At 46.7% G+C, this 65,088-nt stretch overlaps 1 protein-coding gene across 1 annotated transcript; it reads right to left on the bottom strand.

Moving 5' to 3' along the window:
• Positions 1-18,907: 18,907 nt before the first annotated feature.
• LOC142578083 (uncharacterized) lies at positions 18,908-60,825 on the bottom strand. Its single transcript, XM_075687500.1, has 6 exons — positions 60,661-60,825; positions 51,533-51,723; positions 42,636-42,718; positions 32,517-32,618; positions 28,237-28,413; positions 18,908-19,019 (listed from the first exon to the last, which is right to left on the bottom strand). Exons 1-6 carry the CDS (start codon positions 60,808-60,810, stop codon positions 18,991-18,993), a joined length of 732 nt encoding a protein of 243 aa, XP_075543615.1. The 5' UTR covers positions 60,811-60,825; the 3' UTR covers positions 18,908-18,990.
• Positions 60,826-65,088: the final 4,263 nt, after the last annotated feature.

Here is a 65,088-nt window from a genome sequence, read left to right as displayed (position 1 = left end):
TCCTTATTGAACATGGCGAGTTTCCTTCTCAGGTTTCTATTAAGTTTTTGCTGTTTCCAGCGTTTCTGCATGCTGCTTTTTGCCTCCCACATGTGTAGGAGTTTGCTGTCCGCCACCTCTATTCCCGCTTTTTCCGGAATAGTCTTATTGGCTCGTTTCACACTTTGATAAAGTTTTTTAGTCCAAATATCGATGTCATGTATGACTTCGTCAGCTTCCTGCTCCCGGATTTTGCGGAAGGAGTCCCATTCGACAATCGTTATTTTCCTGGCTTTCTGTCTTGATGGCCCTGCATGTACAGTTTTTGCTACAATGAAGTGATCACTACCTAGATTTTCTTGCGTATTTATGCATTTCGCATCAGATGTGTTCTTTGTAAAAGTTAGGTCTGGTGTTGTGTCATTGCTCACACTGTTACCCATTCTAGTGGGCGCCTGTGGATTCGTTACGAGAGTAAGACCCTCCTGCTGAGCGTCTAACCATAGATTACGACCCTTGACGCTCTCCAGACGGTATCCCCAAGCCGCGTGTGGTGCACTAAAGTCCCCTACAGTTACCACTGCATGTATTTCTGCTAAATTTAGGTATTTTACGAAAAATCTTGTGTCGAGGGATACTGTGTACATTTAAGATGAAAAGGCTTCCTTCTTCTTTGCGCATGGGAATGATTTCAATCAGGACGTGGTCTACACCGGTCACGCCAATGCTGTGTTCTATGACCGTAAGGTTTCTATGTACGAGAGTTGTAACGGACGCCTTCTCGTCGGAAGCACCGTATGCTTTGTAGCCGAATAATTTAGCCAGTCCCCCCGGTTCTTGCAGGGCGATGACGTCTGGGGCCTCGTTGCTACTTATGAACTGCTGTAGGTGTTCCCGCTTCCGGCGTTTCCGGCTGTAGGCGTCCCGTTTCTTTCATTGTTTCCAGTTTTTTAAACAACCCTTTCTTTGCCACTTCCCCAAGGCACGGCATTTGTCGTTTTCTTGCCATATATATTTGTGACAACTTGGCTTACTGGGTATGTACACAAATAGCCAACCTGCTGCTGACTATCTTAAGGCGTAGTAGACAACTTCGGCACAGGGTATGTGCAACTGGGTCTATGCTCATTCTTGGCTAATCCCCCAGAATGGATGCGCCACCGTGACACACTGGGCATCAAACCTTAAATGCATTTAGATACGTATTTCTCTGTGCATACACATGTCACTAATGGACTTTCTACACATGCTTTATCACATTGCCTATCTGCAGACCAGCTCAATATTGCCCGCCATGAGTTTAAGCACATGTTGGCACTACGATTGCGGCATTTATTTCATTTTCCAGCCCATCAGCATGTCTTGCACGTGGTAGCCAAGAAGACTCCAGGTGACTGGCACTTGAACTAGACCTACCAGTGTTTGATGCCACCGTCCCCAACTGCTAGTCATTGCCCCTCAATGGGGGCTTCGCAGGAGCACTACACGGAGCTGCTCTCTTCTACAAAACCTCTCTCATCCTCTCAGCAACCTTCTTCCCTTGACAAGCATCACACATTGCCTTCATCTTTGACCCAGAGAGCTAACAGCTACAGGTAATGATGCTGTGCTCGTGTCGTTTGCTACTGCTGGAACCTCACCAACTTAGCCATGGCATTTAGACTTCAACACTGTGTTCGATCTGCCGGTTTTATTATGATAACCCTTACAATGCATTAAAAAGAGTGTGCATGTAGGAGGGCAACCAGGCACGTACGCAGGATTTTTTCGGGGGGGGGGGGGGTGCAGCAACCCAAGGTAACTCTTTCAATGCAAATGAGGGGGGAGTTACCTTTACTAGTACAAATGTTAATAATGCCCACCATTCGCCAGGCAGACGCGGAAACCTACAAAATAGAGTTGAAATAAGGTGTACCTCACAGGTACGCCTGTGAGATACACTCTCCTTTACCTGGCAAACAAGGAACTACATCAGATAGAGTTGCGCATGACAGAAGCGCAGGAATAACGCTGCTAAGAACAAGTAAATAAGCAATAGTATAAAATAAAGCTTTCCAGTAGTGTTTTTTTAATTAGCCATGGAAGAATTATAGAGAAATATATATGATTGCGGAACAATCACACTTGTTTTGGATCCCTCGTTTAAGGCTCTACCAATTTTAGCCGGCATTCGAGGAAATAATGAAGCAAAAAAAGAATTTAACGCAACTGGCGATTTCTCCGACCGTAACTCGTTCCACGAGCACACAGACGAGCTGACTTCGAACCGGAACCTTTCCTGGTCCCTCGATCAGTGTAAACAAAGAAGGTCGAACTAAGAAAGCAACAGCGATGCGCGTGATCATTGAATAGATGGTGACAACTGAACTCATCTCGACTTAATCGCGCGGGCACCGAATTCATCAGAAAACTGGCCTTCCCACCCCAGGAGATGCCGATAAGTACTGCCATCGAAAACGAGTTAAAAAATTGACAACTATTTCATTCTGTGAAGATGGAATGGCAGCGAGAGCTGATGACAGTCAAAACTCTTCAACGAAAAGCAAAGTGATTGACCTCTTCCGTGGGTCAGCCGACGGTAGTGCAATGCTGCACGGACCCGCTTTGGAGGTGAAGCAGGCATTAAGCATTCCCCATACGTGGGCCGATACCGAAGCTAGTGCAATACCGGGCCCACCCGGGGCGGAGGTGAAGCAGGCGTTAAGCACTCCCCAAACGTGGACCCATCCCGAATATTTCGAAGAGCGCGTCACAGGTTCTCGAGCCAACAGGGGTATGTGCCATTGAGCTTGGACCCTTTTGCACTATCACCAGAATCGGCCCACACGATGATTTTTTTTCTGTTGACGGATGGCGAAAAAACTATGTTAGGTTAGTCATACACAGCTCTCGCTGTAAAAGGAAGCAAAATGTTGACCGCCGAATAGATTGATTTGTCAGCACTTTAAGAATGTGTGTAAGGAGTGGTGGTGCGGGTAAGGAGGGGGGTATGCCGCTTAATTTCGGGGGGGGGGCGTGCCTCCCCCCCTTTGGGTGCATGCCTGAGAGCAAATATATCTTTAAAAATTCTTTATATATATCTATATATATATATATATATATATATATATATATCTGTATATATATATATATATATATATAACACAATTCCTTGCTATTTTTTTCGTGAGGTTGCGCACACTTCATGCATTTTCTAAACAATAAAATTGTATTTGCACAAATTGTAGACAAGTTTATTCAAGCTGTTCCTTTCTTGCCCTAATTCAATAATAGCCAATTTTAGCAGCTGCACCGGCACAGCTACCCGGATCACTGGAGGCACATCTGTACTTCAGTTCACTAGACGAAACACACGTAGTTGCAGCGGTGCACTGGCGGCCCCTGCTGGGGCGTCGGCGGCGGCAGCACCCGCAGTATCCTATGGCCCCACCGGTTCCGCGTTTGGAACATCGGGAGGGTTTGTCTGGGGGCCCCCAGAATATTTTGACAGTTCAGGCTGCCACGGTGCTTCCCGCACATGATCGTGGTACCTTTTATACTGGCGTCCACCTGGTAATCTTAGCACCACCGCAAAACCTTTGTCCGCATCCACCGTTGCCGGAATCCGGAATCCGGAATCCGGAAATTTCCGGAATCCCTCACTACGGTGTATCTCATAATAAGATCGTGGTTTTCGCACCTAAATCCCCTTAATTAATATATTGAACAAACCTTTGATCGCAGTTTCACGCGACATGTTAGCTATTTCGAAGCTCATTGCATCTTGTCCTAACGGCAGGAGCAGCGCGTATGGTGCTTGTACTCAAAGCGGCGGTAGAAATGTATTCCAGGCTTTTCTGACATTCCGCTTATGAATTAAATAAGGATCAGTGTGCATTGGTATTCGTTCTGGTTTTGGCACACAGTTTGAAGCAGTGGCTTGTCATGTTTGCGACTTAGTAATGTTGATCGGTGCGGTCTCTAACTGATTGTCTATTTTCTACCTAAGCGCTCAGGGTGTGCTCGCTTGCACTAGATTTGTTGTTGCTATGCACAAGAGGCTTAGAACGTTGATGTTTTTTTTTTCCTTTTTAATAGCTTGTAGCACACGCGCTTTATCGGTATTCACGCACTTACTCTGCGGACCGTATCCAAACATTCAACTTGCAACATTCCTATGCTGTCGATGCAGTCGCCGTCATCCACGCCTGGGTGCACTGATTCGGTGTCGTTAGCGAACAGCCACTTAGGTTTCCGACAGCTGATCACGCAGGAGGAAGGCAAAAGTGGTAACGGTTTCGTATTCATGCGCTTTCGCTGAGGCAACGTGCGGCACACCACCAAAGGTGCCATCTCGTTTCTCCGGAGCAAACTGCTCCAAAAGAGAAAGTGTCTATAAATTGGCCCTGAGCGATTCGCAACGGCAACATCCCGCAGCGTCGAAAGACAGCTGTCGACGATGAAGAAAGGAAGCACAAGCACGCCAATGCTGCGGCCGTTCGACGGGCCAATGAGACGGCCAACGTGCGTTAAGCCCGTGCCAGCCACGCCGATGCCGCCGAATCTCGCGAGGCCCGCCTCGCCCAAATAATGCGTGATTCGTAGCGGAAGACATCCACCCAGCACAGATGCATGACTGGCTAGACTTCGGAAGAATTTAACGAGCATCCCCTACGTTGCACGATGATTAAGGAGACCTGAGGAGCATCATCGTAATTGCGCGTGAAGTACGATGCGATTATTATAAGAAATAAGTGAATAGTAAACATGAAAACAAAATAGAAAATGAGACATGTAATCAAAATTTATTATTCGAATAATCTGGAGAAGCATGCCCGTCTACGATAGCGACAACACTGGGGTGCGATCGCGCAAACAGCTCGCTTTTCCGTTCTCTCGGTCTGGCTGCGACGTCACAAAGTAGGCCGTCCGCAAGATTTGTGAGAACGGGAGGGAGAGCACAGCCAATAAACGAGCGAGCCCAGCCCCGGAAGTTTGCGTCACCAGTTTGGGCTTCGATCGGGGACGATACATTAAGTGCAGAATGTTTGTGATGCTTGAATAATTAAACACGTAATATAAGAAAAAAATTCTTACTATTGCAACATATAATCTACCTCGGAAATTTCATGCGAGAGAAGAAAACTAATTTAAGCGGCATATATTTTGGTATAGTCCGCTAGGTGGTATCGCACACGCCAAAACTAATTGACGGGAGCGCGCAGTTCAATTGCAAAATCGCTGTTCGTCAGTTTCGAAATGTCGTCCCACAAGAACGTCAGGCTTGGCCCTCACGTGTCGCCACACCAACGTGAACTGTTGGTGGCGTTCATGGAGGGCCATCCGTACCTTGTGCGGACATCGTGCGCACTCACACAGGAGTGCACGGTGGAGCGTAGGCGGCAGCTTTGGAGTGAGCTCGCCGCCCTGCTGAACACAGAGGGCCCGGCCGCCAAGACAGCCGAACAGTGGCAGGTGTTTTGGCGGAAGGAAGTATTTCTCTCCCGCCGAGATGCCGCCGCTGCTTCCGCAAGTCAAAGGTGAGTGCGAGGAGCGGTTCTGTTGCTCGCGATATTTACAATGCTGTCCGTAATTGCAGCGGCACGGTTGGAGGCCGTCTGCCCGGCCTTCGTGGCCGTGTCATCGCCTTAGTGGGCACCTCCACGGTGACCGGAGTGTGCGAGCCCTTCTACCAACCGCTCGACGAGGTAAGCCACTGACAAACGCACCAAAAAAACGGGAGGACGCGGCAGTAATTTACAGTAGTTGCGCCGTGTATACTGCATCGCGTAAGCAGTGTTATACCCCAGTCACACAGGCCGCTTCATTCGCGATCGCGCCCAGTTTAGATAGAATTTCTCGACAGCCACTGGCTCCTTTCTTCATTCCGCGAAGGGAGGCAATAGAAATAGAGAAATTTTGCCCCGATCGGGATCGATTCAGATCAAAAGTGCCTGCGTGACACTGGTATACCAGATATAGTTTTTCTTCCTTTATGTGCATGTGTTTGCTGCTGGCATGCACAAGATGGTTTACTACTGGGATTTCAAGAGATTTTTTTCTGCTGTCATAACTCTACGTTAGTTGCATATTGGGAAGAGCAGATTACGCAAACTTGACAAAACTGCTTCTTCGCATCTTATACATAATGCAGCCCGCCATGGAGGTGACCGTGCAAACGCAATCTGTGGGCACCACCGCTGGAACAAGCGGCCTTTCACGTGAAGGTAAGCTTTTGCTCTTCCCTGTTGCCTTCCTGTTTGTGGAATCTGTTTCGTATATAAGGAACGCAAACTATTTCTACTCTAACCGTTGAGTGAATGTACCCTCTATAACCAATATAGGAGCGCTGCAGCAGCCAGGAGTGGTCCCTGTTGAGCCACTGCCCCGAAGCCCTCCAGCCACTGCACAGCCTGCAGCTGGCCCTGGCGGAGTGAGAACCAGTAAGTGAACAGGAAATATCCTGCAATGTCACAGCTTGAATGCACTAGACGTAACGTAGGTGTGCGTTTAGTTCATTAAAAAGTGGTACTTTTTCCAGGCTACCAACCCCGGGTGCAGCGCCAGTCTCGAGGCCCTTGTCGGGTATCCCACCGGGAGGCCTTGGTTGAACGGCTCGCGGACGACTACGCCAGAACCGTCGTACAGAACGACGAGACAAACGAAGTGCGTGTGCCCTTGCCTGCTTTATATGGTGGAGCGTAATAGAATGACAGTAGACAGGTGTAACATTTTTTTAGCAATTTGATGAGCTGCACAGGTCACTAACTCGCATACATGGCTAACACGTGTTTCAATAGCTGAACTGAAAAAAAAGACTAAGGGAGACGGACGAACTAAGGGAGACGGACGAGAACATCATCATACATTACATACATGGTCATAAACACGGTCACTTGCAATCATTAACACAATGTAACAGCTTCAAACACAGTAATCACTGCCATGGTAGACTGTATAAGCGCGACTGGACGAGGACGAAGAAAGAAACAGATACACAGACACAGCGCTTCACTTTCAACTATATATGGTTGATATATAGTTGAAAGTGAAGCGCTGTGTCTGTGTATCTATTTCTTTCTTCGTCCTCGTCCAGTCGCGCTTATACACTCTACCATGGATTCTAACCAACTAGCCCGCCAGCGTGTTTTAACCAAATAATCACTGCCATTAGCATTTCTGCAACAGGCAATAACTGGGTGGACTAGACAACAGGGACACTTGCAATCAATCACACAATAACAGCTTCATAGATTCCTATTTCCACTAAAGCTCTTTCTTTTGAGCAGTTTCATAAACATGGCAAGTTGCCTGTAAATAAATCACTCGTTTTAAAACACTGCCTCATATGACTTACTCGTTTCAAACCTTGGCCGCCCACTTTCAAGTATTAGCTAATGAATTTTTCCGCATATGCTGTAATTGCACCACACACATCGGATTGCGCATGCTGATTGTGATAGTTCTCCCCCATCACACAAAAATATTCATGTCTGAAACATTTTTCCCAAGGCAGCGGGGTAAATTGAGTGGCATATGTAAAACACCTAAAATCCTCTGGGCCCTTCATCTTCATAATTATTTGCAAAGGCGGTAGCTAACTCACAGTTCAAATTTAGCCTGCACATCGCCGTAAAGTTTCCTTTATTTTGCCGCACTTAGAAACACTATAGCTTGCATAGTTCATTGAGGACGATGGAGAACACAAACCTCAATAAACTATTGAAACATAAAAAAGGAGAACACTGTTGATTAATAAGTTGCAATGGTTGTAATTAAGGCAGTAAGAGGAAAACTTTGCCACACAATACACTCAGGACTGTGGCTATGTCCACAAAGTTTGAAGTTGCTAACTTGTTCTGGAAGGCTGGGAAACATCACATATAATGGCAGTGCGACAGCTTGCAATGCTTGAATAACAATTTATATACAGGGTCCAATACATGCTTTTGCAACAAAATGCAACATAGGGCCTAGCATTCTTTGCTACAGTGATACATGTCATGGTCGCTTGCTCATTTGCAATCCCAAACTTATTGCTATGCCATCTGTTAACTTTCCGGCGGCTCGACAGCATAAAAGTACATATGGTATTGATATTTCTTTGCACAACTACATGAAAAGCAACAACAAAAAACAGATACAATGGTGCAGACAGACAACAACATAGAAAGTGTTTGTCCTTGTCCCCATAACTGATGAACATATGGTAATCTGAATGAGCATACATGCAGTTGAGCGCCTTTATACCTAAAGTGCTTGGGACCACCAAAATCATCCGTTTTACAGCTCACTTTGTAAACATTGTGCACAGCACGCCTCACACTAGGAACCGACCGAACATAATTACTCTTTCGTTATGCAGGTCACTTTGCTGTAGAGGTGCTTGACCGATTGTGCGGGAATGGATGCTGATGTAATGATTTCTTTCTAGCTCCTTCATGGTATCCGCCAGGGCGTAGACCGGCTGGCTGCAGCTACTGAGCGGGTCGTGGCTGCTGTGGAGCGGCAGGCTGACCAAGTAGCGGAGGCACTGCGGCCAGTAGGGCAGCTTTCGCAGCTCTTGGGCCAGCTAATGCAGGAGGCAGTGGCTGCAAGGAGGCAATAGACAATTTGAAGTTTTATTTTTATTACTTGTATTTTTTTATTATTCATTATTATTCGTTCATTATAACTTTGACCTTGTTTTGTACATTTAAATATTTTTTTAGTGATCTCTAAACTTTGAGATGTTACTCGAAAGTAGCAGAAATTAAATAGTTACCTTATTTCCGTTATGTGCACAAGAAATTGCATACTATTTTTGTAACTTTATCGTTAGTATGTTTTAGTATTTTTTAGCAAGTATCAATAATATGTTTAGGGTGTTTCAGTCATATGAGTTAGGTGGCAGTCATGCTAGCGTTGCTCTTTCTGTACTCTGTGTTGTTGCACTGAGGTCCAATTTTTTTTTTCTTGCAAGGTTCCATATCCAGTGTCTACCTGAAATCACTAGATGGCTGCTTTAGAATTGTGTTACACATTACATATAGTGAAGCTAACTCTTGATTTGGCGCCTGATGGGGATTCTCCAGCTAACAGCTGATGCCTTGTACGCGGAGAAAAACAGTATTAGTCATATTGTTTTCAACTAGGTCATGTTATTCCTGCCATTTATATCGAAGTACAGAATGCTAGTCAGGCTTGCATGATGCTTTTTATTTGTATGCTTAGCACTTTTATAATGAGAGGGTAATAAGTGGTACATGAAGCACTTCTGGCTAGCCACATAGGCTCCTGCTGTGATATTTTTTTGCTACTACTTCCATGTAACTTTATATATGCTAAGCTACAGCTATGGAGTGCATTACTGTACCTGATACTGAAGAGAGTAGTTCAAGGTGTTGTGATATGTGACATACACACGTCCTGCAGGCTTCCTGCTACAGCAGCACGTTAGTCCAGCTCATTGTGACGTATTTCGTCACTGTTACAACTTCAGATATGTTGCATTATATGGGGTGTATCTGAATGCAGAACATGTAGCGGCTGACATTTATCCGTATTTTTTTGTGACACGAGGATGTTTACAAAGTTGAAACCATGGAGTACATTAAAGTAATACCATTTCCTTGAGCTACACCATGTCTTGGCTTTACTCCATGCTGGCTGAATATACTACATGAACAATGTGCCCGTTGCAGTGTGAAATGAAATGTTCCTGTGACGTTTCAATCTAGCTACCCAGCTGGCTACAGGGGTGGACAGAAATGTCGAAATGGCACGACATGTCTTCGTGCAAAACCTACCTCTGTCTGTTTTGTTTTCAAAATTGCCTGTTATAACAGTGTCATTTTGTATTTTGTGTTTCTAGTTATTTCAGAATAAAATTACAAAAGAAAAAAGAACCCGGAAAAGAGATGCAGCAGCACACCCGCTCAGGTGCTTGTGCTGTTTTTTGTATTCTCCTTGAATTTGCGTTCCCATCAGGAACTAAGTTGCCCAGCAACAATTTTTTAACGTCTCTCTTCCACTGTTTCTAAACCTTTTGTTACTGTGACACACCCTGTGAAAATCGGCAATGGAGATTTCAGTATTAATCAAAACAAATATTTTTGAAAATGCCTTGCATCCTTTTTATCAAGGGCGACCATTTCAATTTTTCAATGGCATTATGAGGTTTGCCTTTTCACGCCTATGTTGGAGAACTCACCTGGCTTTACGGTTGAGCCGCGCGATGAGCCTGCTGTTGCTGCCTCAGCCGACGATGCAGCACACGCAGGTGAGTGGTACGCCAGCTAGGGGCCGCAGAGAACAGGTTGACAACCTGGCTCCTCATCTGCTTTGCTCTCATCAGCAGCTCTCTGGGCGTTTCTTGCCGGCAGGTGTGGTGCCCTTGAGACACAGGCAAGCCCTGTTGCAGCGGTGGCTGGTTGTCATCGGCCTCCTCATCACTGTCCTGCAGCTCCGGCTCCCCTGCCTTCAAAGCAATGTTGTGGAGAGCGGCGCAGGCTGCCACGATTGTGGCTGCATCCTTGGGCTCATAAAGGAGTGTCCGGTACCTTTGAAGGCACCGGAACCTTGCCTTCAAGACGCCAATACCCCTCTCCACAACGTTCCTCATGGAGGCATGGGCCTGGTTGTAGCGCCCCTCCGGAGTGTCAATGCCTGGATGGCCTGGCACAGGTGTCAGCAGCCATGGCTCAAGAGGGTAGCCTAAGTCTCCTGCATGTTGGAAACATAACTGTGTAATATACTTCACTGATTGCAACATGTCTGCAGCACTCACCAAGCACCCATTCTCCACGTAGCAGGTTACGTGTGAGGCGGCCTAACAGTGGTGAGTGCCTCCACACGTAGGAGTCGTGGCACAATCCGGGGAAACACCTGGAGGGCAGAACAAACGGGCGGAAAATGGTTCAGAATAAGCAATTTGAGCTGGAATATTTTCATATTTCACGTCATGCTGACAGATAAATAGTCTGAATGAAATGTTTTTGCACCAACATGATTTCATAATTCTTTCCCAGACACAGCTGCATTCTTTCTCAAATTAGTAAAAAGCAATCTCCGAAATAGTCTTCTTTAATTATTGCAAGAAATGTGCAAAAAGCTACATTCACGAGACAATTGTGAATTAACGCTCATCATAGCCGCCTTGGTTGTTCAATGCGTACTCTTATACCCGTACTGCAAGGGCACTATCGATCGATTTGATTCGGTTCGAAATTATCAACCGCGATTACCTGCCTCCCGCAGCTTAAGCAAATGAGTCAATCTGGACCGAGAAATTAAATTCCGAACGGGCTCGATCACGATCGATATTGCTTTACGTGGTACCCGTATTGTACACACTACGACGGCATTACATAAAACCGATAACCTAAGAAAAGATGACAGCGTGCAAAAAAAATGTCAGATCGTGAGTACTTACGATCATGGTATTCAAGGCGTAGAAGCCTTTTCTTGACATGAAGCCCGCGGTCTCGCCCGGGCTGAGTCCTTCGGGCTGTTTGATCGCTATGAGCGTCCCGTCGACACAGGCCACAACACCGGGAATGCGGCCCCGATCCGCAAAGGCCGCCTTTGCACTAGCCTTGCCGGCCGTTGTCAACGGGAAGCTCACCCAGCCCTGTTGCCGGCCCACCACGGTTATTGCTTCCGCAACTGCGTGAATGTTTTCACTCACGGAAGCTTGCCCCATGGATACGAATTCTTCGCTGCCGATGGATCTTTGGAAGCTACCCGTCGCGAAGAAACGGAGAGCACAAAGCACCCTGTCTTGCGTCGTGATGCCACCGGTCCGAAGGCCCCCGATGGCGTCATCCAGTTGCTCGCAGAGCCAGCGCACAGTGCGCTTCGAGAGCCTGAAGTGGTCGCGGAACTCTTCCTCGGTAAGCTCGTCAAATGCGCCCCGAAAGATGCGTTGCCGAGGCTGCCCAAGCGACTCCAAAAGCGCGACGATAGGAGCAGCCATCGCGACTCGTGAGCGCCAAACAAACCGCCGAACAATGAACGCGATTCTCTGAGCACAACGTGAAACGGCGAGCATTCTCGACAAATGCACTCGGATCAATCAAAATTAAAACAGCACTATTTATATTTATCACAGCGCAGGCGCAACATTTAATTTCACTGTGATCACAGTTGTTTTCAATAATTAACCTCGCTAACGTTCGGCGATGGCGGATCGCGTTTTAATCTCGAAAAACTCGACCCCCGCCAGGGCCAGCCATGTTCGGCGAGCGACGACATTATGAGCAGACGAACCCGCCGTGGTTGCTCAGTGGCTATGGTGTTGGGCTGCTGAGCACAAGGTCGCGGGATCGAATCCCGGCCACGGCGGCCGCATTTCGATGGGGGCGAAATGCGAAAACACCCGTGTGCTTAGATTTGGGTGCACGTTATAGAACCCCAGGTGGTCGAAATTTCCGGAGTCCTCCACTACGGCGTGCCTCATAATCAGAAAGTGGTTTTGGCACGTAAAACCCCAAATAAAAAAAAAATGAGCAGACGACAGGCGCATCGTCTCCTACTAGCGCTGCTATGGCAACGGCCATTCATTCTTCGAAACGAATGCCCTTGTCGACTGTTCCACGAAAGCGCCCGTTTCCCCTCGCTTTTGGAGTGAGACAGGAGTGTGACGTAAGCGCATTTTGTGGTCCCGCCCCGGCGCAATGGCCGCCGTGACGAAACGCGCGGGCGCCAACGAAGCACGAGAGGGCAAGCGAGAGAACGGAAAAGCGAGCGGTTTGCGCGATCGCACCCATGGTTGACACTACCATTTTTCCTATTAATGTCAAGTATAACATCGGCTGCCCCCTTTGCTTCCTAATCCACACTGATATCTTTCTGTTTTCTAAAGTTACACCAAAATGTTTTCCTTATATCGCTCCTTGCAAGGTGCTTAACATCTTTTCGAGCTTCTTTGTTTACCTGCAGGTTTATGCGTCCTATTTTAGAACTAGTAGAATGCATTTATTGTACACTTTTGTTTTCAACGACAGCGGTAAGCTCTCGGTCATCATTTGTTAATGCCGGCCGTATGTGCTCCAACCCATTTTTATTCTTCTGTTAATTTTGTCCTCATGGTGAAAGGCCTTTGTGAGTAATTGACCAAGTTAAGGGACTCCTGCACAGATTCTCAAGGCTAACTACTGATCACGAATTATTCTTGTGTTGTGTTTGGAGATATATATCCACATATATATCCGGCAAGAAAATGAAGATGAACACAATACTTTGCCTCAGAGGCAAAGAAAGATTTGAATTAAAAGCATTCGTACCGGTTCGATCACAATGGGGGCAAGGTGGGTGCCTACCGAAAGACATTGCCAGGGCACACCAGATGAGCATTCAAGGCACTTATGCGTCATTAATTACACTGATCGCACGTGGATTCGGCGTCATGTCGCACCTGATTGTACAATGGGTACAGTTTCAAAATGTGTAAGAGCGATCAGTTCTCTGTTAAATCTGCCTTCGCACAGGCATATTTTAGCCCTGTAAGCCTATAAGCGTTCTCAAATATACTCGCGTGAGGGTTGTTGAAAGCATAACATGGTTCCTGCATCACGAGGGTTACATGCTCTTTCCTACGGAGATGCCTATGTTCACAAATGAGTGACACGAAGGTACGAAAGACGACAAAGTGCTCAAAGGAGTCCTTGTGTGCGCGCTCTTTCCTTGCCTCTGCTTAGGGGGCGTTTTGCTGCGAAGCTCTATATGGCTAGCCGATTCCTCTGTCCGTCCGTCCGTATGTCGCCTGTACGCCGAAACCTCCTCCAGCGCCACCCCATGCGCATGCGCGAAAAAAAGGAAGAGAGGAGTGCGATTGGCTGCGCCAGTAGTGACGTCCTTGCTCTCCGTCGCAGCCAAGCGCACGCGCAGCAGTTTCTCTCCGGCTCCGAAATGGGTAGGTCACGCGTAATACGTTCTCCTGAAGTTCAGGCAGCTTTCGATCCGCAACGCCGCGAGCAACACCGGGAACGAGCTCGTGTATGCCGTGCCGATACTGCAGCCCGCGCACAAGAACAGGTTAGGGCAGCCGAGCGCAAGCAGCAACTGCGTGCCGAGGATCAGGCAGCCTACCAAGCCGTCCTTTATATAACCGTCGAGATCAACCCAGCGATAAACACCGGGGTCGCACGTTTCAGCTTCGCTGACTAGCCATCTGTGCGGAGTCCTTGGGCGGTGATTATTTTCTATTATGAACTCCAGAAATACTGAGCTACATGGTCCTTAAATGTTCGCTAGTTTATCGCTCAAGCTGGAAAACACGCTTTAAACAGGGCACATCTATGTCAGCTTGACGACCGTCTACTATGGTATGACAATCGACACCACCAGCGAAAATGGCTCCAGATGTGGCCAGCCGTCGTGGCGTCCTTGCGTACTGATAGTCAGTCCAAACACTCTCGCCCTATAGTGTACTTGAACCAGGCCATAAGCAAAGTGGCGTTGGTGTCTCGTAATTGAGAATGCATGCAACTTCGACACAAAAGCATGGCCCGCCAAAGAGCCTGAAAGGTATGACCTCCCTTCGCTGTTTCCGCTCAACGTGTAAGCGGCATTTATTATAGTGTTTTATGTTCCTCTTGTCAGAGTATCAGATAATTCCTCAGATTGGCTGTCACGTGGTTCTATTGAGTTAAAGTAAGCTTGTGTACAATGCCGATATATTTACTTAAACCGACTTCTTTCGCAGCTTTGCCAGGTCAAGGCCAATGAGATCAGCATCCCGTACGCTTTAGCCGCCGCAAACATCCAGCTTGATGACCCTAACGACACCTGTGGATATGGGTCCTATTCCGGGCTCCACATCTTGAAGAAACTCTCCGAGTTCTTCGCCTACAATTATACTTCCGCCATGCAGGAAGAAAGGTGCAAGAAGGTCACCTAGGATGCAGCATGGACGTGAATTTATTAATTCTTGTCTTTGTTTGAAAGATTTAGCACTTGTTTTTAAAAGCATATAATATGATTGTGCTGTTTTTGATAAAGACCAATTCGTTATGCCAGCGACGCTGTGTACCTTTGTTTTGTACCTGTTAACAGTCGGTAAATTTGCATTTACGTGGATGCTATGCATGGCGGTGTTCATTAAACTTGGTTTTTCTTAATTATGTCCAAAACATAGATGAACGGGTAGCTCAAGAATTTCCACAGGAAGAATGTTTTGTACTTTAAAATTCCCTACATCAAAATCCCTTAAGTTTTTCCTGACGCTTACAAACTGCGCGTAACGTTGTTCTAGCGCTTGGTGTATCCTCTGCGCTGCAAAATCACATTGTGCTGGCATTGCAAAGTAGTGGAGATGACGTCTGCAAAGGCAGCTGCGCTTACTAGCATGTAAACATTTGGACTCTTATCAGTTTCGACAGTTATCACTGTTGTTTCTTCTACATCACTCTGTTTTGCTGACTCTCGGATCTCAGTGAAACTGGAACGCCTGGCATCTCTTGCATGTTCGGATTTCCTTCAGTTTATAGCGATGTCAACTAAAAGATTGCTTGAAGTTAGCAGCGCGGAAAACACTTATAAAGCGAACGTGTCGGCTGGTTGATTGAACACCTTGAACTAGGGAACAGCCCAAAAGGCGGACGTAGAAGACGCCCGTAACAACGATGCCCAATGTTAAACAACAATGCGCAGTACTATGTATGGTTGTTGTGTGCCTCTTCCGCGTCTCCGTCTTTCGGGCTGTCCCCTAGTTCACGAAAAGAAAAAGAAACATTATACGACAGAAATAAAGATGTACACAACACTGTGTCCATCTCCTCTCCTTAAGCATTCGTTTTCGCCCGGATTGCTTTGAGATTCGATTAATTGCTCACCCAGCACACCATCGCCTAGCCGTAAAGAGCTTTTGCTTTATTTCGCAGCCAAACCCGAGCAATGAGACAGGCGGAAGGAGCCATCCTGCGACGATCTCAAGAGCTGAGCAAAAAGTGACTTAATTCCTGTTGGTCGTCTGCGCGCTGAATTGCAAGAAACGAAGACACGAGCAAAATCAAGAAGGTTGCATAACCACGACCCACTGTCGAAGCAGCTCCGCAAAGTTTGTGTATGACGTTGCAGAACGCAAAACTTCTGCCTTCTTCAAAATGGACGCGCTGCACGGGCTTTCTGTGCCTTGAAGAAGGACGCGAGGACTTGCAGCGTAGCTTCGGCAGGACTTGAGGCAATTGGAATTGGCGGGTTGATGTCTGATCTAGAACGTGCTTCCACTCAACACTAAACCATGACTCAAGTGATGACGATTATTATTTATTTGTATCCCCTTTGAAATGAGGCGGTGTCACATAGTCACCTGGCCTGTTTGAAAGCTAATTAGGTATGATAATTTTATTTCTAGCATTTTTGTATGCATCTCGCTAACCTTTTTCCTCATCTCAAAATTTATCTACCCATCACCGTTACCTACTCGTATGTCTGTAAAGTATCAGGTCATATCAATCTCTCCCCTGCTTTTTTTCCGCCAATACTCTAATGTCGCTCACTTATCTCGACTGTTGACCGGTAGGTGGTTCCATTTACACTCAATCCATGTGTTTCTCGATGATGTACGCTACCTACGGATCTCACTGGGTCAATCCCTTCGCATTCATTTAGGGTGTCCCACGAGGCCTACGGAATTTTTTATGCACCCTGCAAATTTCAAGGTTACCCACTCCCAAATTTCAGTTGGCTCACCCCTACTATAAGCTTCGCTATGCACATTCTAAGGAGCCCTACGTGTTCCTATCGGTATCTCCGGTTTACTTTATTTTGGTTTAATATTGTTTCTTATGGCTTATAAAGCTGCCAATCACAATATTTACAGTATTATAACTATTAAATGCCTTTGCAAGTTACAGATTTTGTGCGCAGCTACATGGCATTGCACTTTTTGCGTGACGGGGCTGGCATACTTGGCAAACAATGTTCATGTATTAAACGCATTTTACCTTTGCACTGCCGGTCTACACACGACAGTTCCGCGTAGATGCGTGGGCTCTGAGATAGCAGCGACGTGCTGCGTAAAGTAGAGGTAGCAGCTGCTACGGGATGCCGCTACGAGATCTCTCGCCGATGAGACGCTCAACTTTTCGATGAATGCTTGGCCCCTTGCCACCTCCACTGTGTTGCTTCGAGCTTGCTAGTGGAGACGAAAGGAGAGAGTAAGCCGCTCGTCGGTGCGGTAACCACGTCATACTACGCTTGTACTTGAGGTATTTGGAACAATGTCGCGGTGGGAGATTCGTAAGGTGACGTTCTTTAATGTTGTCGTTCTATGATTAGTTAGAAAAGTGCACCGGGGATCCCTGAGTGTAACTGCAAACAAGCCCGCGAGAGTTCGGAATGCGGCTGTGTTTTTATGAAGAGATACAACGTGTGCGCCCGCTGCATGTGTGGTAAAATTGACCTAGTAAATTTGAACATTTCTTCTTTCGTTGAATATTTAGCTTACAACATTTGCAGAGGAAAATCTGATCCTCCTCATTCTTGATAAAACTGCTGATTTTTTTTTTTTTTTACGTTGAACGCGGGTAGAACAAAGTGAAAGCGTAGTAGGTGTGTAACTCTCCGCGGTCCTTCCTTTGGTTTTGTACTTTTACCCCTCTTCGTTGGGCCCAGAAAGGATTTCAGAATCATGTGAATAACCAAATGATTAAAAATATATCTCCAGGTTATTACAGATCACTAATGCGCAGCAGAAAGTTACGTGCCGGTAACTCACATACACCTAGCTGTACTTAAACGTGCTTTCATGATGGCAAGCGGCTGTGCATTTGGTTATATAGCAGTGCCAGACGGCTGCGAAGAAAGGTGCTGTTGCTTCTACCAAGGCAAACATTACACAGTGTGCCCTAACTATCATGCACCAAGATTTAAAATATGCAAATCCCATGTAGCTGCACAGCACCAACGTATTATCTGCTGTAGCTTGGAGACAGTCGGATTATTTTGTTGCATTCCGCCTAATTACACAATTAGCCTTCATTAAATTATCAACTTCTCAAATATTATAATTATATTAAAAGATTCAATGAGAAAATTGTAGAGCATCATGAAAAACTCCCGATAGAGCCTTCTGTTGCTCAATGCTGGCTACATAAGAGTGTTTTTCCGAGCTTGAAAGAAGCCCGCGAATGCACGCAAAGTGCCTAGAGCGGCCAGTCGCGCGGCAATTTTGGCTGCATTCACGGTCTTCCTTCGCGATTGCATGTTTTTAAATCTTGGTTCATGATAGTTGAGACACCCTGTATAGGTGGAGCTATGGTTGTGCTCCAATACGAGACCTTGTGGCCTTGTTTTATTTACGCAATGATTAGTGATGATTTATTGCAGGTCAATTTCTCTTCACAGTTTTTGCGATCTTTATCGTTGTCCGGCTTTAACACGTTAGGCAGCTCTCAAGTATTTTAGTTGATTTGACAGCGAAGCCGTTAAGAGAAGTCCCTCAAGGGTTCACGTGCGGCAGTGAGAGCCGGCGTTCGAAGGCATGGTCGTAATAAAATGTAAACGCAACTCAACGCGCGTAGGATTCCCTAATCCTCTCTTAAACATAATGAACCATAAAATATTAGATAAATGTTACCTTGTGCACATCGTGTTCGAATATAAGACAACATATATGCGCGGCTATTTCAACTACTTTCAGCAGTTGTTGGCTCCCACGTCGATCTATACCGTCTCCACATTGGAGGTCAGCTAGAGGTTTGTATAGCTGCCGTGGTGAAAGCTGACTCCGTGATGCTGCAATGCCAGCTGCACGAATACCGTCACTAAAGCAGCTAGCCAAGACCGCACTCGAGCCTTCGATTGAGGCTATGACCCAGCAAACGCACCCCATAGTATTCTTTGAACTGTGTGAGAACTCGCTGGTACAGCTTCGCTGTGCCTGATATTTCATTTGTCCGAATCGTGTAAAATGGCGGAAGCCCTGACTGGCACGCACGTGTTCTTTACAATTGCGGAAACAGTATATGTGTAACAGCTTTATTGCGCAGCATTAGAGGCAAGGCTTCGCTGGAGGTGCAAATCTTTGTCTACAAGGCATTGGGAAACTCAACATGCGGCACTACGCCTTACGGCACCTGTGATGGAAAAAAAAGAGAGAAGAAGCACGAGTTTAGCAACCTAATTGCAAGAAAAGTAAGCGCCATAATTTATGACATAGCATCATATGAAACCACTAGAGCAGAAGAATGAAACTGTTCATACTGCAAGTCAATTAGTTATTTGATCATATTATACGCAATGACTGAGCGAGATAAATGGAAGGCAGGTGCTTTAACCAGTCAACACACCGGTTGACTACGCCATTCTGGGGGAAGCGAAAAGGGGAGCAGAAAGAAGGGAGCGATAGAGAAGAATATGTTGGGAAAGCGAGCACGTGCACGGACATCACTATGCCGTCAACGGCACTCGCGCAAGCCAGAAGTTTTCAGAAAGCACAACTTCACTCATAAGTTACAGGAGAATAAGAATGTGTTATTATGAAAACTAAAGAAAAAGTTCAGACACGCGTCTTTACTAACTTTATTTTAGTTATTTATTTGATTGTTCATTTATTTAGTTTTTGTACAAACTGCACTCTACAACAGGAAGTTTATCAGGGTTGATTGCAACAGTCACGAAATTCAACAGAATGGCAACGTTACGAAACATAATTTCTGCCTGTCGTAGAGACACTCTGTGAGGCTTACGGCTTCTGTTGATGTCAGGTCTAGTTCATGCGTTATCAGTCAGGTCGAAATATTCAATCTATCGAGCTATTCACCTAGCAGCGCATTTAGCTAGTCCAGCTGCTCGTGTTTTAAGAGCGTCCGTGCTTACCGAGTGTTCTACAACTTCTCAAAGGCCGATGTCAGAATTGGAGGTCGCCTTACAGTCGTTAAACTCGATATAAATGTCCTTCGGCTCTTTGATGGTAAAGTTAACAACCCTTCTCCGCTCCACGTAAGGCTCCATGAAATTGCAGGGGTATATGCGCACCTCCTTTATGCGACCGGGCAGAGTTAGTATGTGAAACTTGGCGCAGCACTTTCACGGGTCCATGCCAGTGAACTTCAAGCTCATTGTTTCTTGAAGGTCTGGGGATCATTACCTGGTCCCGGGAGTTAAAGGTTCGAAGCCTCGCCTATCTGTCCTAATAGAGCTTGGCATTCTTTTGTGCCACGCCAATGTTCTTTTCTACTAGGCGTTGTGTTGTACTTAGCCGTTCTAGCAGTTTTAGCACGTATATAGTCTACCTATTTTTGTCTCCCTCCTCTTTCCTCCCACATCTCTCTCAACATTCTCAGTGGGGAACGGAGTATCCTCCCAGGCACTGTAGTTTTGCTGGCGAGAACCCTGTAGCCTCGTGAGGAACTGTTCGCAAAGCAGCCAACGTAACCGGAACACGATTCTCGCAGTTCTCCTTGTGCTCGTAGCAGAGTGCCCGCAAAACTCGCTTCAGCACTGAATATCACCTCTCTAGGCTAATTGACTGAGGGTGATAGACGGAATTATGTATTAACTTTACCCCGCACTTTTGTAAGAATGTGGAAGTGAGTGAGCTAGTGAATACTGACCCTTGATTCACCTGAATTTCTGATGTAAAACCAGTTCCCGCGAGTGCTGTTAAAAGCGCATCTGCTACCTCGGTGAAGCAGAGTTCTTTCAGAGGCATTACTTCCGGAAACATTGTGACCGCACAAAATATGGTAAATATCTACGCGTAACTATGTTACAGGTGACTGTAATGCAAAGAAGGGGTTAGGCGTGCACACGCGGACACAAGAGAAGAGGAATGGACAACACGAATGCCAGCTATCAACTGAAGGAAGCTCATCTCATCTCATCAAAACTCATCTGTGCATGCGCTGGAAAGGTAAAACCACGTGTCAATCGGGTACAAGTGCCGGTATACTTGAGAGGTAACTTTTAAGGCATTTGATCTCTTCCTTATGTAAGGTTCTCGAAGCCTGACTCACGCACGCACTTCCACCATCATTGATATGCCATGCCTCGACAATGAGACGCGTATCTTCATTACTATGCCTATGCAATATCACGCATTCATCTAACTCAGGCGTGCAGTCACAATCTTGGCAGTCTTCGCAATGTAAGTAAAGATTAGAAGGTGATCCACCGGTTAACGAGTTTTTATGTTCCATTAACCTCTGATTGATACACCGCCCCATTTGTACTACGTAGAAATGGCCACAGCTAAAGGGAACTTCACATACCACACCTATACGACAGTCAGTAAAATTGTTCTTGATGTGCTTCACTGGACAAATATCGTTTGCTTTTTCGTCTTTGACCTGCTCCTTTTCTCTCTGCACGGAAGCACATATCTTATCTAGCTTATGGGGAGCAGCGAAAACAACACTGACACCATATCTGCCTGCAACTTTTTTTAAGCCTGTGCGGTAGTGAATAAATGTGAGGAATAATCACTACCCTTTTTTGCTATATCTGCCCTCCGTAATCACGTCCGTCCCCCTCGAAATCGACTTATTTAGGCGTTCAGTCACAGTGGCCACTGCTAAGCTAGGGTACCCTGCTTCTAATAGTCGCCGGACCTGTGCATTAAAACTGGCGCTCATTTTGTGCAAGCACGATCTGGTGAGAGAATATTTAAGGCACAACATGACAATCCCGTTTTTTTACTACTCTTTAATGCTTGGATTGAGTGTTTAACAATGGTTTCGAGGATCTAGAGGCGTACTGCCAACACACGTGATTTTGCTCGAAAATCAAGGAAATGTCGCCTCAGTGCTTCCTTCAGTTGATAGTCGGTGTTCGTGTTGTTCACTTCTCTTGTGTCTGTGTCTGCACGCCTTACTTACTTACCAACCAATCCTTACCAACTAGCTCAGCTTTCTCCCGTTCTCAACCTGTAATGTCCGGCTCATCCACGTTGAGGACGTTGTTGAAGGAAGTAATAGGTTCTCATCGTGAATGAAGAGCACTCGATTTATTCACAATATCTACATGAGGAGTGGAGAACGTGGCGTCTCAACAGTATAGCATGGCTGCATTTAAACACCATAGGAGCCGAAAAAGTCCGCTTAAAATCCTTCAGTGCTTCCTGGATCCCTAGGCCAGTAGCATCTACCGTCCCACCTTCATCCAAACGCTGCGTCCAAAGTCGCCGATGGATCCGCTTTGAGGGCGAGGGTGTGCACAATCACTCCCTCACCTTTATTTACTGAACGCAAGCGAAGAAATACTGCCAGGGCACCCGAGTCACTGCCCCACACACAGAATGGGGACCCTTGTAGAGAGGTTGTCACGCTTGACTCCATAGGCGCGTCTTGGTTCCTGGGATGGCCCAACCTTAGATGGTGCGTCTGCCAATTGGCCTTGGCGGCTAGCAGTGGCCTTGAGGAAGCAGCGTAGAATACGCTTTTTCAGGAGTTTCATCTTCCCAGTGTCAGTGTTGGCGGCAGTGTCGCATTCATTGACAGTGTATTCGCCAAACGTGTCTCGCCTTGGTGTTGCCGCTAGTCTGTACAAGGGAATTCATTGTCAGCTTCACGAAGCGATTCGTCGCAGTAGCGCACGGCTGGTGTCACTGTCCCACGCAGGCCGATTGTAACACGTACGTGCGCCCGCCCTTTCTCCATTTTCTCCTTCTATATATATATATATATATATATATATATATATATATGTATACAAGGAGAAAATGATGCTATTTATTTTTTGCTACCCGTGATGGAGCATGGCACAGCATCAGGGGGGAGGAGGAGAGAGATACAAAAAAGGAGAAGTAAGGAAGGGAAGACAGTAGGTTGTGGGAAGCTGTCGCAGCGTGTCATGCCAGGACACCGCAAGGATAGCTGGCCGGGGGATTGGCTACAAGGCGGCAAGGCCGGCCGCAGCAGCAAACTCGAGGAAAGCCTGCAGTGCTGCGACCGGGGATAGGCGGGGGAAGGGAAGGTCTTCTACTGTGTTGGCTGGAAGGCGGGGGTGGCGGTATGCGGCTGTCCTCTCCTGTCGTTGAGAGGCTACTACTAGATAGTGGCATAGGATGTGCTCCAGGGTCTCAGGGGAGCCGCACCTGCTACAGGCAGGTGATGCGATTCTCCCTACGCTGAATTTCTGGGCGGCAGGCCAAACGCTGCCTGTCCTGAGGCGCAGGAGGAATACCTGTTCTCCTCTCGTGAGTCCATTCTCGGGGAGGGGCTGGGGTGGCTTACCGCTAGCCACCCGCGCGTCCGTGTACACTGTATTCAGCAGTTTGAGCAGCCGGTGCCGTGTATAGTCCGATGCAGCTGCCGCAGTGGTAACCGCAACGGGAGCATTGTCGGCTGCTTTGGCTGCAGCATCTGCCTCTTCATTTCCAGCTATCCCTACGTGTGAGGGCAGGCAGTGGAGCGAGAGGGAGTGCCACTCCTCTGAATAGCAAAGAGCTTACCTAGGAGCAAGTTGACAGTTACTCCAGCTCGATCGGATTCGAGTAGTCCTTGATGAGCCGGTCTAGCGTCTGAGAAGATGGCTACGGGCACCTGCGGTGGGTGCTCCATAAGGAATTCAGCTGCCAGGTGGAGGCCAGCCAGCTCTGCTGCTGTTGAGTTCGCAGCAAATTGGAGGCGGCATTGCAGGGTCGTTCCAGCTGCCGGTACTATGCAGACCGCGGCAGCCAAGTCATTAGATGGGAAGACAGAACCATCAGTGAAGATGTGGAGATGCCCACCTAGTACGTGCAGTTTCGACAGCGCTGTCTGCGCCAGCTCGCATGGTGGAGACCTCTTCTATTTTCCCTCCAACTGGAGATGGACTTCCTATGGCTGTTGGTGGAGTGGGGGTGGTATCACTGCTGTGGGGGACTGGCTTACTGACTCTTCGTACAGTGCGCAGACGCTGCCCATCAGTGAGGAGAGACGGCTCCGCAGTCTGCGCACCAGGGAATTGCCGTCAGGAGTGTGGTGTAGGCGGTCTATCTGGAGCAGCCCTTGCTGCAGGATTAGCAGCGAGAGAGGCCATGCCTGGGCCACCGCCAGTGTAGCAGCCACCGGTAAGTGGCGTGGAAGTCCTAACAATGTTTGTATGGCTGTCCTATGTTCCAGAGCAAGTTGCTTCATGCCGGTCGGTGTTAGGTTCGCCATAGGCAGAGCATACAGGAACATGGAGGGGGTGGCAGCATGGTAGAGACGTAATGCCCATCGTAATGTGCATCTTTTTTTCGCTGGAGTAGGCGGCTGACAGCTGTTCTCCCCCTGCGAGCCTTGATGGTGGCAGCCTTAGCAGCGGGTATCTATGTGAGACGGTGGTCCACCTGGAGCCCCAGATATGTGACCTCCTTTGCCCATGGGATGGGTGTGCCACCCAGCACCAGCCTTGCAATGGTGACACGAGCTAACGGATGGATGAGCAAAGCCTTTGTCTTTGTGAGGAAAAACAGAAGTCCGATGCTCAGGAAGTATGCAGCTACTGCATCCAAAGATCGTTGCAATGATGACCGGATGGCTTGCAGATTCCGTCTGGGTCCAGACGTCCATAGGGCCATGCCATCTGCATACACCTAGCACTGCGTCGGAAACCTTGGGTCTGCAGGGATGGCGGCCGGATGTCCCGCCAATGCCGCGTTAAATAGGAATGGGCTCAGGACGGAGCCCTGGGGCACGCCCGTAACCACCCTGCTGGATGTACTCAAAGTCTGGCCGACTCTCACCTGAAGTGCACACCCCGTTAGGAATGAGCTGATGAACTGCCGGAGGCAGCCCACGATAACAAGTTCATACAGTGCGTTCTCGATGACTTCGTGCGGCAGTACATCGAATTCACTCTGGACATCCAGCAAGATGAGGAGGGCCACCTCTCGCTTGCCTCCTCCAAGGTGGAGATCACGTCTGCAATCGAGTCAGCAGTGCATCGGTGGCGACGGAAGCCTGTTTGTTGCTCCGGCAGGAACCCTACCGCTCCTGCAATCCAGTTTAGCCGTCCGAGTGCTACGGTCTCGATCAGCTTGCAGGCTGCTGAAGTCGATGATACTGGCTTCAGGAGGTGATACCGGTAGGAGGTGATAGCCGTGGCTGGTCGCCCAGGTTTTCGGAGGGGTAGCACCACTGCTGTCAGCCAAGTCTCCGGTAGCGAGCCGGTCTCCCAGATGTCGTTCAAGGCCCCATCTGAACCCCTTGTCCAGGTTTCGTAGCAACTGGAATGTGATGCCGTCAGCTCCTGGGGTGCTACGGCGCTTGGATTTTACCAGAGCTGATGTCAGCTCGTGCTCCTGGAGTAGATCATGGTAGAGGGCATCAATCTGGCTGCATGTCTAGGCTGGATGGAAGCCACCAGGCTGCCTTGGGGACGGGAAATGCAATGTAACCGCTGGTTGAGTGACTGGGTGGGCTGTGAATCGGTCCGCTAGGAGCTCTGCCAGGGATGCATCGCTGATGTCTAGGTAGATAGCCGCTCATAATACTGGTTGGCGTACCCCTGGGCGAGAGAGCAGAGACTGCAGGAGCCTACAGGCTCGAGGACCACCATTGGCCTGGTTCACAGAGTTGCAGATTCCCTGTCAACTCTGTCGTCGGCGGCGCTTGGCATGCCGCCGGCAGGCCGCATCGATGTGGTTGTACTCAGAGTGATGTTCTGGCCGCCTTGTTCTCATCGTTCATCTTTCTGCGCGGCGTCTGGTGGCACGGAGGTTGAGGTGTCGAAGGTCAGGAGCAGGATGGTCTTCGTGCATGAGAGAGTAGATTGTTGCAGCTTGCGCCGCCTCTGCTACGCATGGGAAGAAGTCCATCTCCTCTGGTATACAGGTGAGTTGGTTCCTGAAGGCAGTTAGTCAACTGTGCTGTATTGCCTGGTCCGGGGTCCTCCCGCCGGCCTGATAGAGATCGGCAGGTGGTCTGAGCCCCAGGAGTCTGGCTGAGTAGTCCAGCTATAGTTCGTTCCTTCAGTCGACAGGCTCACGTCGATGACCGTACAGGTCGCGCGCCCTCCCCTTTCAATACAGGTGAAATGTCCAGTGTTAAGCACCCGTAGTCCCAAACTCCGGAACACCTCCACTAGGTCATTTCCGCGTTTGCAGCATCTGCGGCTTCCCCAGGACGTGTGGTGTGCATTCACGTCCCCGCAAAGGAGGAAGTCACGGCCAGTCGTGTGGCTAGCGGCAGGTGGGTTGACGGGTCTCATCGTTGGCAGGGGCGCACGTAGATGGAAGCCACTAGTGTATCCACCCCTTGGAGTCTGATGGTCACAGCGCAGCACTCCATAGGCCCTCCCGTCAGGTCAGCCACGTTCACCTCGGCTTCTAGCAGCTCGCGACGTACGTAGATGGCGCAGCGTGGAGAGCCCTGGGGATAGTCATTCTCCAAGTAGGGGGCAGCCGTGCAAGTAGGCAGGGTACAGTAGGTTGCTGGAGTACCCACTGTATCCAGGGAGGCGCAAGTCACTAGCAACCACGTAGACCTCCTGTAGGGCAAGTACATCGTAATCGCTCTGCAGGAGGTGCAACGATAGGTCTCCGCCTTGTGTACTTATCTTCCTTCGTCCTTTTCTTGCGTTGCCGTGTTGTCTGTTAACAGACAGCATCCAAAACTGTATTACTTCCTTTCCCAAATAAAACCAAAATAATTATCGTTCGCGCTAAAGCGGATTAGGTACGACATCTCCAACAGCAAAAAAAAAAAACATATGGACTCTTGAATATAACGTAGCAATTGTGTTTTTTTTTTTTTTCATTGCATTCTTGCTGAGGACACGGAGTCAGAGACACCATATGTATTTAGGCATAAATGTAATGCACAATCTGTTGTGCTTAGTTGCAGATTCTTTATATTGCGTGAGAAAGTAACCGAAAGCCACTATTGCTGAGTTCTATCCTCAAAAGGCTCGTCGAGTTACTAACTTGTGCTATAATGTGCGCTTTATGTTCTATAGACTTTATAATTTGTTCTCTATGTGAACGAAAATTGTAATTACTGATTAATAACTTCCTGACAATTCTATGAAAGCGCTAGTGCGAAGTTTTGTAAAGGATTTCTTTAGAAAAAGCTCGATTTAGCTACCAGTTTATGGTAGTTACTCTGTCACAATATTCACTATCTTCTTATAACCACAGCTAATAAGGGTAGCGTTAGTAGCACCTACCTTCCAGGGAAGGTAATAACCGTAACAGATAGGGCATGGTTACGAACGCTACAAGCTACTCCATCATCATCATTATTAACAGTATAGTGTGGCCTTGTTTAAGCTCTGATTCCAAGAAAAAAGATTAAGTTGCTTTGGTACTAAATCCATAAGAATGCAGGTAAGAAATAAATCAAAAGCAAACGACAACCAGATTGTTTTCGTCGTATTCATATTACCTTCAACTAAAATACGTAGTCATCATGCTTACCATGAACATAAGCCTATGGTTACCTACACTGCATGGAAAAGGACAAAGGGCAACTAAAAACAATTCATCGCGTAATACAATGTCAGGGCTCCTACACGACTTTTCTTGGGGGGAAGGGGGAGGGCGGGGGGAAGGAGAACGACATTATGCTTATATATAACTCCATGCTCTATTGAGTACAGGTTATAACGGTGAGCTCCTATGCTTTATTAATAACTAAAGAACCTGTTTTGCATAACGCAGAGCATGGACAGATATGAGCACCCTTAATGATCGCATAACACTTTGGGCCCCTTTAAGAACTGCAGTTATTGGGTTGTATTGCGACCAGTGTTACACGTATGTTTCACCATGGACATGTCCCAGGTAATTTTATCAAGAACGCAACCTACGCGTACCTGTGGACCGGTCAGGTTAATAAATAGGTAGTAAACTACTAATAATGGCCTGTATAACTGCTGCGCTTGTAAACGGTTTAGCGACTTTTTAAGAGTGAAATAATAAGTGAGATGTGGACTCAAACTGGTGCTCTTCTTTATCTTAACCATGAGGTATTAATGAGTTTGTACACGATACATTTACGGTATTGATTCGCATTATATGTTTAGTGAACTTGTAGAGAACATTTATCAAAATGATAACTGCGGCAGAGGAGAATTTATACGCAGCGTTGTGGGAACTGCACGCACGTAACTGACACAGTACAGCCAAGAGAGTAAACAGTAAATCTATATACGTTCTATGCGAGTTATAGGGAATACCTGACTGGTGAAGAGGTCAGAACAATGGGCTACTATATAACTCTAATGCAAGGGCCGCGTCAGACCTGCGTCACAAGTACAGAACATCTATTTTGGACACTAAGACATTGGAGCTACGAGAACAGTCGCCATGCAACTCCCACTTGCCGGGAGCACAAATGCGGTACAATACTTGTGCTGCGAAATTCCTTAATTGCCGGGGCTACGTACTTGTCAGAACGCACTTGTCGGGTACGAACACTTCATATACGCGTGTCGCGTTGCACTTTTCACGGAAGACTGCATCACAGCAAGAGCTTATGCGCCTGAAATCTTCCATGCGCTCTTCGCCCGCGTTTACCCACAGCTCACAGGGAGGCTTTCGTTCTTCACTGGTGTCTTCTGTACCTGGAATGAATAAGATTACTGATGTGGTTGGCGTCAGCATTTCACTAATGCAACATTGACAAGCCGCCTACAGGGGATGTCGCCGTAGGCAGATTTTGTATCTTCTTAAGAGAGAAGCTGCGAAATTCAAGTATTTAAATCTTACAGTATATGTGTAAACTTAATTCGGGGAAAATGAAGGTTCTCTTCTCATAAACCGGCTTTCTGTTCAATAAAGTATACGCAGACGATTCACATCTGAGTATTTTAAAGCATAAAGTGCAATCGAAACGAATACAACGAACTGGTATAAACCTGATTACCCTCTATATCGAACACACAAGTAGGTTGATGACTGATACTCACGTGAACTAACTTCCTCCTAGTGAACGAGACGTTGGATATATTGAACTTGGAAAGTCCGTTGACATTTCTCTAAAGCCGCTTTCACGCACCGAACGCAGCGTTCATGGTAGCTGCTTCTATTGCTTTTTTTGTCAAACTTTCTTTTTCGAAGTGATTAGAGCAGGTGCACAAATTTCGGGCATCACGGCATAAGAAAAAATCACTGCCTACTACGCGTAAGCTTACTTTCCGGAAACCGTTTTCTTCCTTGCTTGTCTTTTTGTTTTTCGCTGGAGTAACGAGTTCGTATTTCCTAAACACGTCGCAAAGGTTCCTTTACATTCGTTAAAGGAAAGTTGGGGCATCTCGGACTGCTTCGAATATCGCAATACATTTAGTGCATGAGCATCCTCGTCCTAACCAAGTTCGACTAAACTATTCACATGAGTTAATTGCAGAAAGAAAACTTGGAATTCTCTTGTCATCATCTTCACTTTCTTTTTTCTTGCGTATTACACAATGAATTAGAATGCACCTTGATGACCGGGCGAAGGATTGCACGATAGGGCAGTTCGACGCTTCTAGACTTCTCTCGCAAGTATTTCGCGCTGGTTTTCACGGCACTATGAAAGATAACACGAGACCACTTGAGATTGTTTTTCGAACTTTCATTCGTGTGCATCCTCACCAAATTGGCCTTCTTCGTGAATATTCAAACTTGTTGAACTATGTTTCACTTAAGATGACCTATATTTTGTATTATCTGCAAGCTTAGGTACCGAAAGAAAGATGCTGTTTCTCCCACTGTGCGGCGCCAGCCTAGGGTTGGCTTTCTTGTGCACAAAGTTGTCACGGTCGTTCAATAAAGTATTTGTGCCCGGCAATGTAGTCATAGCGCATTCATGAGTATGTTTTCAACCCGCAGTGGTTGCTCAGTGGCTATGGTGTTGGGCTGCTAAGTACGAGGTTGCAGGTGGCCGCATTTCGATGGGGGCGAAATGCGAAAACACCCGTGTACTTAGAGTAAGGTGCACGTTAAACAAGCCCAGGTGGTCGAAATTTCCGGAGTCCTCCACTACGACGGGCCTCATAATCAGAAAGTGGTTTTGGCACGTGAAACCCCATAACTGAAAAAAAAAGTTTTCATTTTGTAAAAGCGAAGGTAACGCCTGCGTCGACAGTGGACGGACACCTGCGGATGAGAAATGACGAATATTAAGGTTTTGACTTTACCTGTTATCTTATGAACTTTGCACGTATTACAAGGCTAGCAGTGTTCACTGCATGAAATTAATGGAGATCGGATTTTCAGCGGACCTTAGTCATCCCTGTGACGCTACACGAAAGGATTCCCACGCCACTACAATGTAACATTAAGGAGTCATTGCCGCAGAAATATATTCTGCTGAAGACCGAAAAATGCCGTGTTCTCACAGCACCTTGTCTTATTTTTGTGTTTGTTTTATTCAGTTACCCACAGGCACCCCAACGAGCATTGCATGAAGGGAAGATACAAGTAATACAGCAAAAAAGGAGTAAAAATAAATCATACAATGCTTCGGGTAGAGAAGAAATAGCAATTTACTGACAAATATAAGTAAGACTACGAAAGAAACAAAAACAACGTACAGAACTTCGCCAGAGATAATTAAATGCACAGTGCGATTATGCGCAGTACGGTCAGACAACATGAACCTTGTTTCCATAGTCGTTACCTAAACGACATTAAACAGAATGTAATAAAAAGTGAAGAATGTCATATTTACTTAGTGAAAGACATAAATGATGTGGTTTATAATATTCTCCGGCCAAAGACGTTAACTGAAATTCAGAGTCGACATTCTTGTCTTTATATATAACGTGACTCTGCATCATCTCATTAACCTTATGGTAATGGTTTCCTAAAGTAAGCAGGACGAGGTTCACAATCGATGTGGCTATGCCACCGAATGTATGTCACTAAGATGGTGCTCACAAAAGGGTTTAATAGCCCGAGGTCTGTGCTAAATTATGAAATATGCCTCGAGCACAGCTAAGAGAAAAAGCAGACATTATGGGTTACTTAAGAGGGCCCTTACAACACTAATTTGTAGATGTTGAAATATCCTCCAAAATGTTGGAAACTTGCATGATACCAAGTAGAGACTGCTTCAACCTCTCTGCTTATAGCAGCCTCATCGTTCACCCAGTGCTGAGGTCGTGTACGCACTTTGATGCCAGAAGTTTCGAAAGTCTACGTCAGACGCTAACAGCTCTTTTATCAGTCGTGTTTACTAGATCTCAAGACCACCGAAAACCTGTCTTTTAGCAAAGCTGTACACTTCCCCCAAACGAATGTACGCTTAAACAAAACAAACATTTCAGGTGCTGCTTATTCCTGCTTGGGTAGCATATTTAGGAATTCTATAACCGGAGCACCTTTTCTTATATTCAGCGTGCTATATCTGCCGACATGTGTCTGCAAGACGGCTAGGTGCAAGCGATGCGGTAAAATAGTATTAGTTTCGGAGCTCCGATACGCCAATGCGCTGGAATTTCACGGTGCAGTCTTACGGCACAATGCACGAAAGTACGTGTGGTGCGGGGATTATGATAAATGTTATTTAACAGTCGCCGTGCACTTTTGCGGAGCTTTTGCGGCTTTGCCACCTGTGACAGCCAGCACAAATCTTTACTTTTAATATAGCTTTGCGTCTTCAGTCATGAAAGTGCATGCACATTTACAATGCGCACTCTATAAGGTATGCATTATTGTACGTTTACACTGGAGTACAAGGTTAGAACACGAGATGCAAAAAGCAGAATAACCTGCACTATATAGCACACTTAAGCTTTGCTTGCGCCTCAATAAAATGCAGTCCGATAAAACGATGTCTGCATTCTTACAGTCGGTGTGCGAAAGGTAATACTGACCCCTGTGGTGCCCTGAATTCTCGGAGGAGACCCTTGCCCTCAAGGAAGACACCGGGACCAAAAACAGCCTAGGTTTGTTGAGGCGAAAGCCTTAAGCGGCTCCTTGCAATAGCTCATACCCCCCAAAAGCGACGTCTAGTCCTTTGAAGCAGCAAAAAATACAATTTATGCCCAGCCTCGGTGACCAACTCTGGGCCATCCAGAAGGCCCCGAGGTGGCGGCGAGGCAACAGCTCGATGTCTCCACGTGGGAGACCTAAGGCCCCGTTGGCGAAAGCTCTGCTGGACAATAAATAATCTTGGGAATAACCAAGGAATCGCTCATACCACCTAAGCAAGCTGAGAAGTAATGGCTGAATATGAATGAAGAAACGAAAGAAAGAAAGAAGGAAAGAAACAATGAAAGAGGAAATGAAGGAGAGAAAGAAAGAACAAAGAAAGCAAAACGAAAGTAACACGGAAAGAGAGAACAAAAGAAAGAATGAAAGAACCTTTAGGTAGTGCATTAGGTGCCCGCATGTGTCGTTCAGTTGTTCAACACACAGCGCCATACGTTTACTACACACTGCGGCTCGTTATGTCTTGCAAGAAGTCTGACCCCTCCGATAGTATAACTTAATACATTGCCACGTGTGCAGCAGACTTTCAGCTTCACGTGTTGCAAGAGCGTAACATGCTGCCGAACTTTTATTCTTCCCACGAAGTCAGCTAGCTCTGACAGGTGGTCATTCCTAGCGGCCTTAGCAGAGCTCGGACCGTGCCGCGCGCCATGGGTAGTAGTTCTGCCAGCGGCCCGCGAGAGGCGCCCCGTACCCCATAGTAGGAGAAAGTGAGAATGCAACTCTGAAGTAGCATTCATGTACTTACTACTTATTTCAGAATCAGGAGAAGGTACTCTAACAACCGCGCACTGTTCTTGCACGTAGAAGAATCGCCAGTATGGTGGTGGAAGTGAGTAGCCGTACCAACCTGCAGAGAGCGAATTCAAATGCACACTCAATTGAACACATCAATGTCGCGAAAACGGGCATGTATTCAATACTGACAAATCAAGCGTGTTCTCTGCCATAAAAAGATCTGTACATAAGGCTGACTTTGTGTGCTAGACTAACTTTATATTGAATGGATGTTTACTTGTTACATTTTCTCATGGCATGTAATCATCCGAGAAGAGTGGTACAGAGCATCAGTTACAGAACTTCTGATGGTAACATCTAAGGAACCCATAAGTCTATGATCTCAGTCATGTGCAGGTATACATTCAGACTGGCATTCACTCAGTAATAATGTATACCGGTGTTCAAGCCCGAGCGAATGTCGGTGAAGTAGAGCTTGTGTTGGTGCTGAGTTCAGGAAAACCTCTGCATGAAAAGGCCACAATATCGACTCTCATTACCCAGCCATGCGTAAAGCAGCTAGATATACATTATTTTATTACTGAATTGGAATAATGTAAGCTTTTATAAACGTTTTGCACGCCTGACAGCGCCTTTTGATAACGAGCTTAGTGCGTGACATGGACTCAAGATGTGGCTATACAAATTTCAGCAACTCGGTGTTAATGACGCACACAATGACAATGACTGCATGACAATGACGGCATAATCACGATTAAGTGACGACAGCATAATTATATTATCATGACGAAGAAATGACGGTGATAGAACGACCGCGATGTTATGACGACAAAGAGATGACATGACGTTCTGAAGTGATGACGATGGTGAAGCCGTGGCGTGAGGACGACGGCATGGCGACAATTGATGACGCCGACTGTGTGGTGATGATAGCGCGAGACGACGGCGTGATAATAATCGGATGAAGAAGTTAGAAGCGTGATGACTGAACAACTGTGACGGCATCGCGACGACGGTACGACAAGCAATGTATGACGACGACTTTACGACAACGACTCAGTGGCGAAGATTGCGTGGCAACAATACGCATACAATGCGATGACGACTTGTGTATGACGTTAATAACATGGGGATGACTGTGTCATGAAGCTCCCACGACGATGATAGCTTGATGACAATACCGTGGGGATAGCCGCGTCACGAAGCTGGGGAGAGGGGTGTTCTGTAAGAGTCCATCTAGTAGACTGTGGATTTCAGTCACAAGTGATTGGCTGCAGCTGTACGGAGAGGAGGAGACGAGCGGCCCTAGCCAATCAGCAACGGCCGAAATAGACAGTGCACTAGGCGGACTCTTACGGAATACCCCTCCTGCAGTGACAGCGATGGAGTGACCGTGCTGGCGTCACAATGGCGATGTGACAACGGATCAATGACAACGATGGCGTGATAACGGCATGATCATAGTCGCCTGACAAAGCTTGGAATTATGACTATGCAACAACCACGACGGCATAATGACCACGAGCTTGGAGCTTACTACCTAGTGGCTTAAGCTATTAAACTTCGGCAACTGGGTCGGCGGAGAACGCTTGACGATGACGGCATGAAGAGAGTCAGATCACGAAGACCCAATGACAATCATGGAACTATTATGACGACATCAGGATCATGAGCACATAGCCGAGTGGCCTAAGCTGGTAGACAACTTGAACTTCTTCAGTTGGTGTCAGAGGATGGATGGATGGATGGATGGAAGGAAGTATGCAAACCAGTACCCAATTACGGGGCAGAAACCTGGTGGCATACGAAAAGGGTTCCACTTAAATTGAGGACGACGCACCAGCTATGGAATAAAGAATGATGGGTGTAACGTTAAGGGATAAGAAAAGAGCAGATTGGGCAAGGGAGCAAACGCTAGTTAATGACATCGTAGTTGAAATCAAGAAAAAGAACTGGGGGGGGGGGGCATGGGCAGGACACGTATAGAGTAGGAAAGATAACCGATGGTCATTAAGGGTTACGGACTAGGTTCCAAGAAAGGGAAGCGTAGCAGGGGGTGGCAGAAAGTTAGGTGGATGGATGAGATTAAGAAGTTTGCAGGGACAACATGGGCACAATTACTACGTGAGTAGTTGGAGAAGTATGGAAAAGGCCTTTGCCAATCAGGATGATGATGATGATGATGATGCAAAGATTGGTAATCACAATAATACTCGTGAACGCAGATTAGTTTTGGATCCTTACACCGCTCCTGCATTGCCATTCAATGTTTAAATAAAAATGCAATGAAATATTTGCTCGTAGGCGTGGCCGTGACTTCGATCCTTAGATTACAGCGCAGTTCTGTTGTTTCTTTTTTTACTCGACGCCAGTCATTTAATTCCGTGGGGAATCGCACAGCGTGATCTACGTCAAAGCTTGTTTCTTCGGGGTATATCGAATGTGAGGGTATCCAGAATGCTAGTGAATGCTTGGTGCGCCACCTGGGTACCTAGTGCACAAAGTGAAGCTAAACTTCCGAACCTTTATCTTATGCTTTTCTGACAAGTTTAGGTGAGATTCTATCCGGCAATAACACTCAAAAAGTCAGAAGTCTAAGGTAAGATGGTGGCTTGAAGTTATGAGCAGTGGTCGAACCAAGTATTGTTCGAGCCTAAGCTTCGACAACCGGAGTTGTCAAAAGGTTGCCTCTAGCGGTATCCTTTGTACGATCACTGCTATCCTGGCGTAAGGTGTCTACACCCCTGTACATCAAATTCTTCGAGAGTGATTATCACGCTAATATCCTGCTGCCGTAAAAAGTTCATTTTGCACTAGCGTGCCACACTTGAGCTCCTCAGAGATGTTGAACTTCAACGTCACACTTTTTCTACCGACATTTTTCCACTTGGCTTTCTGATTCAGGTTCCCTGCGAAATCTTGTAAAACAGCTTCACTCATGTTGATGCTGAGCCACGCTAGCAGCTGACCGGAGTATTACGTATTTGGTGTCATTGCGTTAAAAACACATCACTGTTCCATTCCAGGACATGAGCCATGCTTCTTCGCAAGTATGCCCTTAAGTGAGAATGGTCATGCTTATCACTTAATGATGGGATGCTGCGCAATCTCCACAGCATTTTTAATGATCTCACATCATCACCTTTGCTGTTTCAGGTGACTGTCATGTCAATGATAATTTTTTTCTTTTCTTCGAAACTTTCTTCAACTTGAGGATTTCCGCGGAATAAGTTTTCCAATATGAATGTGCATGCAAAAGTTTTCCATCTTTCTGTACCTCAGTCAGATACGCGATGCTTTGTCACTAGGACCACTTAGTTTCCTTTGTTTTCGCTGTCATTGCTCTCTGTAAGATCAAAGAACTATTGCCAATCAGAAAATTTCCATCAAAGAGCATAGCGACGCTCATGCCATCCTCTGAATGTTGTAATGCCTGTTTTAAACCACTCCTGGTTTAAACAACTCCTGCCTGTATTAAACCACTCCAATTTTGCTTGGCTTGATCGCCTAATGTAGTTCAGTAGCCTACCATAATTGTACAGTCTCCTGCGCTTCTTTTCGCTCCTTTGTAGGCAGCTCACATATCACTTAGCAATAGCTGAGAGCATTCACGCACATCCACTCGCGCAACTCAAACCTGCTTTGGCGTTCGCATTCTGCCCTCTCTTCTTCGCAGGGAGCACGGCTGCCACAGTTCGTCCTGTCAGTCAAGTGTCCCTCCGCTGCTTCTTGACATTTCGCTTTCCTTGCCGCGCATTGACGTGAACAGTCCACCTCGCATGCCCGCAGCTCTCTTTGTTCTGCGCATTTCACCAACCAGCCTAAAAGTTTAAATCCACTGTCGTTCTCCCGGTGACTGCCCTGTGGCTTAACTCTACCGTAGCCTCACCCTTCAAATTTCTAGGGGTCAGTCGACTCGTATGTCTATGGCGTCCATGCAAAGACAACGTGTGCCGTGAACTACGGAAGAAAAACATTGTATTCTTTTGCGATGCATTCTGCACACTCTGCCTGTAAGTAAAAATACTGCCTCTCCCTTAAGGGAGAAATGTAAACATGAAATTGCAACCCGCTAGGCAGATTGGATGGATATGATACTAGCCACAGTCTTGCAATAGGTTCAGTGCACGCTCGCAATGGCACAGCCCACCACCCTACACTGTGCACTGATGCATATGGACGCTGCCGAGCTAGAGGAAGCAAACCGGCTTAAGGCTGCACGACAGGCCGCGAAAGACGCCAGTGAGACAGAGCGCACTTTCCAGCTACAATAACAATAAATTGAATTCTGCGGTGTTACGTGCCATAACCACGATTTCATTATGAGGCACGCCGCAGCGAGGACTCTGGATCAATTTTGACCACGAGGGGACATTTAGCGTGCCCCCAATGCACAGGACGCCGGCGTTTTTGCCTCTCGTCTCCATCGAAATCCAACTGCCGCGGCCGGGATTTGATCCCGCGACCTCGTGCTCAGTAGCGCAACACCCTGAAGGAGGCTCGACGCAGCATGGTGCTATGTCTTGAGGCGACACAAAACGAGTTCCCAACACCAAAAGACGCCAATGAAATTTATGGCGCCCTGTATCTTCCTTTCGAACGCCGCTATTGGAAATAGCAAATAAAACTTCGGCATACTAGAAGCTACAGCTTGAGTGATATTGGGAAACATTAGGAAGAAGTCGGAAACAATACTTTTTTTTTAACTTCTTGGAGTAGTAACTAGCGTATGTAATGCTGACGCTTGTAAGGGGTTGGGGGCCAGAGACTGCATTTTCTTATGTTCTGACTGGTTTCCCGGGTGGTTTCCTTTTGTACTCGCAACGTTCCCGGATAACTGCTCTGGCTTATTGGTTCAAGGTCACGTGAAAGTCACCGACAATGAGTGCTAAAAACATATTGTGCTTAAAATGGAGCTAAAGTGAATCATTGTTTTTCGATGATCACTCTGCACGCTATAACAAAACACATATGGCAAGATAGTGGCTTTTCACAAATACTGTATTCCAATTGAGAGTGCTTAACCTGCCAGAGCGATATGGGACTGATGAGAAACAAAATGTGGGCGTGAGAGGTCCCAGCTTATTGTTGTCCATTTGAGGCTCTTAACGTGCATGAATATCTCGGCACCTCGTTTTGTACACGTTAAGAACCTCAAATGGACAATAATAAGCGGGGACCTCTCACGCTCACATTTTGTTTCTCAGCAGTCCCATAACGCTCTGGGAGGTTAAGCACTCTCAATTGCAATACAGGATTTGTGAAAAGTCACTATTTGCCATATGTGCTTTGTTATAGCGTGCAGAGTGAGCATCAAAAAACAATGATTCACTTTAGCTCCATTTTAAGCAAATAATGTTTTAGCACTCGTTGTGGGTGACTTTCACGTGACCTTGAACCAATAAGCCAGAGCAGTTATCCGGGCACGTTGCGAGTACACAACGAAACCACCCGGGAAACCAGTCAGAACATAAGAAAATGCGGTCTCTGGCCTCTAACCTCTTACAAGCGTCAGCATTACATACTCTAGTTACTACTCCAAGAAGTTAAAAAAAAGATATTGTTTCCGACTTCTTCCTAATGTTTCACAATATCAATCAAGCTGTAGCTCGGTACCTCGTTTTGTAAAGAGGTGGCCGAGGAAGGTAGATGCACTTCACGTCGGCTCCGTCTTCGTTCAATGATTTCGCAGGGAAGTCACCGAAAATCACAGTTTTTGCTACCATCTCACGCAGCAAGTTACCAAGATTCTGCCGATACCAACTTCAAGGTGGGAATCCCATTTTTCGAACTCCTACGCCAAATTTCCGTCTTTGCCACACCGGCAGCCGCGGCGGTGGCTGCCGCGACCCTAGGCCTATAGGTGCCCCCGCAAAAAAGTACACGCGGCGCGCCCACGCTCGCTCGCAGACGGAAGAAATGGAGGTTCTCGTGCAAGGGGAGAACATTTCCCAAGAAGAATTTGAGGCCGGCACGGGCTGGAGTACCGTCGGCTCGAATAAGCAAGCCGTTGAGAGATCCAATACTAGCAGTTTCGGCGCCCACTTCGGCACCAGCGGAAGGAAGAAGCGCGAGCAGAAACTGAAACAGCAGTTAGTCAAAGCCAGCCGCATGCCATATCTACCGATGAGTGATTTCAAAATTATCATCCGCCCAAAGAGAGGCCTCAAGATTGGCGAATTAGGAGCGGCCCGAGTAGCCTCGTGCGTCTACCAAGCTGCTGGCATACCCGGGGAGCACAGGGAAGACGACACCGTGTGCCTCAACGTACAACAGAACATCATCGTAGTGAGTACCCCCAGTGAAGCCAACGCAGACCGATACCAAAGAGTCGAGCACCTCGTGGTCAACGGCCAGGCCTATGAGACCAACGCGTATGAATCGGCACCCGACTTAACTTCCAAAGGAGTCATCAGGGGTATACCTCTCGAAGATTCACCCCGGGACATCACCGCCCAGGTCGTTACCCCCAAGAATCCTACGGCAATCGCTGCGAAACGACTCACCAGTACCACCACGGTCATCGTGCTGTTTTCCGGACTGAAAGTTCCATCCTTTGTCCGCTACGGAGGCGCTCTCATCAAGTGCGCGTTGTACAGAAAACAACTTGACATGTGCTTCCAATGCGGCAGACTGGGCCACCGCGTGGACGTGTGCCCCAGTCCGCAGGGCCGCATCTGTAGAGGCTGCGGCACGGCCAACCCAGGTATCGACCACGAGTGCAGCCCCCTTTGCCAACTTTGCGGGGGTGAGCACTTAACGGCCGATAAGAATTGCAAGGCTCGCTTCAAAACGCCATATATAGTCAAGAGACTACGTTGGGAAAGACAACGACAACAGGAAGAATTCCTAGCATCGGAGGCTACGAGGGAAACAGTTGGACGCCCTTCCCGAGAGACCAGGCCCCGTTCACGCTCGAGGGCCCGCTCGAGAACCAGAAAGTCCAGATCACGGAGCCGCACACTCGGACCGGCCCGAAACAGATCCAGGAGCCGTACGCGTTCTCGTTCCCACCGCAGCGGAAGCGGCCCGGCGGTAGAAGAGGCCACCAACAAGGTGAGCTGGCCAGACGCGGTCAAAGGCTCGTCGCGCCGCGGCGGAACTGAGGAGACTGCCGCTTCTAAATAAATAGCAGAAATGAGACGGGAGAATGCGCAGTTGAGAGAATTAATCTCACACCTCACGAGAGAAATCCAGGAACTTAAGAATAGCCGAAGGGTGGAGATATCTCCCCGTCTGAATACTTGTAGTGCAGGTGCAGCTGCGGTAACTCCTAATAATAGCATGGAGGAGGACGACAACCCTCCGCCACCTAAGAGAAAGGCTCCAGCCGTTAGCAGCCAAACCGGATCACAACTGGCAGACCTAGGGAAGAAATTAACAGAAATGCAAAATGTACTCAAAGAACAAGCGGAAGCCGTCGGCAACCTCACGCTGGCGGTCTCGACCATAATGTCGAGACTTGACAAATTCGAAAGCAGCGTGGCCAACCTAAGTCTAAGAGTAGCCAAGCTGCAGCCAGTTACCACCGCAGGGGCCCCCATAACTGGGGTCGCATCTAATCAATTCCACGACACCCCTGTAAACGCCGCAGGAGCATCAGGGGTCGTTCAGACCTCCACCCCACGACCAGACCAACATAGGCAAGCACGGTAAAAGAGGCGCGCTGACGATATGGCAGTGGAATTGCAGGAGTTGGTAGTGAATTGGTAGTGACCACAGTGGAAAAGAGGAAAAATGGTGCTCATCCCCAAACCAGGGAAACCCCCAGATCTGGCCAACCTTCGACCAATATCCCTTACGTCGTGCGTCGGCAAGTTGATGGAGCACGCCTTCCTCACCCGGATCAACGCACACTTAGACGATGTGGAAGCGTATCCAGACACCATGCTCGGGGTTCGAGCTCATCTCTCTACGCAGGATGCAATGTTGCAAATCAAGCACCAGATACTAGACAACAAGACAAGAGGTACCAGGGCCATTCTAGGATTAGACCTCAAGAAAGCCTTCGACAATGCAGCTCACGCAGCCATACTACGCAGCATTGCCGCACTCAATCTAGGAAACCGAGCGTACAGCTATGTTAACGATTTCCTCACAAACAGGAAAGTCTCCTTAACGCTGGGCAAACTCGCATCCGAAGACAGGAACATAGGCAGCGTCGGCACCCCGCAAGGCTCGGTCATCTCGCCGATGCTCTTTAATCTCATTGTGATCGGCCTCCCCGAGCACCTCAACGCCATCGAGGGAGTGCATCACACAATATACGCGGACGACGTTACGATCTCGGTGTCCGAGGGAAGCGACGGAGAAATCGAACAGCGATTACAGACCGCGGTCGAGGTGGTGGAAGAGTACCTCGTCGGAACCGGTCTCGTCTGCTCGCCAGAAAAATCGGAACTCCTCCTCTACCGCCCGGCGCTTAGGGGAAGACCCCCCAAGGCTTACATCCAGCATGTTGCATACGAAGAAATTTGCATGCGCACCAAAGACGGACAAGAAATACCCAGGGTGAAGCAGATTAAGGTGCTCGGACTCATCATAGAATCGAACGGCAGCAACGGAGAAACGGTCAGGCATTTGGAGACTAAGATCACGAACACGATGAGGCTCATCAGAAGAATCACCAACAGACATCAGGGTATGAGGGAGGCCAACGTCGTCAGACTCATACACTCCTTCGTTATTAGCCACATTGCCTATGTTGCCGCCAACCACAACTGGTACGCGGCCGAATATGCCAAACTGGTCCCCCTCATTAGAAGAGCACACAAGATGGCACTGGGCCTTCCATACAGCACCAGCACGGAACTTCTGCTACAGCTGGGCGTCCACAACGCGCTTGAAGAGTGAATTGAGGCACACCAAATCTCGCAACTCGAAAGACTAGCGAAGACACGAACGGGCAGGAGCATCCTGAACAAACTCGGGATAAGTTATCACAAGCAGCACGGCGACAAGGCATCCCTTCCAAGCGCGATCAGGGAAAAGCTGCAGGTGGCTAATATACCCAAGAACATGAGCCCCGAATTCAATCAGGGTCGAAGAGAGAGTAGAGCCAAGGCTTTACTCCAAGCCTTCGGTAGGAACAAGGAAGCGCTGTACGTAAACGCGGTAGAATACGAGGATCGACGTGCTTTTGCAGTGGCCGTCCTCAATACCGAGAAACAATTGGTCAGTTCTTGTAGCATACGTCTAAAAAACCCCGAGGTAGCGGAAGAGGTGGCGATAGCCCTAGCCATCGTTAACCCCAGTTGTAGATACGTACTCAGTAGCTCGAAGACGGCGGTCAGAAACTATGCACAAGGCAGAATTTCGCCGAAGGCTGAGGCTATACTCAAAGCCGCTGGCCAGATCACTACGGAAATCGAGAAATGCAAGCGAGAGAGATGGTATCTGCCCCGGCTTTAAGATGGCGGAGTAAAGCCAACTTCCGGCGTCACGGAAGCTTAACAAAAAGTGACGTCAGGGCCTCTCCTCAATCTTTATTTCCTCCATGCATTGTCTTCCGTCGATCTTGTGCACCGCAACTGGAGTTTGCTTGTCTTGTGGAACTTCTGTTAGAAGGCAACGCGCTATTCCTGTTGACAGGCAGAAATTGAGTCTCATCCTCGACACCTCTCTTTTTCTCTATCTTTACTATCGTTTCCTTTCCCTATGCTGAGCAGCAGGTGAGGACTTTGATTCAGGTTGACCTTCCAGCGTTTCTATGATAATAAATGTCACTCTCTCTCATGTGCTGTGTCACCGGCATGGAGCCCCCTAGCCTTCTTGGTAAAATGACACCGTCCGAGGAGCTCGAGAACAAAACAAAGCCTTGCTTTCGGTTTCTGTGCTTCGCCTTTCGGGCAGAACTCTCAACTGTTCTTTTTGTTTTCGCGAAACCGCTGCTGCAACTCTCGATTTCTTCATAACCGTGTAGCGGCAGTTTCACTTTAACCTGTCACTATTATTATGTTTAAAGTTGACAATGTAAATTGCTTTTGATTTAATGTGTATGTGGTGATCGCATTAGCTGAATTACCCAATATTTCATGCTTGCAGAAAAATAAAGAGCAGCGCTAACCAACTCTTAAAGGTTAAGTATTTTTTTAATTTGTGCAGCTGGGAAATACAAACGTATACTCACGTTTCACCATGGTCGAGTTTACGAAATTCAAGTGTTGCTCTGTTCCATACATGTAGAAATACATAAGCACCCGTGCGATAGGCCTGAAATATCATAAACACGCATTTGTTTCGAATTATAAACATTAATAGTTCCCGTGACATATTTTTGATTGTTTATCATCTCCCAATAGAAGCAATGTGTGACGGGGGGAAGTATTCTGTAAGAGTCCACCTAGTGGACTGTCCAGTTCAGCCGCTGCTGATTGGATGTAGCTGTACGAGTGAGGAGGAGACTAGCGGCCCCAGCCAATAAGCAGTGGCCGAAATGGACAGTCCAGCAAGCGGACTCCTACAGAATACCTCCCCAGGTTAGCTGGTAATCTTGTGGAAGAAAAGCGCACCAGCGCATGACAATGCGCATCTGTCTGCCTTTTCTGTCAGTTTTCCGCACGCTGGCGCGCCGATTGCACGATCACATTTAGGACTTAATTGCGACTCTACAATTCTTGGTGCACCAAATTACATGCTTGCATTTATGTGGTATATGCCGTAAGGATTTCCTTTGTTCGAACAAATTTCTAAGAACTGCATAAGGCATACAGCGCAATTCGGCTTCTTCCATTGCTTTACCTGAAGAAGCCAACATTGCTGGCAAAAAAAAGAAAGATCACAATGCCGGCATAGATAATCAAGAGACTCAATAATTGATTCTTCTCATCGTCACAATAGGATACTTCTCGAGATTGCAAAATAGAAGCCTAGTAGCTGTGAGGCTATGTCTGCTTAGCAGGAATTATTTTTAATCACCAGAAACTTTCTAATTAGTTATGTGGACATTATGCTTTCTCATCTTATATTCTTTTGCATCTTCCAAAATGCAAACGAAAATAAAAGATCCCTAAATTTCTCAGATGAATTTTAAAAATATCATAGGGCTAAAAAGCACGGGAAATGTATGAGAATAAATGTGATAGTTATATGCGTGTTTCTTCAGTTCTATTCTCTTCGTATAATACCGACCGTGGGATCATGTTAACAGATCAGTGTCCTTGCGGCTCTTATGTAAAATAAAAGCGCATGTGCCGTTGTGGCATTTACCTACATGGGGCATCACTTTTCCTGACACCGCTCACATGGGCTGTGATGACGCCGTCGCAAACTTCGCTGGACCCATCGCTGCTGTATGGGTCCGAAATGTCGCCGGATAGATTTAGCAGTCCACCTTAGCCTCATACTCCATCGGTATGCCGACTTTCAGACATTTCTGTTAAATACTGTTGCCACCGTATCTACTGCAGCCACATCCGCCTTGACATTGGAAATTATAAGTGCATGATGCTGCTGCAATAGCAGCCATGTTGTCCTAGGAGCGTTTTGCGAAAAAAATAAAGTTTCATCTCGGCAGCTGCTTTGTTTCAAGCTGAAGCAAAAGGTCATCTCTACACCTCCCTCTCCAGAATTTTCTGTTTTGCTATTCTTTGTGTAAGTTTGACTGTGGAAGTCTGCCGTGTTCTTTTGCGATAGTATTCATGTTCACTATGCTTCAGATTCATCTCTCACACGTCCATCACGCTACGACACGCATTAAAAGTCACATTGCAGGAACTCGGGCATGTTCTTGCTTTGGACAGGCCATAGAAAGTCTCTCTATCTCAATTCTTGCTCATGTTTCGCAGCTTATGCCACAAAATGTTGTTCCGAGCAGACTGCTGTCCATTGAAAGTTTGCCAGTGCTAAAAAAAACTACCTCTACCATCGGCGCTATCAAACTGTTCTGGAATATGTTAACAAAGAAGACTAAGCGGCGACCGACCATTTTCACAAGTGCTACTATACTTTTATGATCTTTGCATCACCATATATATTAGCAACTCTCGTTCCGCCCAAAGTGAGTGACGGGATCAAAATAAGCCGAGTTTTAAAGTAAAAAAGAAGCATACCAGCTTCAGCAGACATCGATGCAATAAGCCATAATAGCCGAGGTATCAAAGGCAGCCCTACAAAATATGTGGAACATTCACATCCGCTTAAGCAACAAACACGCGCCCTGTATCATTGCCTGTCTTCACCAGGAGGCCAACCTTTCTGGTCATTGCATTACATTTCGGGAAACAAAGAAAATAAATTGAGCTGCTGGGAATCGACTTCATTACAAAACATTTAGAATAATACCTTTAAGAATATCCAGCGCATAGAAAATGGTAAAAAATGTTTACGATGAAAGAGCTCAGCTCTGGAGCCTGCCGTTTCGCCGCGACAACTTCTTGCTATCGGTTGACTACACAGTAAAATAAATGGCCAATATATTGTGAGAATTGGTTTAATCGATTCCATTCTTATCTAATCACTCACTGTTCACAGCAATTGTGATCATGCACGTGGAGCATGTCCAGGCGCTTTCGACATTGCCCCTTCGGCAATCGGTTCAACTTCGCGGCAGTTCACCAGCATAACTCAACGGGCAACATTTCCAAGAACCTATAGTTCATAAAAATTCGTCGTGTTTCAACAAGTTGCCAATAGCAACGTCGATAAGGCACTTTCTTGGAATAGGAATACATTTACTGTGCTTAATATTAACTTCGGCACTGCTTGATAGCAGTGTTTTGATCAGGACCGAAACGCTGCGATAACGCTGCACTGTCACTAGATGCCATAAATGTGTATTAGAAAGTGTTAGCTCCTCGACGTTGCTGTTTGAAACTTGTTGAAACTTTGCTAATCTTTAGGAATATAAGTTTTTGGACTTTTAATAACAGTGGTGTAGTACGGTGAAGTTCAATAGATTGCCGAAGGAGCAATGTCCGAAATTTCTGGGTATACGTCGCTCTGATCACTGACGAGGCGCGAAAAGAATAGCATTAAAATATCATCGTTACATTACCCTGACCCAGAATAGCACGAGTGTTTCCTCTTCTGTCAGGCTTTATGTCATCGGCTGACAGACGACTGAACTCTACAGTCTGAAAGCTCATTTACTCGTGCCACATAAAACGAGTCACTAATACATAATCTGATAGCTGTGGTAGTTAAGAAACAACGGAATACATGTCGCTTGATTGTCCCAGGTACCACAAAGAAAGATTTCATCTTCAGTGTATAATTGGTGTAACTTGTTACGCTTCGCTGACACTACATGACATCTGAAGTCCTGCATCCTGCTTTTCAAAAGAGCAACTGGTCCTAATATTGATGGTAAATACCTCTTTGAAATTGGCCTTCTCGAGAAATTTCAGCTAACGACGGCTTCTCCATGTAGAAAGCCCTCAATGTTTCGCGCCGTCTCACCTGCAAATGTTACCAATAGATGTCGAGGCTGCTGGCAACGCACGATACCGCCGATAAGGTCAGCGCGATTACTGCAGCCTATCGAGCCTCCTTGCCGGTTACCTGATTTCAACATCTTATTCAGCGAGAATGTCAGTAGTAGTTTTGCTGACATACTTCTGTTTCTACTCTCCTCTTGAGCTTTTTAATTGCACTCTTCCAGCATATGTGAGGTAGAATGTCAGTGGTCATATACAAGCCAGCTACAATATCTCCCATCAATTGAATGATTTTTCTATTTCTCTAAAACAGGCAGCCATGTTTATCTTGGAAACAACGGAATGGGCGCTAATACGACGGAAATGCAGCACCCAATTAGGCAGATTGATGAGACAGGGCAATTTGCGTACTGAAGATGAAGCGTTCTGGTACAGGGCAGCGCTGTCAGAGATCACTTGGAGAGGTTGCCTGCTTGCATGCACAGGGAATTTATTTAGGCAACTAGAAATGAGTGCAATGTTGCGTTATCTAGCTCCCGTTTCTTTGCCACAGCCGTTTCTTTAGCTTGGGTAAAAGAAAAAAAGAATATGTGTTGGAACTGGCTACCACAATCCTCGACTATGTTAATAAAACACATCAAAAGAAATTGAACATGCTTTTTATTAACGAACCCCTGTGTCCTGGTAAAGGATAACACCAATCTTAATGGCACTAAGCTTTACTCACAGACCATTAGGCCGGTCGTGTCGCCAGTCACGTAGCAGCCGACTTTGTTCACCGAACGCACGCTAGAGAGCAGCACAATGCCAATGCCCCAAACGCTCCGTCGTGGGCTTTCTTTGCAACCCAGAAAAAAGGACTACGTGAGACGTGTCGTAAAGGAAACAACTCGATCGGTGGTTTCTGAAGGTTCTCTACAAATCTTTCGTATCATGCACGGAGTCCTCGGCCAATAATTAAAAATTCGGCTGATTCACCTAATTATTTAGTGAGTTATGGGCAAAACAAGAAATTGCCTGAGGTTCTGGCGACGCAAGACGCTATGATGCTGGTCAAAATCCAGATGCTAGACAATACAACAAGCGGCGTCAAGGCCATCCTAGGCTTAGACCTACAAAAGGCCGTTGATAACCATACGGCACTCTTTCATTCTACAACAAATCTCAAAACTCGGGCTTGGTCAACGTCTCCATGACTACATCCGTGACTTCCTGAGGGGAAGGCAGGCCTCGCTACGAGTCGCGTTCCTGCATTCGAAGCCACTCGTAGTGGGCGACAGGGGTACCCCACAGGGCTCGGTGATATCCCCTACCCTCTTCAACCTGGCCATGATACGACTGTCCAGGACACTGACTCGAATCAAGAACCTCCAACATACATTGTATGCAGATGACGTGACCATGTGGGTGGCAAACGAGAGCGAAGGACAAATCGAGCACACCTTACAGAATGCAATCCCAACCACTGAGGAGTACTTCAAACCAACAGGTCTGCGGTGCTCACCGAGCAAGTCTGAGCTGCTGCTATATAGACCCAAGAGACGAGGTCCCAAACCAAAGGGATGGGACATGGGCGCCGACCCATGCGTCCGCCTGCACACCGCTGAAGGCAACAAGATTCCGGTGGTCGGTCCCATGAAGATGTTGGGCATGAAAATAGAGGCGAACGGCTCGAACACCATCGCAGTCGCGAAGCACACGACGAAGGCCGAGAACGCCACACGCCTACTGAGACGAGTGGCCAACCGGCACCACGAGCTAAAGGAGGACAACCTGCTTAGACTGGCACAGGCCTTCGTAATCAGTCACTTCGCGTACATCGCGGCCATGCACAATTGGTCCAAAGTGGAGAGAGACAATCTTGACACGCTCCTGCGTAAAGTCGCCAAGAGAGCCATGGGTCTGCCCATGCACACGAGCACTGAGGCACTGGACACATTAGGCATGTACAACACGCCGAGCGGGATTGCTGAGGCACAGGAATGGGCACAGATCACCAGGCTGTCCGGCACAACTGCGGGCAGGTGGATCCTATGAAAAACCGGCGTCGCACCTCGGGAGATGGAGTGTAACAGCCACGGGCTAACACCCGATTAGATGAAACAGATCAGTGAAGTCCCTCTGTCCAGGAATATGAACCCAAAACACAACATCGATATAATACTTGCTCGAGCCAAAGCACTCCTTCGACAGGCAGCCGCCTCCGGGAAAGCATGCTGCTTTACGGACGCAGCCAAGTATCCTGGCAGATGAGCCTATATAGCAGCGGTGGTCAACAAAAATGTCACTGTCAACACGTGCACGGTCCGCACTGATAGTCCTGAGGTGGCCGAGCAGGCGGCCACCTCAGGCCTTACACTCCTAGAAGACGATAAAAGCTTGGTATACTGCGACTCCAAGAGGGCGATTCTGTCCTTCGGAACAGGGAGCATATCCCCGACCGTCGGCAGTATACTTGGCGCTCATCACTTCACCCCACACTACATCAATTGGTTCCCGGCACACATGGGACCATGGGAGGGGCCGCAGCCTAACCTCAACGAGACGGCACACAAGGCCGCACGAGACCTAACTCACCGTCCGAGCCTGGACTCGCAACTCGGCATGATCGGAGAGTGAGCGCGAGCCCCTCTTCACTTACAACGATCTCGCCCAGCATTATAAGTTTCTCAACAGACTCATGCCGCTACCGCACAAAACACTCACTAAAGCACAAGAAGTCACGTGCAGGCGGCTTCAGACGGCCACCTACCCATGCCCGGCCTTCCTGCACAAATACTTTCAGGATACGCACCCTCACAATGCGTGTCGCTACTATAAGAATATAGCTAGCCTTGCTCACATGCTCTGGGGTTGCCCCCTGGCGCCGGGAGCCAGGACCACCAAGGAAGATTGGGAGTGAGCTCTACGCAGCTCGGACCTCGAAGCACAGCTCTGGGCTGCCCATCGGGCCCGCGATGCGGCGGAGGGGCATGGCCTCTCTGTCCCAACGTGGGAGCGGCCCGCTGCGCACTAATCGCGCACACCAACGGACCTCAAGAAAGTTATTCATCCATCCATCCACCTGAGTTACTGTAGGCTATTGCGAATAGCGTGTGTTTGGTTCAATTCGCTTCTGACGCACCTTTCATTTTTAAATTCTTGGTTGAAATTATGTGGGACACCCTGTATATATCTCTTCTGTTATGTTTCATTTAGCGGTTCACACTAGGCACGTACTTTCCTATTCTGGTCTCACGCTCTGACGGCAGCTCACTTTTAGCTTCGGCTTATCATGCACTTCTCGCGCATGTGCATATGATGCGCACGTCGCCACCATTCCGCCCGTCGCTGTGAAGGTCGTTCGTCATTTCACCGATAAACTTGCACAAGACTGCTCGCTCTCAACCTAGTCCCACAGTGTTCGGTCATCATCGTTAATAGCGGATATCGTTGCGCCTCTTTCTTTTTTTCTAACAAAGAGGCCGTTCACACTGAGACGTTGGGCATCTAAGTCAGCGTGGAATGCGATTCCTCGGAGACGAATTCCGCTGAAAAGGACTTTTCCGCATCGATCCGTTGTAGACCGACTTTTATCGTCGCTGCCGTGTAATTCCTCGCCGCGGACGAATGAGATTGCGAGCCACTAAGTAGTCATTCATTACGAGTCCTTCACTAAGTAAGTCATTCAGTAAATCATTGAATGGTGCCGGCCGTATTCCAACTCGGCATCTCGAGACGACTGCCGCGACAGCGGAGGTTTAGCAGAGGCTCCGAGGCGTTGATGTGTTCTCGGTGGCAGGCGTCACGTCAAGCACAATCATAATGACGTACGGCACTGTAGTATGGAATGAATTATTGAATGTCCTTAAGGACAAGCTATCGCAAAAAATGAAAGCGCGCCGCTTGACGCCAGTGAAGAAAACTGAAGAAAAATAAAGTGGCGGAGGAAACTTTTGCTTTGGCGTAAATGTCAGTATACGCTCTGCCGATCACGCCAGTAGTAAAATATCCCGCATTCTTTTTGTCTTCGCGGTGTATCGAGAGCTGACCGCAGCATCGGCGGTGCCCTGAATCATCAGTGTGAACGACGCGGTGTTTCGGTGGCAGGCGATTTCGCGGCGCTCCAGAACGCACATATACCTGGGCGAACAAGCTCTGTTCCGGTGGCTTCGCCCGTACTCGTGGATTTCTAGTCTGACTTCGTTGTGCCACTTGAATCTCGTGCTGTCTAACGTTCCTATGTTTGCAACGTCAAGCCCTAGTTCTTCGACAAGCACTAGCAAAGTGGTAGCCCTAACTGCCTCTCCCCACAATAGTCGAGATGCATAATATGATCCGACCATTCCATCACTTCAAAGGAAGTTCCGCGGCACATCCTACTGCACCGAGACAGTTTTATGGGTTGGCATTTATGACCAAAGTCATTCTGAGTGACACTGGTACAGACTCTTATCGAAAATTTGATATACCCCTTTCATTTTTTAGAGTTGACAACATAAATTATTGCTCCTTGCATCTTTGTATTTTGTGCCAATGACGAAATGTCATGTGTGAGAGTTTTCTAGCTCTGAATCTTTTTAGGAAATGAATCCGACGAATAAAAAGCTACGTTCACTGACGGTCACTGATAAACTGAGTAAAAATTTCGCATATACATTAAACCGCAAGGAGTATTGATTTTCGTTACCTACAAAAAACAATCAGGGGCACAAGGACTATCTCGACAACTGTGACCCGTAACGTACACCGCAACACATATAAAATCGCAAATATCCTGTGATGGTGAGCATTCTACTAACATAAATATAGGATTATTTAACGTTTTCACTGCGCGATTTACCTCCGTTCATTAAAGGGTTCATGCTCATGTGGTCAAAGAAACGACAGATATTGGACAATAGCACTAACATACATGTAGTATATCGCCCTATGCAAGTACTACCTGTCTGAGAGCACGTTAGTTTTCCAAACAGATTAACGTCAATTTAATGACTGGAGGGTGGATGGTGGCGGCAACCATTTTCATAAATCAGCCTCTTCTGAACATGCAGGGTACTGCAACGTTGAAGCGCAATCGGGAGCTATTCCAATCGTACATAAAAAAACAGCGAAGCTCCGCCATATAACACGAAATCGTCGCATCTATGTCCCTTGCTCCGAAAATCCTGCTTCTAGCAGTGCCAGTAAAATGATGCATGGGTCGTTCTTAGGCCGAAGCTCAACTAGTAAAAATTAAGTGTGCGCACGGCCATTTCATTTTTTTCTAACTCGTCATGTCCTTTCGTTTTTAGTTGTGCACCTCGCAAAAAGGGCTAACAAGCACGGCTATACATTTTGCTAGACCACTAGAACTGGCACACCAACTATTTTATCACATGCGCCTAATCTCCTTTTTTTTGTAATTGCATAGAATTGCGCTGCAGAATCCTGAGCTGTCTATTCGTGCACAACAACACGAACATGCTAGGACTAATGAAATGTTGGAAAGCACGCGAGAGAGAGAGAGAGAGATAGAGAGAGAAAGGGAAAAGGCGGTGAAGTTAACCAGATGTGACTTTCCGGTTTGCTACCCTGCACTGGGGGTGGGGGAAATAGGAGTAAGTCAGAAATGTGCAACAACCTCAAGTACAATACACTTATTTATTGCAAAGAATATGCATTCTCTTACCAATATGAAGCATTCGTACCAGGCAACTTGTGCGTAGAGCTCATGTTCCTGTAAGTGAACGTTTTCCGCAGCACATGACCCTCTTTCAACACAGGCTTGAATGCAGCCTTCACACAAATGGCATCCTCTGGGTTGCCTGGAACTCCATAGGTTCTTCGTAACATGGTGAAATCCAAGGAACTGTTAAAGAACTAGAAAAGTGAGCAAAATACGTTTAGTCCTATACCTTTGGTTTAACTTAACATAATTTGGTAGAGCCAACGCACATGTCCGAATCTATGTCAAGTGAAGTTTTAGAAATGCAGCGGGTAATTAATCATACACAACTAACGGCATTGCCTGCGATTGTGTTTACTTTGATCTTGTCCAACGTGTCCCATCATGCAATGCTTACGTTCATCGACCAAAAATGACGCACCATTATTCCTACGCAAGTCTTGGGTTTATGACCTGCACCACTCAAGAGGTCGGCAGAAATGCAACCGAAATAAGGTGCATGCACATGTGAGGTGTTTATGTAGGGATGTCACAAAATGATGCAAGAAAAACCAAAAGGCAAGAAGGCAGCCTCCCTTTCTCCACACGCTCACACAAGAGGGGACATGAAGCAAGACAAACCACAAGGTAAGAAGGCACCCTTCCCCCCCCCCTCTGCTCTCCGCAAGCTGACACAAAAGTGTGGACTGCGAAAAGCACCACTACTCCACAGGCTCCGGAAAAAGACGGCGACGATGACAGGGCCGCCAGTGGTTATTTAAGGCAGTGCTAGGCCACTTGTTAAAAGGACCGCTCGAGACTCATATGAGAGTCACATCCATGTACCAATGAAGGGAATACTGTATTTTCAACTTTTTTCTTCATCCTCACTTGCAGCACAATTGCAAAGGTTGATGAGCTGATTAAACAAGAACGGGGGCTAAGCATCGATGAACTGGCGAGTGGAGCGTGTGGACATCAGTCACGGTTCAGTTCACATCATAATTCATGAACATCTCGGTTATCTGCTTTGTATTCGCAATGGATGTCCAAGATTCTGAACCACCGCCAGAATACGGAGAGGTTCGGCGCTGCCTTGACTCATCTGATCCTGTATCACATTAAAGGTGACGGCTCGTCTGCGATTGTGACCGGGGAAGAATCATGGCGCCACTGCTACAAGCCTGAAACACGACAGAGAAGATACAGTGGAAATATTCGAATTCACTACCCCCAAAGAAAGCAAAGGCTGTCATTTCCGCCGGCGAGGTGTTGATTTTCTGTTTCGATCGTCAAGGGTAATTACTGATCGAATTTGCTAAGCCTGAAGAGACTATCAACCGTTTGCGATATTGTGAAACCCTGCATCGGCTGCACGTCGCAAACAAGAAGAAACGACATTGTAAATTGTCGAATGGGCTCATCTTGCTTCACGACAACACCCGTCCCCACATCGTTGATTTGGTTAACATAAGACTGGCAAAGTTCAAGTGGGAAACGCTGCAGCATCAGCCATACAGCTCAGACCTGTCGCCTTGCGGCTTTCACATTTTGGGGCAATTGAAGAAACAGCTCCAGGGAGCGTCATCATCAGACACATTCCTGTCGGACAATGACGTGACAGAGTCAGTTACAGACTTTTTGAAGCAGCAACCCAATGAGATTTATGAGACGGGAATCACGCGACTCGTTAGCCAGTGGGACAAATGTCTAAATGCTCGTGGAGGTTACTTTTAATTAAAGTACCCCGTTTCTCATTTGCGTCGCCCTCGTATATTTCGCAGAACTGCTGCTTTTTATATGTAGTCTTTGTTGAGACTATACTTTCGGTGCAATTACTCACAATACAAGACAGGTGACAGCTGCTCCTGCGCAATACATTGGAACAAAGGACAGCGTCATTAATTTTTTTCCCTGGCCGTTGTATAAGTACAAAAATGTAAACAAGGTTCTTGGATGACAAAGTTTCATTAAAATATTTGTGCTCAACTTGTTCACTTAACTGCCTTTACATTTTTCATATCAGTGGAATGCACTCCTTCGCTGGTTTCGAACAGATATAGTTCTAAAGTTCGTGTGACATTTTTTTATGATCGCACATTATGCTACTTCTGAGATCCAACATGCCTTAATATTTAAATTTGCATTCGCATCAAATTTATTGGCACCGTTTCCATTCCAGTACATCCCAATCATTGTATTAACTTATAAAGTGGGACACAATGGCTGGCGATGTGTACGGGAGTGTTGATGAAGATGATGATTGAAGTTCATTGGCGCAAGGGCATGTAAGGCCAAAGAGCGCCAGGACATGTGTTTTGGTTGAGTGAAATTGTAAGTTTAGGGCCATGACTTAAAATAAAATCTGTATAGGGGCCTACACGTAAGAGAAAGCCATAAATACTAGTGAATGACTTCTAAAATAATTACGAAGATAAATATAAAGCCTTAGATGCATTGGTTATAGGCACACATGGCAAATTATTGCGGATTGCCCGAGTCCCTTGCTGTACAATTCTTGCTTACGCAAGAAGTGCAAGAGCTCGGACATACTTTTGTGCATCAGACTGTATCTCACCTGTGAGGCACAATCTGATTTTTAGGATGATATGAGATGATGTCAAGAAAGTTAACTTCTGCAAGATAATTAAGAACTCTTTTAGAGTTAAAAAGCACATCCTTTGATAAGAACATTGAGGGATGGGGCGGTATATGATTTGAGTACAGTTCCCTAAAATGAGCCACTCGCTCTCGGTGAAGTCCAGGACATTGAATGAGGACATGTAGGACGGTTAAGTTCTTACCGCAGCATGCGCACGTCGGTGGGTCAGTTGCAGTCAAGCGGTATTTGTGTGTGCCGTAAGTGTGTCCTATTCTGAGTCGTGCCAGGGTGACTTCGGTGTGTCTATCAAGCTTCAGTGGGAAGGATTTGGTTAACTTTGATTTAAGCAGGTGGAGCTTATTTTCAACTTCCTTGTCCCACTCAGCTTGCCAATGATTACGGAGCGCCTTTTGTACCACAGGTTTCATGTCCACACCAGGTATCCAGCTTACATCAATTGTAGCTCAATGAGCCGCTTGTCCAGCATTTTTGTCCGCCATTTTATTGCCTGCGATCCCAGAGTGGCCTGGCACCCAGCATACAACAAGAGCAAGGTTTTGTTTATGCGCTACGTGGATGTGTTTAAGGAGCTGGTTAATTACAGGGTTTCTCCTTGCTTTGCCACAGGACAGTGCTGCAACAACGCTTAAGGAATCTGTGTATATTATAGACTTCTGTATCTTCTGTTCTACTATGTACTCAACAGTGATCAAGATACCATACGCTCCCGCTGTAAAGATGCTGCTATGATTATGCAAGGTTTTAGAGTTGGAGAAGTTTGGACCATTGGCTGCACATGATACCGAAGTTGCAGATTTTGAAGCATCAGTGAAAAATGCCATAGATGTATACTTGTCTTCAAGGGCCAAAAAATATTGCTGGATGAGGGCATTTGGACAACTCTTTTTGTTAAGTTCTGTAAAGGAGAAGTCACAGGAGACTGTAAATTGCTCCCAAGGTGGGATGGGTTCAGCATTGTCACTTTCCTGCAGATCTGTGAAAACTGCTCCGAGTTTTTCCGCAACAGATTTTACTGCTATCGGGAACGGCGGGGCGTGTCAAGTCTTCTTTAAATACAACTGATTTGTGGACTCATCACTTATGAGTGCTTTGCATGGATGTTGTTTTAGCGACATGGTTCTTATTGCATAGGTGACTCCCAGATATGTACGTTGATAATCCAGCGGCCACTGATTCGATTCTGCATATAGACTTTGGACGGGGCTCGTACGAAAGGCACCAAGTGCTAGGCGGATACCTAAGTGATAGACAGGATCGAGTAGCTTAAATGTTGTCCTTGAAGCTGGCTGATGCACAATACATCCGTAGTCTATGCGTGACAACACAAGGCTTTTAAAGAGAGATAGAAGGCAATACCTATCTGTTCCCCACGACTGGTGAGATAAAATCTTTAAAAAGTTCATGGTTTTAAGACATTTAAGCTTCAGCTGTTTTATATGCTGCATGAAGGTTAGCTTACTATCGAAGATTACAGCCAGAAATTCGTGTTCTTTTCTATATACCAGGCTTCTCCCATGCATCCTAATGCAAAGGTCGGGACATACCCCTCTTCCTCTAGAAAACAGCACACAGGAAGTATTTTCTGCACTGAATCTAAACCCGTTTTTGTCTGCCCATTTCATGAGCCAATTAACACTTAACTGTATCTGGCGTTCACATATGGATAGGTTCTAAAACTTAAAGTGGATTTGGATGTCATCCACATAGACAGAATAAGACACCATGGATGGTATAACAGAGCGAAGAGAGTTCCTTTTTATTATAAAAAAATGTGCAACTTAGCACTCCTCCCTGTGGTAGACCGTTTTCTTGGATAAAAGTGCGCTATAGTACATTGCCAATTCTTACGCGGAACGTTCTTTCAGATAAATAATTTTGCAAAATGTTGAGCATGCTACCAGAGATTCCGTAGGACGACAAGTCTTTCAGAATGCCGTATCGCCAGGCAGTATCCTATGCCTTTAGGCAGATTCTTTATCATTTCATACGTTATTCTGGCAGCACCTGGAGCCGAGCTGCCACAAGAGCCCAGGGCAAGTTTGAGTTCATGAGATGTTCGTGGTTTGTTGTATCCTTCTGATGACTTGTTTGGACGTAGAGGAATGTGTTTTCAGCTATTCTTTTATGGCGTGAGAATTTTCGGAACAATTTTCTGAGCTTGATACCCTCTCAAAGTGATCGCCAAGAGTGTTCGTTTGATCCTCTATTTTATCACCAAAGCCGCTGACGAGAGGAACAGGATTTGGACGTTGTCCTTTTAGTTTACGTACCCTGTTGTATACTTTGCTAACATACGTGTATGAGTTTATTGATGATACGTAGCGTGTCCAGCTTTCTCTTTTGGATATTCGGCGGATACGGCGGCCATTTGCTTTGCACCGCTTAAGATTGATTAGATTTCCTATTGTTGGGTAGCGCGAAAATCTGCTCCATGCTTTGTTCTGGCGTTTCTTTCCAACTTCACAGTCTTTGTTCCACCACGATTTTGGATTTACTTTATCTGTGCAGGACTGAGGTATGCACTTTCGAGCAGAACAGTGGATGTGTTCAGCAATGTAGCTGGCCAGTTCCAATACACCTAGAAGGTCCACTTCTTCCAGGCACAGTTTACTTAGGTTTCTAAATTTCGACCAGTCAGCACTATGAAGTGTCCATTTTGGAGGGTAAGCTGGTCCATCGTGCCACTTTGTTCTTTCAAGGAGTGTTGGGAAGTGATCGCTCTCATATGGATTACTAATAACTCCCTTCCAGGTGTGGAAGAAGTGATGCTGACCCTACGGCTAAATATATACATGAATACGTGTTCTGCGTGGAACTGTTAAAGGTTGGCACTGCCTTGTTAAATAGAAAGGCTCCAGAATAAAGAAGGAACTTTTATATTGCCCGTACTCTCACATCACATCTTGAGTCACCCCAAAATGGACTGTGAGCATTAAAATCTCCAATTACTATATAGGGTTCGGGAAGCTGGTCAGTCACGTTTTCAAATTCTGCAATGTCAAACCGTTCATCCGGCGATATATATATTGAACAAATAGTTATAAGTTGATTGAACAATATAGCCCGTACAGCCACTGCTTCAAATAAACTCCGGAGTGATACATGCTGGCGTGCTACTGAATTTCGGGCTATGATTCCCACACCATCGAAGAAGAATTACCATTATTTCCATCTTTACGGAAAACTATGTATTGTTTTAAGAAGTTCTCATGATTCGACTTTAAATGTGTTTCTTGAACATAGAACAGTCAGGGTTTATATTCCTCTAGTAGATCTTTGACGTCATCTATATTGCAAAATAGGCCTCTGGCATTCCACTGAATTATTTGTGTAGCCATATTGAGGAAGATTTTTGTTGTCTGTGTTCAAGAGCACGTGGTAAAGATAGATGGATATATAAGCAAGGACGGTAAGCGTTTAGGTTACCGGTCCCTTTCTTTGAGCAGTTGCAGGAATTTTCTCTCTCCTAGCGCGCTCCTGAGAGCGCTGATCTTTTGGCGTCGATGACGTCGGGGATTTTTGATCGACCTCCATAACCTTCTCAAAGGCGCTGAAGGATCGGGAACTAGGCGCTGAAACTAGCGTCCCAGGCCTTGGAGTTCGAATTAGCTTTGGCACCTGCGGAACCGGAGTCGGCAGGTCCACCTTCGATGTTGATGAACCAGCACTTGCTGCAGCCACCAGGGGGACAGGCGGAGTGATTACAGGACCACTATCAGTGACCGCGGTAGACTGCCGAGGGATTTGTGACGCTGTCCCCGTCTCGCCACCTCGGAAAAGCTTTTGTGATTGAAGTATGACAGATGTTTCCTTGCTTCGTGAAACGTTCTATTTTCTTTGACCTTCAATGAAATTATTTATTTTTCTTTCTTCCATTTAGGGCACGTTCTAGAGTAGGCTGGATGGCTTCCATCACAGTTCCCGCAATGTGGAGATGAGTTGCAAGTGTCTGATAGATGATCGTTCGAGCTGCATTTCACGCAAGTCCACGTTCCTCGGCATGTCTGGGATCCGTGCCCATACCTCTGGCACTTAAAGCACCCTCGAGGATTTGAGATGTACGGCCTAACACGTACTTTGATATAGCCTGCATCCAATGTACTAGGCACACTGGTACCAAAGGTTAATACAATGTGCTTTGTTCGAAGTTGTTCGTTATTCCTGCGGATTAGGATTCTTTCTACCTTGATGACATTTGGTCTTGAAAGCCTTCAAGCAGCTCTTCGTTACTAAGCTCCAAGAAGTCGTCTTCAGAAATTACTCCACGGCTCGTATTCATGGTTCGATGTGCCGACACAGTGACTGCAACATCGCCAATGCATTTTAAGTCAGTTATTTTATCATATTGGGTTTTATCTTTCAATCCAAGGAGCAGGTCTCCATTGGACATCCTTGTGGCTTTGTTGCCAGGTCCTATCGTGTTTGTGAGGCATTTCGCCACCAAGAAGGGGGAGAATTTGCGCACGCTTGCGTTGCATTCACTGTATATGACATGGTACTTAGGGAAGTGTTTCTCATTGTTCTTCAAAAAGAATTAGAAGCTTGCATCGCTGCGCACTCTTTTCAGAAGGTGATCAAGGGATAGATGTTTACTTGAAGCCATATAGGGGTCTTGAGTTCGGCAGCAGCTCCAATCGCCCACCACCGAGCCCAACATGGCGACGGAGCAGACCCTACGAGCAAGATAAGCCCTCGCCAGTTGTACGGTGCTACTGTAACCCAATCTGGAGTACCCAAGGTTGGCCACCCACACAAGGTTAACCCTCGCTGCTAGGAAAGTAGGAAGTAAATAGAAGAGAGGAGAAGGCAGGAAAGATTGAAAGGAAGAGAGAAAGATGCCGGATGGAGAGGGGGACAGGAAAAGGCAACTACCGATTTCCCCGGGTGGGTGAGTCCGGGGGTGCCGTCTACCTGAAGCAGAGGCCAAAGAAGTGTGTTACCTCCGCCGGGGGGCCTTAAAGGTCCAAACACCAGGCATCGGTTCAACCCCCAGGATCCCCCTTTCCCCGAACACGGCTAAGCCGCACACGGCTACACGCGGGAGGGTCCAACTCTCATGCGCTCGGGTACGTGGTGCCGCAGCACACCAAACACCTGCAGACGCAGATGCCCCTGCGGGGATACGGGAGTGTTCGCCTATAATTTCGCTAGAGTATAATACCGCACAGCTATATAGAAAATGCAGTATGGCCGTTCATATCACACTTTAAAACAATATGATGCTGATCAAAAGATCTACTTTTCCATATCTTCCTCTCAAAATGTAAGCAGTCGTCGTGCCACTCTAGCTGGCTGTTTCAAGCCTGATCGTTTCCCGTTTTCGTAACTGTGCAATGTATATGTGTGTTTCCAAACCAAATCGTCGAATCATATTCTGTGCATGTTCGGCTAGCAATAAGATGAAATGTTCATTTCTCTTACAGTTAAAACAGCCAGCAAGAGTGGACACAGGGCAACAAGCTGCTTTGATACAACTTGAAGAACGCCCAGTGGCCGTTGGTAACATGACGGTACCTTCAAAATATCCGAGAACTTGGCCTAGCCTCGTATAGGCTCGAGAGTTAATGAGTCGAGTAGGACAAGACCGGTCCGGGTCGGTCCGCGCCGGAGTCTTTAGGGCCCGAGCCGGGTACGGGCCAGGTTTAACGTTACCGAGCCGGACTCGGGAGGGCCAACGCATGGTACTTTCGGGCTAGAGCAGGGCCCGGACTTAAAGAACTGACCCGTTCAGTGCTTTAAATTGACTAACAAAATATTGCCACACATCAAACTTCTACATGTAGTCTTGACTAATGGGGATCTCTAAGTTGCACATATATCTCATAGAAGAGCGCACGGCATTCAACCGCCTTGTTGATTTCCCTAAATTTCTTATATTTGCGATGGTCAACCTCTGTTCATCGTGTATGTGTCACTGGGCATGTGCGCCTCCATGGACCATCCTCTAAAATGGGTTTGTCCCATTGTGACACAAGAGGTACATGATATTCAAATATATTTGCGTATGTGTCGCACTTACGTGCACAATGTGCCTTTATATGAACCGATTTTTTACGTTCCAGCATACCATGAGAAGAGTGAAGTGTAAACAGCAACATTCCATCAGTTGATAGTTTGTATTGGATGAGAATAAATAGAATAGTACGAATTGCGTTTAGTTGCACAGTATTTAACTGCCTCGCGAAAGTATAGCTTTGCAGATTATTTTAATTGGGCGGTAGATCTAGCATAATTATTTTCTTACCTAGCACTTTGCTGTTATGATATTTTTCCTGACTGCTATTATCTCAAATTGCACATTGTATTTTAAATGCGTGTATACAGTCTCATCTCACTTGACATCGACGCATCCAACCCGCCGATGCAGATAAGACAAGCGGGCTACAAATATATCGAGCAAACGTTTTCAGCTATAGTTGTAATTTACCTCATAATTGCGCAAACATATTGCAGCTTACCGATTGATTACCCATGCTATGATGCACATATCAAGGTTCATAATCGCATGCCAGAATTTTCGATAACTCACCCTCCATCCGTCAATACTCGAATTGCACGCTTCTCCTTTGTACGTTGGACCCAATCTAAATGCATCGGCCAGCAAGTAATTTCCGGTAAGTAAAAATATCAACATCTCAAGTGATCGCACGAGCAAGAACTGGAGCTGATCGCTAGCCATTTTATTCCATGGAGGCACTATTATTCCTTTGACGCACGAGCAAAGCGTCACAGTCTTCACGTTAGCAAGAATAAACGCGAAAAAACAGCTTAAAAGGTAGAAGTCAGACCTTTATAACGTATATCATGAGGTATCCTGACAAAACGTCGTCTTTGCGACTCATATCTTTCAATAAAAAAACAAGCATCCTCGCAACTACGAAATTCACGTTTAAACCATAACTACAAAACATCGCCTTCTCATACAAGTTGGGCAGGTGGTATTTAAAATTTGAGTGTTAGCAAACTGCTTTCATTGGTACATCTTACACAGGTTCATTATCAGTGTATGTATATTCAAAATAAGAAAACTGATCGTCTTATTACTTAACCAAGTGTATAAATAGCAAAAATAAGCTACAGAATTATTAAGGTTCTGTTACATGACAGCACTGACGGTTATTTCAGCTTTTGATGCGGGTTCATTGGTACATTAACTTGTAATAGCAATGTGCGTTATTGCAATAGATTGTAGATATTTAGAATGTGGAGAACGAACACGAAGTTTGACAAGGACGAGCGAGCGCAAAGGACACGTGATCCTTTAATTAGTGCTTGGTTCGTCGGCATTTGGATACGTGTATCGCTTGAACATCAGGTTTGCTCGCGAAAGCCGATTTTGTTTTGATAGATAAGGTTATTTGAATGTATTTAGTGGTTGCTTGTATTCACTGTGGGCTCAAAAAAAGAACACCTGCCCTGTTTCCTCCCTCATCCCTGTCAATTCTGCGCTTTTTTTCGACCTCTAGCTTGGATTTAGTGTACCGCAAACAATATAATGACACGATAAGATCTGTTTATGTTTTTCTCCTGTCCTCGTCTTCTTTGTGCTACACTACTATTTCAATATATTTTCTTCGCTTCGATAAAGAGAGAAATGTACCGTGGCAGTGGTGGCCGCACACGTATTAACTATCCCTCCACGTCCTCCTCCTTCACCACTTCCAATGTTGCAACTTAGGTAATGATCGAAGTTGTTGAACAACAGAAAGATCAGCTTAGGGGACTCCCCTTCTCGAGGGCCACAGCTAATTTCCTTGATAGGGTTTCCGTAACACCCTCTACACATTCGTGTATGTCGCGCGTTCGCGCGAGGACGACAGAATCTGCTCTATTTGAGCGCATGTGTCAACAGCAGATCATTAGCCACGTTTGCATGAATGCGACAGAAGCGTAACGCATCAACTTTGAAGCATATCGCATCTCATCTAAAAGAGATAACTCGCTATAGGAACGCTTGTCGCCTCAAATGTGCTAAGCGGAGTGAGCTTGAGATGAAGAATGCGCGTTTCTGCGGCCTATGTAAGCAGGAACGTGTCGTATCAGGAATTACAGAAACGCATTCTCCGCGGGATGACAACCGGCCAACCAATCGGTAGAAATGCGTCCCGAAACGTGGGCGCGTCGCCGCCGACTGTTTTAATAGTAATAAGGTCTAAATATAGTCAGACCTAGCGCGAGTTCGCGCACACATTACGTCACGTTGACGAGAACAACAGCGTCTATAGTTCGACCGACGGCTTCACGCGCTGCCGCAGCCAACGTAACCGGATGCAGCCAACGCGCTCCGACGCTCGCCCGCACGCCAATAACATCGAACTATAATACTCGCCTAATTACTCGCTGTGCCGCCGCCGCCGACGCTAAACTGATCGGTGCGCCACCGCTGCCCCCGCCGACGTTCCTTCTCGACGTGATAAGCGCGCCATTAAAAAAGCAATAAAGATTTCTTCTTTGGGTAAATGCAGCTTTGTTTGATATTTTGTGTCGTCTTCTTTTAATTCTTTTCCCTTTCTCAGGCACAGAATAATGTCAAGTAGGGGAGCAGTGAAGCCACACAAAACAAAAAAAAAACTCAGTGACCTTCCACTCTGTGTAGAAAGATGACCAGCGAAGCTGCGTATGTGGGCCCCTTAATGGTGGACTGCACCTCCGCCGCAGGTCGGCCCAGTGTTGGACTATCTTCGGGATCGGCCCACTTATGGGGAGTGCTTAACGCCAGCTTTACCCCTGCCGCGGGTCGGCCCGGCATTGCGCTATCTTGAGGATCGACCGACGTATGAAAAATTGTTGCTCGACGCTCGGGCGCGATCCGCCAGATCCTAGCCATAGACAGCTTCGCTGTAAAACAACCATCATCTCCGCGCGCCTGCGCATACGTATTGTCACCAGGCAGCGCAACGTTCGACTCCGAAACTTCTTCAAATGCATAGTATGGCGCAGCGAGAAGGAACAGCGTCTCGAAACGTCGGAATCACGGATTGAGGCTCTAGGGCACTGTGCTTGCGGGTAGAATCGGGGATATGTCTGAAAAGAGCATCAACGCGAGAGACGCAACTTGTAGTTAGATTTAAATTTCTGGCGCCGATATGTTTAAGATGCCAGTTGGAAGTCTTCGCAATATTCTGTTGCATTCAAAGGTGCTTTTCTACATGTCTACATAAAAAAAAATATTTCGACATGTCTACTGCATGTTGCTGTTTCTTTGTAGCAATAATATGAAAAATCGAATGCAACTGACGCCGATAGCCGCACTGAACTGTAAAACTGTTTCGACGTGCAGATTAAATAGAACTTTTTTTTGCTGGAATAACTGTGCATCCGAGCAATAGCTGAATTTCTGCCCATTCGCACTTCGTTCGTTGACCCTGGTGACGGTGGGTTAACAAATTGAGCAAATTTGTTTTCTACCGCTTCGTAACATATCTCAATTTAAAGAAAAATGTTCGCCAGCTGCAAAAAAAGTATTTTGATTCTCATCAGAAAAAAAGACATTACAAAAAAGGTTACTTAGGCAAATGGTGATTAATATTCAGAACCAATTATTTCACTTATCGTTTAATCGAGAATGGTTTTTGTAACATCTGCTGATTGGTTGACAGCTTAAGGGCTAAACCCAACAAAAGTTCGTCATAGAAGATGTCTTTTTTTTACATAAAGCCTGTATAAACATAATCTCATTCAGAACAAGTGGAAACAACGTTAACATATCTAGAGATTGTCACGTGCGTCGGCGCTAGCTTAGCAATTCTAGACGAATTCGCTGACTCTTTGCTTGATTAAAAAAAAAGTATCTCTTATAAGCCGAGGCATAGCAAAAAAGACAACAGTTGCAACTACGACGCACAAAACAAGCAATGTTCTGTCTATTCGTGGAGGAAGAAATATTCAAACACGCTCAACACGGATGCCTTTAGATACGTAGCAATTTTTTTTTATATTGTCGGCTAAAAAACAAAACTTTAGAAAGCGTATTGTAGTTCTCTCACTTTCAACACCTCTGCATTCTGCCATCTCAGCACTTAGTATGAAAAGCCCAGAATTTCAACTAGTTTAGCACAGATGGGTGTAACGAAAGAGCATGTTGAATTTGTGGTTTTGGTTTCTAACGAAAAATGGCCGTGCGAAGCCGCCGCCCATTAGAAACGACCACCACACCGCCACCGGTTGAAGCGGACACGGCGCACACCTCTACCGATCGAGGACGCCAGCTACCGCACTGTGAGACATCAAAACAAAATGGCGGCTTACGAAGCAGGCCACGAGCATGGAGAAAGGAAGAAAAAAACTAGGAGGAAGCGTCACGTGATTCTGCCCGCCTCGGCAAGCCAACCTACTCTGAAGCCGCCCCTATCGCTCGCCGGCGCCTTGTGCGCGGTGCCTTTTTGGTATGAATAAGCTCACATTGTTGCCGGACCGTTCGTGTTTGGCACGTGGTAATGATTAGTGGCTTAGTGGAGCCTGGCCGCCAAAGGCACGGAGGGGCGCAGGAAATACAACGCGTGGGTTTCTGCTACCACGGGCGGCGATCTTCGCTTCAAATGCGCTGCTTTGAAACGGGAAGAAAGATCCATGACGACACAATTTGCCGAGCATCACTTGCGCCTACCGCCGCATTAAAGTCGTCGCTCTCACCTCAAAAACCGTCTAGAATGTGCCTGCCCGAGCGTGGTCTCTTGTTTTGTCAAATCAGCTGTTGTGCACCTGAAACTCCGGTGCGTATTTTCTAGCTTGTTGTTGTTCCGCTGTCTGGCACTTACATAGGTTGAGACAAGATCTTTCGCGTGGTAGTTATCTGTCGCGTGTTTGCTTAGCAAGAGGTTCTGTTGTGCGTGTTTCGTTGTGAAATAAATAAATAGCATTACCCTGTACTCTAAACACCGAAGTCGTCGCCTTTCATTGAGATTTGCGTGCACCATTTTGTAAGATTTTGTGGTGCGACGTCCTTACACTGTTGAGA

Source organism: Dermacentor variabilis, chromosome 4 (assembly GCF_050947875.1).
Source record: "Dermacentor variabilis isolate Ectoservices chromosome 4, ASM5094787v1, whole genome shotgun sequence".
Classification (NCBI taxonomy): domain Eukaryota; kingdom Metazoa; phylum Arthropoda; class Arachnida; order Ixodida; family Ixodidae; genus Dermacentor; species Dermacentor variabilis.
This window is presented reverse-complemented; position numbering and strand designations above follow the sequence as displayed.

Excerpts from the sequence above, each read along its gene's own strand:
- LOC142578083 (XM_075687500.1), bottom strand. The coding sequence starts at position 60,810 with ATGGCTAGCGATCAGCTCCAGTTCTTGCTCGTGCGATCACTTGAGATG. Across the intron at positions 51,724-60,660 it reads CGAGTATTGACGGATGGAGG|TTCTTTAACAGTTCCTTGGA; the intron begins GTGAGTTATCGA and ends TCACTTTTCTAG. Across the intron at positions 32,619-42,635 it reads AAACTCGACCATGGTGAAAC|GTTGGTACGGCTACTCACTT; the intron begins GTGAGTATACGT and ends CGCTCTCTGCAG.